Source organism: Camellia sinensis, chromosome 3 (genome assembly GCF_055761805.1).
Source record: "Camellia sinensis isolate YWXY chromosome 3, ASM5576180v1, whole genome shotgun sequence".
NCBI classification, from domain to species: domain Eukaryota; kingdom Viridiplantae; phylum Streptophyta; class Magnoliopsida; order Ericales; family Theaceae; genus Camellia; species Camellia sinensis.
The window spans coordinates 114,810,886-114,882,974 of record NC_138963.1 but is presented as its reverse complement, the minus strand read 5'-3'; the positions used below and the strand labels follow the sequence as shown (position 1 = coordinate 114,882,974).

The 72,089-nt window shown below is 35.3% G+C and overlaps 1 protein-coding gene across 1 annotated transcript; it reads left to right on the top strand.

The window, feature by feature from the left end:
• Positions 1-48,952: 48,952 nt before the first annotated feature.
• Positions 48,953-55,621, top strand: LOC114300598 (protein DETOXIFICATION 16). Its single transcript, XM_028245461.2, has 8 exons — positions 48,953-49,441; positions 52,799-53,343; positions 53,465-53,551; positions 53,881-53,937; positions 54,023-54,261; positions 54,387-54,505; positions 55,032-55,118; positions 55,242-55,621. The coding sequence occupies exons 1-8, from the start codon at positions 49,163-49,165 to the stop codon at positions 55,305-55,307; spliced, it is 1,479 nt and encodes a 492-aa protein (XP_028101262.2). The 5' UTR covers positions 48,953-49,162; the 3' UTR covers positions 55,308-55,621.
• The last annotated feature ends 16,468 nt before the right edge of the window (positions 55,622-72,089 follow it).

Here is a 72,089-nt window from a genome sequence, read left to right as displayed (position 1 = left end):
AGCTCACAAATAAGGCACAAAAGCACAACTCTCAAAAGCTCTCAAGGAGTGAAAGAAGTGAGAACATGACACATGTATATGCTCTGAAATAACATGTTAAATGATGCCAATACATGCAATCATCACAAGTATAGCATGCTATGGTGCTCAAAACTCAAGATTAGCTAAGGCACTTGCACCATAGCCATATTAAGTAAGCCTCAAAGGACCAAAATGACTCAAAACAGTTCTAAGGTAGGTCAAAAAAATGCTAGTAATATAATGGAGTGTAGCCAAAACAAGCTAGCATGGTAAGCCAAAACACTAAGCATGCAAGGCCAATGAGTGGGATTACACTACAAGTACCAAAACCGAGCAAGAGGTGACTCCACCAACCAAAATCAGAGTTGTAACATGGAAAAATAAGACCAAAAACATGCTGAGATGGTATCTCAAAAGCTTAGACAAGCATGCATACAAATTAGCTCATGATCAAGGCATAAGGCACAATTCTCCAAAAGCATTGAAAGAGTGATAAATGGCAGAGGTATATGGTCTGAAATAACATGCCAAATGATGCTATGCCATGCAAAAAGCTCAAATATAACATGTTAGAAGTCCCAAAGTGCAAGGCTAGCAAAGCCAAATACACTATAGCTATGCAAAGACAAGCATGCATGACCAAAACAACTCAAATCAGACCTAAAGCATGCTAAAACATAGCCAAAAATCTACTGGAGTAAAGCATACACGTGTTAGATTAATGGGCTAAAACACCAAATACACTAGGCTAGTGAACAAAATTGCACTACAAGTGCAAGGAGTATGCAAGAGGCAACCAAGCCAACCCAAAACAGAGTTATGACATGGAAAATAATGGCTAAAAACATGCTTGAACTAAGCAAATTTAAAGCACAAAGACATGCTACTTTGCAAGGCTACAAGTAGGATTACACTACAAGTACAAGAAGCATGCAAGAGGTGACCAAGACAGCCAAAAATAGAGTTATGGCAGGTCTGAAAAGTCACAAAAATGAGCCTAAACAAAGCCACTAAGAAGTAGAAACACATGCTCTTTTGATGGGCCATCAACACATGCAAACAAGAAACAAGGAGAGGAGGCCAACCCCTCCTATTTTGGGCCTCAAAACATGGTTTCTACCACTAAAATACCTTTGATTTTCAGTGGTAAAAAGGCCAAAAAAGTTGGATTTGAAGATGGTGAGAAGTTGCACAAAAGGCCTCAAAATGATGTCCAACTTCAACCAATCATATCTCCCTCATCCGGACTCGGATTTCGAAGATTGTTTGGTGAAAAATGAAGCCCCAGAAGTATTCTTTCCAATGGTGGTGGCCTCACATCAAAATTTCAAATGTACAAAAGGATAGGTCTGATTTAGCGAGGGTTGCTCGACTCTCTCTTAACGATCCATGCCCATCTTCTTCCCCAACTTGGTTTCTTCCCTCTCCTCCTCTTTTCTTCAACTCCAAACCCCTAAACAAGGTGTTTTGAAATATTTTTCAAAGATTTCACCTCTCTTCCATTCATTTCCACTTTGTCGTTGCTCGGTTTACCGAAAAGCACGACAATTAACAAAATGCGAGCCTCGGAACATCGTAGGAACTTTATTCCAAAAATATTTTGAAAGAGAGGGTTTTAAGGTCTAAAAACCATTCAAAATAGATTTGGTCCAAAATGGGGTGTGAGGTTAGGATTTGACTCTCCTCTTGCTGAAGAAGTCGAACCTTTGCAATGCGCAACTTTCACCACCAAGTAAGCGATTAGCGGTGCCCAAGTCTTAAGGGCGGTCAAAAATGGGGTGTCTACACATCATATCTAGTACTTCTATCGCATTGCATATAACATCTATCGCATGCATCTACTACACTGTCCATTATATCCATTACATTATACCATTACATCCTTTCCATGTTAAGCTTAGTCTGGCATGTGCTTATATCTTTCCCTCATTGAAACATGGTTCTGTCATGTGTAAGTACCCATGCTGCGTCGAGGCCAGTATTAAGGGTGTCGCACGTTTTCTGTGTTAGACGTCATTGGTTTTGTGTCCGTGTCCTTTATAGGTAAGACGTAGTTTGGCTTGTGTCCCTTATTCACTACATCCATTGCATCCATTGCATTGTACTTTGTCTTGTTACATTCAACATTTAGGATCATTATCTTTTCCCAGCGGATCATTCCTCACTTAAATCATACCACCCAATTACTTGTACTCTTTCTTTTTCTACGAAAAACATAGTTTTGCAGGTGCTCACACCCCTTTTACTTAAAACATGGTTCTGTTATGTATAGGCATCCATGCTGAGCTGAGGCCAATATTGAGGATGTAGGCACAGGATATAGGCACTTAGCCCGTGTTAGGCGTCGTTTGGCTCACACTTCTTTTCTATATAAAATGTAGTTTGATTTGCATCCCCATTCCTTTATGATATTTGTGTGGTAAGTACTGCTCGTGATTTAGATTTCTTTCGTTACATTGTGTATCATTTGTATTCTGCCCATGAACTACGCTGGTTTGATTCCTTGCAAATGAATACGTAGGCAACCCTATGGTTCAACCAACTGCATCTGCATTTTGTTTGTTTGCCCAAGTCTTATGGCCTTGTCAAAATGGGTCGTCTTCGGACATTGACATTCACTCACGTCACTTTATAGTTTCAAGTTCTGTCAAAGAGGGGCAATTGTAGACACCCCATTTTTAACCACCCGTAAGGCTCAAGCGCTTTGCTTGGTGCACTCGATGATGAAAGTGGTGTTGTGCGTGGTTCGAGGTCTCAACGAAGGGGCTATGTTTAAGCTCTGAAACAATTCCAAACCTTCCATATTCACACTATATGTACCTCAGAAATCCATTTTTACACATTGTACCACCCTATGCTGAGTTTGAAGCAGAGAGACAGGGGATCACATTGAGGCCAGGCCGTGCCTCATTGAGAGCTGGTCGTGGCCATTTATGGCCGGCCGTGCTTAGTAGCGAGAAACACTATTCTGGGCGGGAGCTTGCCAGCTGTCTATTTTTGAAGATATTTATGACCTCTTTTGCTCAAATTCTATAAAAACGAAGTTGTATATCTGTTTTGAGGGTTGAACAATTTCCAAACTGCTTATACACCTTCTTGAGAGCTCATTCTTCTTGTGCAAGCAACCTTTAAGCAAGCGTACCACCTTTAACCTGTATCTATACACCATATACACCTTCACAACTTAGCCTTGGAACCTTGGTTGAGCCTTGAGCTTCGCAATTCAAGCTTGAGAGTGTGTTTGGATCTGGTTTGATTCACAACAAAAAAGTTACCTTCTTGAGAGGTATAAGCTTACTATCTCTTCCCTTGCTCTCTTTGCTATCTCTTGCTATCTATTTCTTGTGTTTTTATATTGTCTAAAGCCTATTTTAAGTATCTAAGCTTGGGTTTGGATAGCTACCAAAGGGTAGAGAGAGTTACCACTCTTTTTTGCACCTTCACCTCTAGCTCAAACCCTTGTTTTTACACCCTTTTCTTTGCTTTCCAAATTGATTTTTAGAATTTAAAAGAGGCTAAAAATCATGCTTTAAGGTTTCCAAGGTATAGGGGTTAGCCACCCCTCCTTGTTCTTGCTTATTAGCCTTATTGTCTTTGCTTGTTGTTTAGTTTTTTGGACTCTTTTCATACACCTTGAGCCACTGTTTTTCACTTATTAGAGGCTATTTTAGAGTTGTCCTTAGTTTATTTAATTAATTCATGCTTTGATTAGTTTGCTTGTTGTCTCATATGTTCGTGTATATAGCTTGTTGTATGTTGTTCTTGGCCATTCTTGTTTAATTTCCATGTTAAGAACCTCATTTTAACAAGCAACCTATCATCCATTTCTTTCATTTGAGAGTTGTTTCAACTGGTTGACGGTTATTCAAAACATGAACTAAAGATCTATGCTTAATGGCTTAATCTCTATGAAGGTTCATCGTCAATGGCATGGTCTCTTTTTTTTCATGTTGAGAATCACTTCCTATTTGACTTGTTTCTCATTTATTAGACGTAATCTCTAGTGGACGTAATCATCACCTTGGACTAATGGATTAAAGAATGGCAAAGACTAATGAATTTGGCTAAAAATGAACCAACCAACATAAAGAACATGGATTATATTGCTTGGGCTCGGCCGGACGTTATGCCGAGTCTATTGTGTCAAGAGTCGTCACACATCAATCCATGGTGTTTTGACCACCCTTGAAGCATCTTTACTCCCCCCTTTGAGCTCACTCCATGATAAAGGGAAGGGGTGGTTGTTATTCATTGCATTCATTGAATTTTGTCCAAATCGTCGCCAAAATCATCAAGCAAGCAAATTGCTCATTGATGGTTTTGGAATAAAAGGTGTTTGGGTGAAAAGCTTTAATTTCTCTTAAAACCCTAGCTTGGTACATGAAGACAATTGATGGTTTTGCCTAAAGTGAAAGTAGAATCATGAAATTGAGGTGTCAAATTGCACATATACAAGTTTAATTGAATTTTGGAAGTGTTTGGAAATTTTGTAAAAGTTACAATCGAACTCTTATTGTGGAAAGAATTGTTAATGGTATGGATGACATGAGCCTTGTGATGAAATGATGAAGTGGGGATTTAAGAGTTTACCTCGAATTATGTTGAATTGTGTTGAATTATGTTGAGTGTGTTGGATTGTGTTGAGTTGTGTTGGGTTGTGATGTGTTGAGTTGTGTTGGGTTGTGATGTGTTGAGTTGTGTTGGGTTGTGTTGAGTTGTGTTGGGTAAGTTGTAATTGGTACCCGCGTGGGGAATTTTTTGGGTGTCCATGATCCTGTTGTTTCTGGAGCTGGCAAATATGGAAAAAACATGGTTTTTGAGATTTGTGGGTTGAGTTGAAATTGGTACCTACGTGGAGAGTCAAGGTACCCAATTGCCCTGTCTGCGTATACCTCCAGACGAATGTGGGAAAAATATTTTGGGTGTCCACGTCTTGCCATTTCTGGAGCCGGCAAATGTGGAAACACGGATGATGTTGGATGTCCACTCCTTACCGTTTATGGAGCTGGCAAATGCGGAAGGTCAAAATGTTTTTGAAAAATGTTTTTGAGTGTCTACGAGCCCACCGTTTATGGAGCCGGCAAATGTGGAAAAACATGATTTTTGAAAAAATGTGATTTTTGGAAATACATGGTTTCAAAGGTGTTTAAAAATGAAAATGTTTTCTTAGGAGTCCACTTCCCGCCGTTTATGGAGTCGGCAAAATGTGGAAGATGTTATTAGTCGGGTGCCCGCTATCCCACCATATCAAGTCGACAAATGGTAGAATGTGTTGAGAAATGTATTGAGTTGGTGATGATATGTGTGACTTGTGATGAACTTACGAAATTGCAATTTGATGTGTAATTTGGTATAAAGAGGAAACGCATATTGACATAATTTGAAAAGAATAGAATATTAAAAGGGTAAGTGGATCAGGGATTGGTGATGATGAACTTACTGAGTTGTTTGTGACTATAAAGGTAGATTATGAATATTGTTCTGTAAATAATTGAGAAATTGAATTGAAAGGGTTTATCAATCTTGTGTTATGTTGAAATGTAATTTGAGAATGCAAATGATGGTGTGATGTAGTTGTTAGACAAGTGGAAGTTGACTGTAGGAGATTTGTTTTTGAATATAAAGGAGATTTGAATTTTTATGTTCTGGAGTTATAGCAATAATGGATAGACAAGTAAGAATGGAGTGTATGAGGGATATTTTTGAGTATTAAGGGAACTTGAATTTTGAGGTTAAGATTAGGGAGATATAATAATTGTGAATTGTAAAAAAAAAAAAAAAAAAAAAAAAAAAAAAAAAAAAAAAGGAATGAAAAAGGAATATTAAAATGGAAATGAAATGAAGAATATTTTGAAATTGGGTTAATAAATTTAAAATGATGTTGTTCCTTAAGAACATTTGTTTTGAAAAGAGGAATTATGGTTTTCTGATGATGAGTGATAATTTTTATGGATGAAAGTTTTTTCTTTAAAACGATCAAATAAATTTTGAGAAAAAGGTACTCTACGTATAATATTTTGAAAATTAAAAAATGTCACCTTACTATATGGTATCATCCTGCATGCATGATCATTTCTATCTATGTGTTAGCTATTGTTGTAGAACTATGAGATTCCTACTGGGCATTAGTGCTTATCCCTCGTTGTTTTATTTTTTTCAGGAAGAGAAATTCGGATTGATTAGTTGAAGAGTTATGGAGTTCATGTATCTTTTATATATAATTTCATCATAGATGTGAAAGGAATGAATAATGTATCTTATTGTTTGTAATTATTTATTTGTAGCTTTGCTGCAGAAGCTTAGCATGTATTATTACCGTTGTTGTATTCATTAGGAGAGAGAACATGTATTATTATTTTTCTATTACTCAAGAGTAATAGATATTTGTGTAAAAAAAAATGGACCTAAATTACAAGCTTTTGGTAATGTTTCCGAGTAATTAAAATTTGGGGTGTGATAGTAATGCGGTTTGGATAAAACGATTTGTTGACAGTTTATAATTAGATATACTTGCCAGACCGGTCAATATGTTTTGTGACAAATCAGTCTGCTATCTCATTAATAAAAAGTAGAGTGAATAGCTCTAAGGGAAAACATATTGATGTAAATTATCACTATATTCAAGTTATAGTAGAGATGGGAGAAATTAAAGTCTACTATATACCCTCAGAAGAGATGGTGGCTAACCCTATGACCAAAGGGTTGTCTCTGGAAAAATTCAGAGAACATGTAGCTAATATGGGATTGAAAATTGAATATCTAGGTGGTTTCGCTACGTATATAAGAGCATAGTTGGATCACTCTGGAGACGCTTGGATAATCGATGTTATGCGACTTTATCTTTCATGGAAACATGTGTTTGGTCAGCTAACAAGGTAGATGAACTGACAAGGTACGAACATCATAGTTAATATGAGATGTAAAGTCCATGATATGCAACATGCTGACTAGATGATGTTGTCTACTTGATCAGCAAAAAGTCACTGATAAGGTGTGTTAAGGAAAACCTTCAGGAATGGGCCTTAAAGGAAGTACTTAACAATAATTTCGGCGCAGGTCAATACATGAGGAATGTATGCGACTGAAGTCATCAATGGTGATTGGGTATGGACTATGAACCCATCACTGAAAATTGATGTCGTTCACTTGAAACATAGTGAATTGAAATTATCTGGAGTGTGTTGTCAGTGGGTGAACAGATTCATACAGGTGCGGTCAGATTGGTGGCAAAAACGTGCACACGTATGGCCAAGTCACAATCAGACGTCGATCTATGAGATAAATTCATAGATAAAAGTTGGCATGAGGCAAAATTTTGGTACCAAGGTAAACATGCCCAACTCAAGTTTGTCACCTAATTATGATGTGATCAAGTGGGAGATGATAGAATTAGAGTGACCACACCATAATTCGGTGGGCCTCTACACACTCAATCATATCCCATTAGATTAATGATAAACTTTCCTGCAAGGAAAGAGAGCAAATATGGAAATGTAGAAGGATTTGAATTTGAATTGTTGAGTCACAACGGTTCATAGAAGAGTTATGTCTATTGGGTTTATGAAACACACCCAGCAGTTGCATTGGTTCCAAAGGACACCATTAAAGCCTATATATATACATGGTTATAAACATGGCACAAAACACTAAAACACCAACTCTTATATTGTCGTTTTCAATTTTTGGATTCATGACTTTCTTGCATGATAAATACCCTTACGAGATTATTGATCATCACTGGTATTTGTTTTTCTTACATAATTTGCATGTTCTAAATTTTCTAGATTTTAGCTTATGTTTCTAGAATTATTTGCATGATATTATTTCTAAAATGATTTACATGTTAATTGCTAGAAACATTCACATGTTTATTGGTTTGTTAAAAATTTTCATATAACTCTTACCTATTAAATTTTTAATTTAAGTATTGGGAGTTATAAAGTTTTTAAAACTTGTCTGTATTTATTTACATGTTTATTGGGTAAATTAAATTGTTAATTTAAGGTATAAGTTTTGTAATTTATTTGGGAGTTATAAGTTTAGTTGTGTAACTTACCTAGAATTTTTTTAATTTTACTTAATTGTGATTTTAAATTAATTAGATTGCTAGAAAGCCCTTCTTTTCATCTCTCTTGAATCACTACTTTCCCATAAGCATAGAAAAGCTGAGGGATGTTTTTGTGAATAATGTGTACAGTATACTTTGTTGTGTTTTTCTGCTAACTGTCTTTACAGGAATACCTATATGAAAAGGATTGGAAAAAAACAAATACAAAACCAAATGAATAGAAGTTGCGATGTAAAAACACAAATTTTGGACTACTAACCTTTGTGTTGAACAGGAATACCTAAGCGTGGAAAGGAAATTTTTTGGACTAAATTAGAATCCTTAATTGGATTGGTTTATTATTCTTATTTTGAAGTAATTTTTTGCTTGGGATTTAGTTGGTTTGTTTACTGATTTGTAGAAGCAAGGTTTATTTGCTTGTAATTGTTGTAGCAATTTTGTGTATATTGCTTGTATTTGGTTAGCAATTTTTTGTAAATTGCATGTAAGTTTGGAACTTGGTTTGTTTTAACCTAGTTCATCCCCTGGAAAACTTAATTCTAAAAGTTGTTTCCCATGGACTAGGAGTTAACATGCTCTTGAAAGTTTTGTCTAAGGTTAATTGGGTTTAAAGTGGGACTGGTGTGACCCCTCTAGTCTTCCTGTGAACTTTCCTGACCATGTTTGATTCTAGGTTAAGTGGTGAGACTAGTTTTGAATTAAATTTCCAATTGTGGGATTTTCTAGTGTTAAGTTTAATTTCTAGAAATACAAAAAGTGAAATTATGTTGTATTTTTCAGAAATGGCAACTGTCACTGCCGCTGTTGCTGCTAATGTTGGTGGGATCAGAACCCTGGGGCAACTGGCTTGTCTACCTCTGTTGTTGTGACCTCTGTGGTCAACCTAGTTGCTGTGACCTCTGTGGTTAACCCTGTTGCTACTCGTGCTATTCCTGGAGGCCCGCTCAACCATCATGAGCGCCCAGAAAAGTTCACGGGCGTAAATTTCAAGAGGTGGCAGTAGAAGATGCTGTTACTCTTAGCCTTGCGAGGTTTTTGAGTGAGGATCCACCAGCCATGGAGGAGAATGAGCAAGACAAGCAAAAACTCATGGCTCTAGATGCTTGGAAGTAGTCATACTTCCTTTGCCGGAACTATGTTTTGAATGGCTTGGCAGATTCACTTTTCAACGTGTTTTGTGCCAAGAAGTCGGCAAATGAGCTGTGGGATGCTTTGGACAAGAAATGCAAGACCGAGAATGTTGGGGCGAAGAAATTTGTCGTTGGCTAGTTTCTGGACTTCAAAATGGTGGACTCAAAAATCGTAATCAGTTAAGTCCAAGAGTTCCAAGTAATTATTCACGAGATTCATGCAGAGCGAATGTTTCTGAGTGAATCATTCTAGGCCGCTACTCTGATTGAGAAGTTGTCTAACGGCTGGAAAGACTTCAAGAACTACTTAAAGCATAAACGAAAGGAGATGATAGCCGAAGAGCTAGTTGTTAGGCTCCGGATTGAGGAAGACAACAAGAGGAAATGGGGGAATACCTTTATTGTGAAAGCAAATGTGGTTGAGCATAGCCAGTCGTCGGGGGTAAAGAAGAAGACACCGATAGGCAAAAGCTCAAAGCTGGGGGCAAGAGGTAGTGTCTCTAAAAGTTCAGTCTACAAACCGCAAGAACCTCCTTTTAGGTTCAATGAAAAGTGCTTCAACTGTGGAAGCGATGGGCATCGGGTGGTTGACTGCCGTAAGAAGAAGAAACCCTACAAGAAGTACCCTCCACAGAACAAGAGTCGTGCCCACATGGCTAAAATGGAGGATCTATCCTAAGATATAGATGACACGCATCTGTCAGCTATCATCTCAGAGGTGAACATGGTGGGGTCCAACACAAAGGAATGGTGGGTGGACACTAGGGCCACTCGCCACACGCCACATCTATGCAGAGAAGAAGATGTTCACAGTTTTAGAACCGATTTCAAATGGTAAGAAGTTGTTCATAGGGAATTCTACGACCACAATTGTTGAGGGTAAAGGCAAGATGGCCCTAAAGATGACTTCAGGAAAAGAGCTGACTCTGAACGATGTCCTATATGTGCCCGACATTTGTAAGAACCTTGTCTCGGGGTCGCTATTAAGTAAGCATGGCTTCTGCATGGCGTTTGAGTCTGATAAGGTCGTGTTGACCAAGAACGAAGCCTATGTGGGGAAAAGATATATGTCGAGTGGTATGTTTAAGCTAAATGTAATGACCAGTACCCAAAAATTAATGAGAAAGCTTCTTCTTCTACTTATATGCTTGAGTCCCCTAATTTATGGCATGGCAGACTGGGTCATGTAAATTTTGACTCTTTGCGTAGATTAATCAAGTTAGATCACTGTAGACTCGACTTTCTTCGCGCCCCCTTTCGGAGAGCTCGAATTAGTCCTACAGTTCGGACTCCTGTCACGGTTCTGAATCTAATCTCACAAAGTGCAATGTGAGACTAATAAACACCAAAAAGTCCAATTCAGCAAGTCATTTTGGAAAATCATATTTTAAATCAAATATTGCCAAAATTGGACTGCTTTGCCAGATTACAGAGTCACCACCTAAATATTTTATTTTTGAAAAATTTAGGAAACTCTGACTCGTGCCAAAGGCCACGTGTCCATCATCACCAAAGTTGCCTCGGCTCGGGAACTTGGATACGAGAAGGGAAGCTCCTGAAATGAGCACCCCCGCTCGCCTGATCAAAGAATCAGCTTCTACTAAGCATGATATGTTGTACTATAAACACATGTGTTCTTATTCCGATTATTTAGCTAACTTTACTATGTGACGCACACATACAAATATAGACTAAGTCGCAAGACTTGGAACAAATCAACTCATGTTTGTTTTCGAAAATGGTTTGAAAATGCCACCCTCAAGTGGGCTAAAGCGCGGATTTGCCACTCTCAAGTGGGCTTAAAACATGATGGTTTGCACTTCGCAAAGTGGGCTTAAAACGCACATTTATCGAATTGTTCCAATTCAAGCAACAAAGCCTTCATCCGCAGGCATTCAAGCAGTTAATCACTTAAGAAAATAGCCTCATGGCAAGCATGCTATCATGGCATCACTCACACTCATGCAAGTATGCTAAAGCGTAAAACTTATAGTGTACTCCAAGCCAAAACAAAAGTTAGTTAGAAATATACATGATCCAAACTATGTTAGATGCCTAATGCAACACATGCAATAATACAATTAATAGGCTTGGCTACCTAATCATGGTATATGAATGCAACAATTTGATAACATGCTTTGAAACACGTATTCAAATAAGTATTGAATTGACAATGCAGTTTGAATGATGCGCCGAGCCTCGGTGCATGCAAGACAAATGAATGATGCAATCATGCAAACATAATGTATGCTAATTGAAACGTGCTCTAATCTAACCATCGAAAGCGGTTAAGTAAAAAGGAGAAAGACGTAGGGTTGGAAGACATGCACACATGCATGCACACTTATTACAATATTGCACCCTCACGAAGGAGGGTCTGAATAAATAAGCTAAGTTACACTAAGCTAAGCTAATTATTACAAAACGAACTAATTAACTATTCTAGCTAATTAATTATTACAACACAATTGAATAACTAGCTATGCTAAGCTAATTAAAATATTACAACACTTGAATCAAATAATTAGCTACGCTAACTAATTCAAACAATTAAAATGCCCTCGCGGGCGAGGGACGCATGCATGCTCGGTTGGCTTCCTTTCGAAAATCCACCGCCTTGCCTTTGGATGCCTCTGTTTGCACTTTGCTTTGATCTCTAAACATTGCATTAATTTCCAGACTGTTTCTGCTCCAACTCAGGAACATTTTGAATAACTTTTCCATTGATGGCCGGTCGGCTACCATAGGTGGCTGTCAGCCACTACTACTGGCCAGTCGGCCACCACTGGTGGCTGGTCGGCCACCGTTTCCCTAGAATTCTCCCTTTTGCTGCAACAGAGAGCAAACAGAGGCAAAGCAGTGCATTCTCACACAATATATGTACTATTACTCTGCTTATCATTTCTCAAGCTCAAAGAAGTGCAATTCTTAGCTCTCAAGCCACCAATCAAGCATTTTCAATGCATGATGGCCAAAGAGTCAAGCTTGTACAAAGTCAATGAATGCACAAATAAGACTCGAAGGACCACCACCCTATCATGCATGATCAAGGGTGATGGAGACAAAGGAAATTGGCTCATTTAATCACTTTGAGTATGAAATGGACCAATCTACCTTATATTCAATATAACGTCCGATTGAACACATGCAGTGCAAATACAACATGTTTATCTTGGTCAAGTTTCACTTGATTCATTTTGTTTACACATTTTAATATTACCAAGTCATTCTTTAACTGGTTAAGTCCAATGTGATTGTCCTTTAATGGGAGAGGGGTCAACCAAATGATGTTTTAAGACATGAGAGAGATCATGCCTTTAGCTAGGAGGAACCCTCAAAAGAGGGTTAAAGCCATTAAGCACAAGTTCTATCTCAAGCTTAAACACAATCATAAGGTTAACCAACCCTTAAAACAAATTAAAAAATAAAGAAATGAAGGAGGTTGCAGACTTTTTAGTGCTGAAATGGCATGCCAAAGACACTAAATCATGTAAGCAATGCATGCAAGACATACTCAAAAGCCAAAAGCATTAAACTAGTGAAGAGCATTACATTAGAAGTATGCAATATCAAGCTTAAATGACCCAACCTGCTCTGGACAGAGCTTAAACATGCCAAAACAGTAGCCAAAACATGCTGAAATTAAAGCATAAAAGGCAAGAAAAACATGCTCACATGTTAAGCTACAAACAAGGCTCAAGACACAACTCTCAAAAGCAATGAACAAGTGATAAAAGTGAGAGTGTGACAGAGCTACACACACTGAAATCAAATGTTAAATGATGCTATAGCATGCAATCATCTCAAGCAAGGCATGTTAGAGGCCTTAAAACACAAAGCTAGTGAAGGCAATTGTACTACAACCATGCAAGGCAAAGCTCATATGACCGAGACAGCTCAGAACAGAGTTAAAGTAGGCCAAATCAGAGCCTAAAACATACTGAAGTCAAGTCACAAAAGGGTAGAAAAACATGCTCACATGTTAGGCTATCTACACTTACAAACAAAACACAAGAAGGGGAGGCCACCCCCTCCTATTTTAGACCTCAAACCATACTTTTTACCACTGAAATTCCCTTGGAATTCAGTCGTTAAAAGGCCAAAAAATGATGATTTTAGTATGTTAAAAGATGATGCAAGAAGCTCACAAGCTAAGGAATAAAAGCGAGAGATAATCCCCTAACACAAAATAGGCTCAAACCAACATGTTAAGGCCTAAAATTTAGAGTTTTTTTTTGTAGTTGAAAACTAGGCCAAAAATAGTGCAAAAAGATGGCAAAGCAAACAACTAAGCAAAGCTTACAGGGTAAAGGCTTATACTTTTGAAGCATAGCACTAAAACAACAACAATTTTGAGCTCAAACCAACCTTAAAAGCTCAAACAAGGCCTCCAAGAACCTCAACTCCAAGGTGAAGGTGTTTGGCTAAGGGTCTTAGTGCAAATGTGTAGAGAATTCTCACTTTCAAGCATAAAATAGGAACACAGAGAGGATTCTACAGAGAGAGAGAGAGAGAAGAAGAAGAAATTTGCTCACAAATTTTTGTAACCCCTCAAATGGGGGAGAGACCCCCCATTATATAGAAAAACAAGCCAAAGGTTTGCCTTCATCCCTCTATACTCGTGTATGGAGATGAGCATCAGTGATCAACAGCTGGCAAACAAATATCTGAAAAAGAAGAAAAATGGCCGTCGGCTACCACTAGTGGTCGACCAGCCAGCAATGTAGCCAACTGGCCACAAACATAGCCGACCAGGCACCACTGGTGGCCAACAAGCACAAGTCATGGCCTACAGGCTAGAGGGATGGCCGACAAGTCACCATCTCCTCCAGAAGCAAAGAAACAAGCTATTGGCCCACAACCACGCACAAAACAGACAAGATTAGAGGCTTCGAGGCAAGGCGCTCAACCGAGACCTTCAGGGACTCAAAACGAACACGAGCGATTACAATCACGGGTGTTCAAACGATGACGTCCAAGTCTTGAGGACGGTAAAAAATGGGGTATCTACAATCACATATCATCTTTCAAGATTAATCCAAATCACAAGTATGAAACTTGTGTAGAAGCAAAATTGACAAGGATTTCTTTTCATTCTATTGAAAGAAGTATCGAGCCTTTGGATTTAGTGCACAGTGATGTATGTGACTTTGAAAGTCATACAATCATGTGGTGGCAACAAGTACTTCATCACTTTTGTTGATGATTGCACTAAATACTGTTATGTGTATTTGCTTAAAAGCAAAGATGATGCGATTGATAAATTTATTCTTTTCAAGAACGAAGTTGTATAACGATCCCGGTTTTGACCTGACTCTTGTGGTAGTTCGGACTCGGGTCTAATGCTTTCATATTGTTGTTTACCCTTTTCCTCCCTTGTATCTTTTGAATTTGACCTTTGGGTTGTTATGGTTGCGTTTGGAATAGGTTGGTTACGTGTTTTTCCCAAACCTTGTTGCCTAGATTTTTGCTTCTCCGCTCGAATGGCACTTCTTGCACTCGAGCAGCACTTTTTGCGCTCGAACAGGCTATATATATTTTGGTCCTCACTTGAGCGGCCTTTCTTGTGCTCGAGCAAGATTTGCAAACCCTCAATACCTTGCACGTCTGCAAAAGTGCTAGAGGGGTGTCTTTCACGCTCGAGCGGGTGTGCGCTCAAGCGGGTTGTCTGCTGTCTGCGTAAGTACTGGATGTGTGTATTCTGTGCTCGAATGGAACAAATCTTTGTATCTGACGCTCGAGCGTCAACTTCTACGCTCGAGCAGACCATACGTCTTTATAAGGTCGCAACACGCTGAAAAAGTTACTTTTTGCTTTTCTCTCTCTTCTCTCTCTTTCCTTCCGCCATTGTTAGGGTTTCTTGGACCTAAAAGCTTGGGTTTCATCTAGTTACACCCATTTCCTACCCGTAGTCCTATAGATCAAAACGTAGAGGGTCGCGTGGGCTTCCTTTTGATCTGAGCGGATTATGTTTTCGTCATCGGTGGCTTTTCGGCTTTTCTCCTTTTCGCTTCATAAGGTAGGGATTCTTGAGCTTCTCCTCAATACTTCTTCATAGATAGACTTGTGGTATTTTCATTATGTTAAAAACCATAGTTGATGGTTGATTTTGTTAAAAAGCATATGGATGGATTTGGGTTTAAAATTGTAAGATTGTGGGTTTATGTATAATTAGTTGTGGGTTACAAATCATGTTTGGAATGTAAATTGGGAAGGTTTGGTATATCGTTTATTAACTTGGAATGTCAAAGAGAAGTTTAATGTTTGAATAGAAATGGGGTTCTGATATGGTAGTTTATGAATAGTTGAGGTGTTTGGGTTAATGTTGGTGAATGTAGCCATTGTGGTGCTTGTTGAGCTTTGGGGAAGTAAGGTTTGATTTCAAAATAAAATGAACAAGTTACTTTTTATAAACCTTGAACGGTTTACGATGAACTGGATGGAGGGATTTCTTATGGGCATATGTATTATTTCAGAATATGTGGTTGATGTCTAGAGTTTTGTCCTTGGCCATCGGTGGAGGATGGTATTGCTTGTTGCTAGAAATGGTCTACGAGTATTATTGTAAGATGAGTTATGCGATGTAACATGTTGTGTTGTCATTGACAAATGAACATTGTGGATAGATAATTCCATTGTTAAGTCATGAATTATGTGGTTAGCATGATTATATTTGATTATGATGAAGTTTGAAGGTTCGTTACCCGCCGTATCATAGCCGACAAAGCGTGGCGCCTTGACAGAAGTTTTCTCGTCCCTTCTAGTTTGCGCCCGGTAAAGTGTGAAAAAGGGGTCCGTTTCCCACCGTATTATAGCTTGCAAAGTGTGGTGCGTTATAATAAGTTCTCTGTTCCTTTCCGGTTCCCGCCCGGTAAAGTATGACCTAAGGAGCACCCTCTTCCAAGTGAGGCCGGTAAAGTGTTATGTATTATTGGTATTAGTGTTGCGGATCTGCCATCCGTGCTTGTAGGCCGGTGGAGATGAAATTGATAGTATGTATTACTTCAATTATCTTGTTTTGGATATATATATATATATATATATGTATATGAGTGTTGTCGGTTTGCCTATTGGGGAGATGACATTGGTAGTATGTATTACATTGAATATCTCGTTTAAAGGTGTATATGTGTTAACGGTTTCATACCGGTCTTTTACCCTTGGGCCTATGGTCAAGAAAGGTTGTAGATATCTGTGTTGGGATATAAAGGGAGGTGAATAGTTATGAAATATTGAGAGATGGGCTAAGAACCATGAATTGCATGTGGAGTTATATTTTCAGAACAGTTGTTTAAATGAGGTTCCTTTTGTTAAAGTGGGAAGTTTTATCAAAGAAAGAATGAGGTTTCAAATATTTTCTTTTAGAAATAATGATGGGAATGTGAAAGAGAATAATTGGCTTTCATGCTGAAATGTGTAAGAAGAACGTTTTGAGAAACACACAGTTATATGTGTATACTTTTCATATTAAATGTCACATTATGTATATGGTATGACTTGATGCATTCATGATCATTTTTATCTATATGTTGTGATTGGTTAGGATCTTTGGGATCCCTACTGGGCTTAGTGCTCATCCCACGTGTTGATTAACTTTTTCAGTTGCAAGACTGCAGGGATCGTTTATGACTTGAAATCTTTTAATTGTTGGCCATGGGACCCTTTATTTGTAGGCCGAGTGTCATGTGTTGTACAAAGGTAAATCCCTTTTTGTTGTATTTATTGTTATTCAATGTAAGCCTAAGGGCATAATACTTTGTCATATTTATATCATCATTGTTGTCGTGAGAGAATGATATTGTTTATTATTGTCTATCCTCAATTAAATGGAATTAATATAATGGATTTGGTAATGTTATTCGAGTAATAAAAATGTACTTTCTCAGTCTCATTATGTTAAGAAGATATTTGAGAAATTTGGTAAATCATATACAAGTGTGTCTAGGACACCGATAGACTTGAGTCTACACTTGACCAAGAATAATGGTGAGAGTGTCTCTTAGCTAGAATATACTCGGGTCATTGGCAGTTTGATGTATCTTATAAGTTGTACAAGACCGGATATAGCCTACTCTATTAGCAGGCTTATTAGATACACGAGTAATCCGAATGTTACTTATTAAAGGGGCATTATGCAGGTGTTAGGTTATCTACGCTACACCCGGGATTATGGGCTGCATTATACCAGATACCCAGCAGTACTAGAAGGGTATAGTGACGCTAATTGGATATCTGATATAAAGGACTTCCACTCCACTAGTGGTTATGTGTTTACCCTCGGAGGGGCAGCCGTGTCTTGGAAATCTTTTAAGCAAACGTGTATATCGAGATCAACGATAGAATCTGAGTTTATTGCTTTGGATAAAGGAATTGAAGAAGCTAAATGGCTTCACCAGTTCGTTGAGGATATTCCACGTTGGCCGAAACCCATGCTTGCTATCTGTATTCATTGTGATCCAATCGACAATTGGACGGACACAGAGTAATATGTATAATAGAAAGTCTAGACATATCTGTCGTAGCCATAATTCCATACGACAACTACTCTCTAATGGAGTTGTCTCTCTAGATTATGTAAAGTTTGCGAATCCACTAACCAAAGGGTTAACTCGAGAGTTAGCAAAAACGTCATCAAGAGGAATGGGGTTAAGGCCTTTAGTAATGTTACCAGAATGGAAAACCCAACCTTGGTGATTGGAGATCTCAAGATCTAGGTTCAAAGGGACAACCTAATTTTGTGTAATAGGTGAGTTACTAAAGAGGTAAATCCTCTTGTCTATTCCTTTGTACAGTGATACCCTGTGGGGGTGAAAGGTTAAGCTAATACTTTTAATGACCTAAGTGATATGAATAATCAACTGTGGTATAATGAGATACCTTATATAGGTCACCTATGTGAGTGCGAAGTGGGATCGCTTCTTTAAGAATTGGTCAGGCCAAATTCTTTAAAAGTACTCACTGAACCAGGCTAGTGTTCTAGGGCCATACCGAACACACTAATGAGAACAAGAACAATGGTTGGACTAACTCCTGTGTGAGGTCTATTGTCTTGGTTTACACAAACGGCAGAACAGTTCAAGACATCACGTTCACTGGCCAGCCAATAAATCCGATAGGATTTCACTACGAAAGATTCAAGGCCAACAGCTACCTTTTCTGATGCAGAGTTAGTCTGTGTGCTCTCTCTCTGAGTCTTTGTTGTAAACGTTGTTCGTTTTCTTTATTCGGTCAATTTTTTTTTTTTTTTTGTGGGGGATTGTTGGAAAAAAATGGTTTTACACAACAAAAAAGAATGACCAAAAATTGTTAAGAATTGAATGAGAAATTATCTCATAAAGTTGGCTTCATGAATGAGGTATTGAAAATTGTGTATAACTACCAATCTCACATTGATTATAGAGAAAAACTTTAATGGATATTTAAACCTCAAGATTTTGATAAGGGCATGAGCCCTTTGGGGCATCCAAATTTTCTAAAGAAATGGAGGTATAGATGCTTCAAGGATGGGCTTGGACCAAAACTACGGTCCAAGTTGGTTATGCAAAAATTGCCACACACGCGTGCACCGCCCGCTTGTTTGGACCGGACCGGGTAGGGTTCGTGATCCGTGGGTCGTGGATTGCGGATCTTGGGCTTGGGCCTGAGGCTTGCTGGAATGGGTTAGGTATGGGTTGGGTCGGATTTGTGGTCCACAAACCTAATCTTTTTGGGCCAAGTCTGTTGCAAATATACACACGTGTATGTAGAGTATATAAGTTATATACTAATTGACTCATCAGTTTTGGTGCATTACTCCATCAACTTTGGTGTATTACTCTGTCAGTTTTGCAGTAGTAATGGCCTGCATTTGGTGCTAGCCTTGATAGTTGGAGACTCCTACTCTCTCCCTCATTGTGTATAAAAAGAGGTCCATCTTTCTTAGTTTGACAGAGAATTTTTTAGCTTTCATACTATACAGAATTTTTGCTCCTATAATTTTCTTCTTGTGTGAGAGAGTACTGCCATTATTAGTTCACCAAAGCTAATATAAGGTACTTCTTCGTTAGCCGATCTATACCGTCGTATATTAGGAGACAGAAACCGACATACCTCCAACACCCACGGTGAGGCGGCTAATATGTTTTAAGAAGACTGTGGTATCACACGGATTTCGGTTTGTTTTCTTTATCATTTTATTGTGTTGTATATTTCTATGAAATCTGATTGTAAATTTTAGCATGTTATCTTATTCCGTAATTTAATTTAATTAATCATGAACCTATTTATTTTAATTAGTGCTTGTTTGGCATATGCTAAAATATCACATGCTATTTTAGCATATTATCTTATTTGGATCACAATCATCTTATTTGGGTCACATCATCTCTCTATCACATTAGTTTAAATCCAACCCATATTTCATATATATATATATATATATATTTTATAAAAATTTAAAATGTGTACTAATCTACCACTTCCCAAACAATCTCTTAATCACTTTTTTTGGTACATCAGAATAGACTATGATATCACTGTATGAACCAAAAGCACGACGAGTAGCTTCACATTTTGACATAGTTGTATTGATAATATCGCCTCTTTTTTTTTTTCATTATTTCCTTTATGATATTTGTGTCTCATTAACACTACAAAAAAAAAAAAACACATTTGGCGACTAAATTTTTAGTCGCCAAAAGTGAATTTTTAGTCGCCAAAAGTCGGGTTTTGAGTTTTCCCGACTAAATTTTTTAGTCGCCGGCTTGGTCGCTGGAAAACTGTCGCAAAAGGTATTGGCGACTAACAAACTTTTAGTCGCCAAAAACCAAGTCTGTAGCGACTAAATTTTTCGTCGTCAAAGCTCATTTATATTTTTTAAATTATACATTTGGCGACTAAATTTTTAGTCGCCAATAGTGAATTATTTTTTTTTAATTTATACATTTGTTGACTATTTTTTTCGTCGCCAATACTGAAGCTTTTGGCGACCACCCGTTTTAGTCACCAAAAGGTTATTTCAGAAAAAAAAAAAAAAAAAATTAACCCTCTGCTCTTCCCAAGTTTTGAACCACCAACCTTCCATCCACTTTCTAACCCTTTAGCAACACACTCTCTCCACTATGCCACAATATCACCACATGAATATATATGCAAAATATATTATTTATATACTATATTGATCTGTATTAATATTAAACTATATATATAAACATAATTATTTTTATTCAATATAATTTATGTAAAAAATAAATTATTTATTAAAAAAAAAAGGAAGCCACTTTTGGCGACTAAATTTTTTTGTCGCCAAAAACCTTAGTTTTGGCTACTACCCAATAATTTAGTCGCAAAAAAAATTAATTTCTGCCTAAAAATAACCACTTTCGGCGACTAAACTGATTTTTAGTCGCCAAAACCGCAACTTTTGCCGACTAAACTCAATTTTAGTCGCCAATTGTCCACTTTTAGCTACTAAATTTTTTTTAGTAGCCAAAAACCTTTATTTTTGGCTACAACATTTTTTTTGTCGGTAAAACACCTACAATCGGCGACCAAACCATTTTTTAGTCGCCAAAACCTATACCTTTGGCTACTAATTTTTTTTAGTCGCTAAAAACCTTCACTTTTGGCTACTAAAATTGTTTTAGTCGCTAAAACCCATGAAATCAGTGACTAATATGATTTTTAGTCGCCAATACGTATCCATTTGGCTACTAAACTGTTTTAGTCGCCAAAAGTCTTCACTTTTGGCTACTAATTCAATTTTAGTCGCCAATTGTCCTACTTTCAGCGACGAAATTTACATTTTTGGTCGCCAAAACTGCTTTTTGTTGTAGTGTAAGTAGGTGTTTGAAAAATTGTTATTTTATTAAGTTATTTTAGTTTTTAGTTATTTTAGTAGGTTAATAGTTTTATATTTGAGAAGATGATTGTATTTTTTTTGTAGTTAGATGAGATATTTGTGAGAAAAAAGTGAAATAATTATAAATTTAACGTGACATTTTGCCTCCGTTTGGGAAGTGGGTTGGATTTTTGGCTTTTTGGCTTTTTTGGCTATTTTAGCCTGGGCTAAAAAGTTTGGTTTGGGAAGGGCTTTTTGGCTTTTTGACTTTTTTGGCTTTTTTTGTGAGAGAAGAATGTAATGATTATGGGTTGGATGTGATATTTTATTTTTTGTGGCTAAAATAGCCTATTTTGTCTTTTGTGACTAAAATAGCCAAAAAAGCCCTGTTTAGCTCTTGCCAAACGGATATATCATTAACTATTTTAATCTATTTTATCTTTTTATTAATTTTAACCTAAAAAAAACTAAGGTAGCACTTAGTAAAATTTTCTAAATATGATTTGATAATAGAGTGCCATTTTGACTTCGTGAGTTTTGAAATTATGATTGCAATGTAGAAAATTTGTTTGGCTATGAGTTTTGAATTGAGTGTTGAATGTTTGATGTGATATGTAAAAATAAGAAAATTTGTTTCGTTATGAGTTTTGAAAAGAATTTTTAAAACTTAATTCAAAAAGTTATAACTCATAATCAAATACATAACTCAAAATTCTATTGAAATTTCTGATCAACATTCATAACCAAACTTTTTTTAAAATTCAATTCAAAAAATTAATTATTAACAAAAAAATAACACTCATAACCAAATTCTTTTTAAAATTCAATTCAAAAACTAATTATTAACAGAAAATAACATATTTTTTTTAATTGAAAACAACTCAAAAAGTTATAACTCATAACCAAACACACAACTCAAAACTCTATTGAAAATTTTATTCAAAACTTATAACCAAACTCTTTTTAACATTCAAATAAAAAAAAAATTGTCATTTTGGTTTAAAAATAATAATTTTTATATTTAAAAAATATCAAAAACAAATATAATTTTTTTCCCCAAATAACAGGTGGCGATTAACAATTGGCAATTATAAAAAAAATAAAATAAAATAAAATAATAAAATAAATAAATATTACATTGTTCCAGTCAATCGGCTGGACGTTCGGGGAACGTGATGATCGGGTAGACTTAAAATTCAAAAATCTTGTGCTCTTCAGAATGGAAAGCACGAAAAAGAGAGAATAGCCAAATGTGTAATGAAATCATATTTTGAAAACTCTATTCATTTCACATTTTGAAATGTGTAATGAAATCATATTTTGAAAACTCTATTCAAACATAAAATGCAAATAGAGAAGTGAAATTATATTTCCAAAACACAGCCAAACAGAGTCTAAGGTTGGGTTTGGAATAATTTCCAAACTATAATTCTACCTACACATTCCAACTTTATGTTTGGATATGGCTTTCAACTTGTATTTCCAAAACCTTGCAGAAAACTCTGTGTCAGGTACGATTTTCAAAATTTTTAAAATTTTCAAATTTGGCCTAACCGGTAGTCCCACCGGACATCCCACCGGTCGTCTGGCCGGTTGACTGGAATAGTGCAATTTTTATTTTTTTATTTTTTGCAATTGACACATGTTAATTTTTATATATTCAAAAAAAAAAATTCTAATTTTTAAAATTTTTTTGTGAGATTTAATAGAATTTTGAGTTTTATGTTTGATTATGAGTTGTTAGTTTTTGTATAAAATATCATATGTCATATCAAAAATTTCTCACTCAATTCAAAATTCTTTTCAAAATTCTTTCACTAAACAAATTTTCTATACTTAAATTATAATTTTAAAATTTATAAACTCAAAATATAACTTATACTTTCAAATTATATTTAAAAAATTTTACCAAACGGAACTTAAAATTTTTCTCGGCAAATATCACCAAAATATGAGTTATGGTGCATGCTATCACATCACATCACTGTGACAGCGAACGGTACTATTTAATAAAAAAAATAATAAAATAAAATAGAAACGTTAATACATGTGATCAACAGCGCAGCAAAAACGATATTATAAAAGGGAGATTTGGGAGTATTCACCCTGTGAGGATCCGTGTGGGGCAGTACAAGGAATTACGATTTAAAAATAAAAATTTAAGTATAGGCTTGTTTTGGGAAATTAACTTTTAGTCATTTTTTTTAGTTTTTTAAAAAAAAATTTCATTTGAGAAGGTAGTTTTTAGCCAAGGGTAAAATTGTTCATGAGTCAAAATATACTACATGGGTGAAGTTTTAATATTTTAAACTAAATAGGGATAGTTTGGTCATTTGATTATGATTTGACATCATAAACAAATATTAATAAAAAAAGCCAAAAGTCACTTTTTACCAACTTCCCAAATCATTTGTCTAAAAAAGCCAAAAATTTGATTGAAAGTCAAAAAATTACTTTTTACCATCTTCCCAAAATAAGCCATAAAATAATTTTATCTTAAAAAGTATTATTATTTTATTTTTAATGATAAAACTGAACATTTAGTAGTGAATTAATAATTTTTTGGGACCAAAATTATCTTAAAAAATAAATATTTTTGAGATCAAGTTATGTTGTCTTTAAAAATTTATTTATTAGTGATATTTTTAAAATTTTGTTCCTAAAACTCATTTTTTGATTTTTTTAGACGATCTTTTAATAACTATCCTTGCATCAACAGAAATTAGTCCCTACATATTCTTTGTAACAAAATTTATACTTTTAAAAACAAAAAAAAAAATTGACCGCTAAAACTTTTATATGTTGTAGTGGGGCGTGTCCCAAGTCCATTTCAATGAATCAAATTATTTATATTTTAAGATTTATTGAGTAAATATTTTATAAAAAAAATATTAATTGGACATCTATAATACTATAACAAGATCGCATTTCGTTTTTAGAAAAATAAATGCCTAGTATAATTTTAATATTTTTTTTTAAAAAAATAATTAAAGCATGATTATAGGGTTACATACGTTTGATTAATTTAATTTTTTCTTACGGATGATATACTTTACGAATTTTGTAATATAAACAATTTAAATTATCCAAATAAGAGAGGGAGACATCCCCACGAGTCTCACAACATTAACCCCAATTTCTGTTAGTGGGTTTGATTAGTTGAATGGTTTAGTTGGGAAAACAAATTAAATAGAATTCACATCTATTAAGGTAAATAAATAAAAATAAATAAAAAATAAAATGGGTCCGATTAGTTAAAAAAAAAATAAGGTAAAAAATTGTGAAAAAATTGAATTCTATAATATTTTTATTTTTTTCAAAATCCTTTTGTAAAAGCAAATTAATGTTTAACACTTTGACACTTCAATTATATATCATGTAGCAATCATATAAAAAAAAATACAATATATAACTATCAAATATATATAAATAAAACTAGAGCCGTGCGTCCGACCCCCACACTCCCAACAACGCGGCAGCATGAGGTTGGCGAGAAACATAAAAAAAAAAAAATAATAATTTTTTTTGGGACCAATTACACACGACCCCCAGTACTCCACTGGGGGCCGCAGCTTTTTCCATAAAACTATAGCAACTAATAAATAAAAAAAGAAAAAACCGCCACAAATTTCCAAGCTGACAAAACTGTTTTGTCCCATTTGTTTTTAATAAAATAAAGGTATTGTTTGCTGTCACAATAGTTATGACAGCACACAAACCCTAACCCCATTAAAACAAATAAAATAAATATAAAAAAACCGCGTGTGTTTTGGTTTGTGTTTTAAATATGATTTTGAAAAAAAAAATTTCTAAAAATATGTTTGATTATAAATTTTTTATAAAAAATTCAAAATTATTTCTCTATATTATACATCAATTAATTACTTTTTTTCTCATCTCTCTTTCTCAATCGTTTTTTCTTTTACACATATATACTCAACTATAACAAAATATCAAATTATCCCAAACTTTCAAACTCTAAAACTATTTTCAAAATATACAATCAAACAAATCAAAAAAAAATTCTAAACTCTATCTTCAAAATTTTTAAAAAAAATTTACCTCAAAACACAAATCAAACACACTCAATCATCATTTGCGGAGACTGTACATCTCACAATTCCCACTTCGTTGGAAAAAGATTAAAAGATTTTTCTAATTTATCACAATAATGACAGTAATTTTTTCATTTTTAACAGGGCAATAGTGACAGTAAATTATATGACAAACTTTTAATTTGTTACAAAATTAATCATGTAATAAATTTTAAATTGTGAATTTGTAAGATATATTTGTTTAGACGGATTAGATAAAAAGGGATTAAAATCTAACGGATTGTAATCTTGAGATTCATAGTCTTGGACTATTTGATTGGATATGATATGTATCCATGTTTGTTTAGTTATGAGATTAGATATCAGAAAAGTACTATTTGGTTGGATATGATATGAATCCTATGCTTGTTTAGGATATTATAGAGAAGGATAAATGCTTAAATGACTATTTTACCCTTTTCAATTATTTACTAAGTAATAGCAATATTAAACATATCTTTAATATTTTAATTATTTTTAGTTAGATTAAATAAAATTTTATTTTATTTTATTTTTTAAAAAATTAAATAATTTTATTTTTTTAAATAAAATAAATAAAATATCAATAAAAATATATGTTTTTTTAATTAAAATTTTAAATAAATTTATTTTAAAAAATAATAATAATTAAATAATGAAATTAAATAAAACCTCTATTAAAATTTAAATAATGAAATTAAATAAAATATAAACTAAATTTTAAAATAAAACATCAATAAAATATATATAAAAAAATTATTGTAAAAAATTAAATGCATAAAATATTAATAAAAATTAAATAAAATTATTTTATTTTTAAATTGAGACATTTAAATTTTATTAAATTTTACTAAATATAATATATAATTAAATAGTAAATGGTCAAAATGGTTATTTCACCACCTAATCCCATGTCCCCCATTATCTCCCCATTGGTGTCCCACCCCCCCCCATGGGACACAATAGTCCAACACATTTGAAGCTAATAGTCCAGTGCAAAAATTTTAAACCAAACAATAGACTATTAGTCTAATCCCATGACTCAATCCCTCAAATCAAACAGTACCTTTAAGTATAGGATTGGGTTACTCATAAAACTGTTTAGGTATATAGGGTCTATCATGGATTCTATTATGATGATTCAAACATTTCATTTTATAGAATCTTTCGTTTATATCATCTATGAAGTTTTGATGATTCCAACATTTCATTTTCTAGCACTCTTTCTGTATATCATTTATAAAAAATAAAAATAAAAATAAAAATTAGATCGATCTAATAATAGTTATCCTTTTATTTTATCGTGTTTGTCTTTTAAAAGATAGACGAGAAATAGATTTTTAAAAATAGATCATCTATTTTCTTTAAAACAAATAAGATAAAATAAAAATATTATGATTGTTGAATAAATATTTTTTATTATTATTATTTTTTTTTTAAGAATGATATACATAAAAAGGCCATATAAATGAATAGTTTATATTACAAAAATGAAATATGTGATAAAGCTCCATTAGTCCGAATAATTCTCTGAAATTTATATTTGCAAACTCAAGAAAAACACAACTTTAAATATGAAAATGCTATGAACCCAATCCATTCTTATTAACTCATAATTTATTCTAAATTTGTTTGTGCGGTGGAGATTAAATTGACTAAGTGTAGAGTTCATGAGTAAAATGAATTTGAATTATTAATTCATTTTTCTAAATAAAATTCTAGATTCATAAATCTGTATTTGTAGTGTTGGTGGTTTAAATATGACGGTGGCTAATTCGAGCCAACAATGTGTAGAGCTCGTCGAGTACTTTAGCCCTACAAAAATTCACCTTGATTAGATATCGATAGTCACTTGATCAAATTAAATTTGTGTCAACGGTAATTATGATTTTCAAAATAAATTGTTTACATAAATTTGATCAGATCAAGTGACTATTAATATCCAATTAACACGGTTTTTTACAGAGATGAAGCACTCGACGAGTTTCACATATTGAATAATTTGAATTGTCGAGACAGTCTCAAAATGAGCCCACAATGGGTTGTTTAGTTGGCTAGTCCAACTGAAGTCCGCCCAAGCCCTTTAAATAAATAGGAAGTGTTTGGGTGTGCAAGGTGCATAATATGGGCTTGTTTGGTTTGTATTTCAGAAACAATTTTTGAGAGAAAAAAGTACCAAAACACATTTGGCAAACCTGTTTCTGAAATATTCTCTGAGACTCATCTCAGAACACGTTTTGGAACTTCTCTGTCTCAAAACTTCTCTGAAAAAGCATCTTCTGTCTTCTCTCTCTCAAAAGAACCTCTCTGACCTATCTCTGTGATACAAAGAAAATCATTCAAGGCAGTCCAAGGGCTCTCTATCGGCTGTGTGAAGGAAGACGATCCGCACCTGTACGTCAAGATCTGCACTCGCCCAAGTGCCTTCGAAGACCCACTTGCCTTTTCTGACCTATCTCTATGATACAAAGAAAATCATTCAAGGCAGTCCAACGGCTCTCTATCGGCTGTGTGAAGGAAGACGATCCGCACCTATACGTCAAGATCTGCACTCGCCCAAGTGCCTTTGAAGATCCACTTGCCTTCCCTCCATCAATACGCTGTTCAAAATTTGAGAAATCTTCCGCATTAGATGCACCGACACTATGTATCACAACTTCTCTGCCTCACAGATTTCCCCAAATCGTGCCCTAGCTTTGGTCTTAGTCAAACTGAATGAAATTTTCACACAATTGGGACTTCTAACATCAATGTCCTTCGTTTTTTTCTTGTGGGCTCTATAAAATGCAAACCAGCCAGCGTCGAACCCCACCAAGACGAAGCATAACTTCATCCTTCGCTGCAAAAACGGAGAGGCCGTGCTCAAAACTTCGTTGTGGACGGTGGGATTTGAGGGCCACCAAAAGCAGGCAAGCAAGAGGTATTTCTAATGCATGACTACTTTTTTTTTTTAAAATTTCATTTGGGTTTGTCAGTTCTGAACAATGTATTGACTGATTCTGGTAAATTTTTGAAATCGTAGTCCATACAGTCACACAACAGATAATTTTCGAAATCGGTAAATTAACCTTAGCCTAATTTATTTGGTGTCTCATAGAACATATGCAGATTACAGATAGTTCTCTTTTTAGGATTAGCAATTTTGATAAGAAAATGGTTGTTTCTCCCCATTTTTTGTGAAAAGATGAATTTACACTGATTTCATCCATGAATTTCGTTCCACGACAGCAAACAATGAAGGTGAAAGAATAATTTAAAGGTCCCTCAATTCTGCTGATATCATTTTCAAGCTCTCAAATAAGAAGGAAATTTTTGCCCGAAAATGCAGGATTTTGTGGTCATATACTGTAATATATCCTTGCATATCATGCAAAAGCTTGATGCAATTTGTTACACTAATCTAGAAAAGACAAAAAAAAAAAAAAAAAAAAAAAGAGAAGAGAACATGAGATTAAGTTGAATTAAGTCCTTTTGTCGAATAAATGATCTTTAATAGGAGGTGGCACATTGATAATTCCCTAGGTCAAATGCTTGTTTAGTTATTTAGCTCAAGATTTCTTCATATTTTATCCCTAACGATAAACGCACCAATTGTTAATAGGTTGAGATATATATATATATATATATGGATATGAATCTTAACAATCCCTTCTTGATGTATGTATTACTCATGGAGTTCATGTTGACAACACCTTTGTTTTTTGCTCCCTTATTATGTGTTATATTTATTACAAGTTAGAATATTATCATTCTGTCTATCTAGATAGAATTTTTTTTAATGGGGATGATGTTCCAAGAAGGCATCTGTTTCACAATGTAGACATTTTCTGGGTTTAGGTGAACATTTATAAAGATTAAAAGGTTTGTTGTTTCTTTGTTTGTTTTTGGAAAATCTAATAGAATAAGAAGAAGAAAAAGAGAAGCAAAATGACTTTTCAAAAAATTCATTGGCCTTTCAATTTTAACTCAATGATTCCTTTTGTTTGCATAAGAACTATTCTACGCTCAAAATGACTTTTGTTTGCATAAGACAAATTGATCGTTATTGATACCTTCAAGAATTGATAATTTGGATAAGAACTATTCTACGCTCAAAACTATTCTACGCTCAAATTCATCGTATACTATCTTACTAGGTGATTACTCTCGTGAATTTGGACCTCTGTTAGTTTTATATGCTTAGAACTGGGAAAAGTATTTCACGTTGTTACTTTAATCGTTATTGATACCTTCAAGAATTGATAATTTGGAATGCAATTTGTGTAAAGATACTTTGACGCCAGACTTTTGGGATATGGAATCGATAGCAATTGCTACACTACTTGGTTTACACCACAAAGATTGGAATCTTCTTTACTTTATTATACATTTGCATTCTTATTTTTTGTTCTGTATCATTTTGTGCTGAATTGATTCCGGTGAAGCTTTCATTCTGTAGATTAGTAGGCTTGGTGTGTGTTTTGTGTTTGTGAGCAAGCCAAGTCCAACATAGCAGTTGATGAGTGTTGCTTTTGTTGTAGTTTTGGCCTTTCAAAAAATCTTTTACTTTGAGAATATAAAAACATTGAGAAAATAGAAAATGCTGCACATATTTGATGTTGGAAATAGAAGATGCAGTTTTGATACATTGAAAAATAGCAAATGTGAGGTTACAAAACACTACTAATTAGGCTTGTAAATGAGTCGAGTAGCAGTTTAGAATGTGTTAAAAAGTTTGAGTTGTTTATCTTTTGAGTAGATTTTAAAGTTTTAATGTAGTAGTTTAATTTTTATATAGTGGTAGAGTTTGCATAATGTTGTCAAGGCTAGTAGTTTTACTTGGTTGTGTTAGTGGCAATGGGAATGAGCCACTGCAATGTTTTCTCCATTTCAGCTTTTATTTTGGGAACAGTATGCTGCAAATGAACCATTCAAGAGAAGGCTATAGATGACCACACAAATTCTGGTCAATGCAAGTACTGCCTTTTTTCTAGTCATGTATGCATACATAAATTCTGGTCAATACAAATTCTGAGAGCATTTATATCATCAATGATAGATCAAAAACTCTGTTTGGGATATTCGTACTAAAATGATCTAATGAACGTTTTGGAAAAATTAATTTCCCTGTTTGGATCAGCCTTTTTATTTTCTTCTTCAATAAACTTTGAGTCGTTCTATTGGCATTTTTCAATTATATTCATTTTTCTACTTTTGTTGGGATTTTAGAGTGGAATTAATTTAATTTTTTATTCTACTAAAGTCAAAACTACAAACTAGTGTACAAACATTGTCAATGTTCTTTAAATTTAACCAGGGAACCAGCCAAAAATTCTAGATGGTGATCTCTATTGCATGGGCTCAAAAAACAACCCAATAGTGTGTTTCACAGGAGTGGCATGGTTCTCACAATCTAACCCAGTTTTTGGATTTTTATCAGTTAGTGCTGTGGAGTCGATGTAGCTGGAATGACAATTCTCTTCAGTTTTATAAGGCAAAATTGATTTAGAATACTGGCAGGATTTAAAATTTAAACTATGAAGGCTTGAATATTGTATTTCACATATGTTCACTTAGAATAACTTCAATGATTTTTCTTGTATTGACCAGAAATGAATGACTAGAAAAAAGGCGGTACTTGATTTGAAATATAAATTCTGCTCATGTATGCGTACATAAATTCTGCTCATTCTGAAAATTCTACGTTGATAATTCTACTCATGTATGCCACATAAATTCTGCTCATTCTGAATTTTTCATTTTGATTTTAAACCAGGCCAACTTTGTACTCCACGGTCATTGTTCAATACACCAAGGGCCAAGAAGAAGAGATCACCTCAACCATCAGTCAATTCCTCCACAGCTGAAAACGATTGTCCTTATCTGGTAAACTTTTGCACGCGGAATCTCATAGTAAATATTTGTAATATTTGTAATGGCTATTATTATGCATATGCTTCATGTCACGTACTGCCAAACTTTTTCTAGAACTTAAGTTGCTCACATAACTATAAACTGTAATTTGTTGCACTTGTATTAGGCTAGAATGGCTAACGATAATGACGACTTTAAGATGTGGGGGTCCGAAATTGTCAAGATATTTTTAGAAATATTGGTGGACGAAATAAAGAAAGAGGGTCCTTCCATGTCAAAGAAAGATAGGAGTTTTTTCCCAAGGCAATGGCAAACAATTGATGATGAGATGACTAAAAAGGTTGGAAAAAATTGTAGGCAAAAAAAATTGAAGGGTAAGTTCGCGCGTTTGAAGGCGAACTACAAAGAGTTTGTTGCTTTGAAAAACCACACGGGTTTGGGCTGGGATCCAATCACTCAAACAGTGACAGCCCCAGACGATGTTTGGGAAATTTATGTTCAGGTAATTATTTGGCGCATACATTTAGCATAACCATGTGCACAGAGAAATAATTTTCTAAATGCTTAATTAATTAAAGTTTACAACTTGTAGGCACACCCAAATGCAAAACAATTCCAAACCAAAGGCCTTGAACATTATGAGCTCATGTCAGAAATATTTGCCAAGTCATTTGCCACTGGCGCTTTTGCGCGTTCTTCTTGTCAGGGTGCACCCACATCTGATGACGAGCGAGAAATGGATGAACGTTTTCATGCATATACGTCGGGAAAAGGCATAGTAGATGAATCTATAAATTCCAAAAGTAAGCGTAAGTCTAGTGGCCAGGGTCAGTCCAGGAAGAACCCAAAAATGGACGATGCACTGCAATCATGGCAACGTTCATGTGAAGCACGTGAACGGTTTTACCTTCAAGCCGAGGCCAACGCTGGGGCAGCTGATGCGTACTCCGTTGCAGCATGTATGACCATCCTAAAATCAATGGCCTTGGATCCGAGCTTATTTTTGAAGGCCATGAACATGTTCACATCACTAGAATGGCGAACCATGTTTATGACCATGGAACCGGAAATGAGGTACCTTTGGATCCTCAGTTTGTGAGAAGCTTGGTCATCCCACTGTTTAGTTTGAGGTTTCTGGAAATGAAGATGCTCGCAGAATTGTTTGGGTGTATTTTTCTTTGTTTTTCGCATTTGTTAAACTTAAATTATATTTGTTTTAATTTGTTTGTTTTTGTAATATTCGGTTTGGACTATGTTGGGTGTTGACCTAACTATCTATATCATGCTGTCTAAGTTCATTGGCTTTAGACTTACCACTATATTGTCGTAATATCTTTTCGCCATGCTTTCTTTGTTGCAATGTCCTCATTAAATTTTTAGTGTTGTACTCATGTCATTACTGATAATACCTTGACTGTTTTACACTTTCTGCTTTAGATGTCGTCGTCACGACCCAATGGAAGGCAACCGAACAATATGTACAACCCGTACAGTGACAATGACAATGATGTGATGGACTTACACATGGTTTGTCAACTAACACATGACATTCCTACGAGACAACCGCAACGTAATTGTCCATACACCAGTGAGCAATACATAAAATTCTTACTAAGTGGAAATCCTAAATCAATCCGTGAACAATTGCGAATGGAAGTCCCGACATTTGTGGAATTAGTTAAACAGATTGTCCGTAGAAATGTTGTAGACTGGTCGAACATGCGATTGTCACTTGAAGAGTCATTGGCTATGCTTTTATTTATTTGTGGTCAAAGTTCACGAACAAGAAATGCTGGAGATCGATTTCAGCACTCACATGAGACAATTCATCGTCATTTCGTACTTATGATGCGGGCGTTGAGAAATCTTGCGCCATTTGTAATCCAACCACCGAACATGGATGTGACCCATCATAAAATTCGGAATGACAGACGGTACTGGCCATGGTTTAAGGTAACAAAAACTTAAGTTCATTTGCATTATTTTATATGGCTTATTCAGACTGAAAATTAGATAAATTAATTCAAAGTTATGTCATGTAGGACAGTGTAGGGGCCATAGATGGCACACATGTTGTTGTTGTGGCACCAGAAGGTGACCAAATGCCATATCGAGGTAGAAAAGTGCATACAACTCAAAATGTCATGGTTGAATATTCATTTGACATGAAGTTTACATTTGTATACACTGGTTGGGAAGGTAGTGCACACGATTCGCGAATTTTCCTAGAAGCACTTACCACAAATTCTGCTGACTTTCCACACCCACCACCTAGTAAGTGTATTTGTTTTTAATTTAGAGTTTTCCTTTTTGTCACACCCAAATATGGCATGACATGTTCTTACTGAAAGAGTTTTCCTGTAGACAAGTATTATCTCGTTGACGCCGGGTATACACACATGCCCGGGTACATAGCCCCATATCGTGGCCAAAAATACCATTTGCAAGAGTTCAATAGGCGGCGTCGCTACCATGATCCACAAGAGTTGTTCAACCATAGACATTCTTCTTTGAGGAATGTTATAGAAAGAACCTTTGGAGTGTTGAAGCAACGGTTTCCATTATTGAGGCACATGCCATGGTATGATATGGTACGACAAGGGCCAATCGTTATGGCATGTTGTGTTCTCCACAATTGCATTCGGACGGTGCAAGAGCAGGATGAATTTTTCGATGCAGAAGAATCAAGTGACGAAGATGAAGATGACATTGAAGACGAAGATGAAGATGAAGATGAAGATGAAGATGAAGGTGAAGGTGGAGGTGAAGGTGCAAGTCAAGTTCAGGGTGAAGTTGGAGTTCAAAATGTCCACGGAAATGAAGATGGAGTACCAGCTATGCAACAACACAACCATGTGAACATGTCACGTGAACAACTAGTGCAGATGGGACAATGGCGAGATGAGGTTGCAGCATCTATGTGGGAGGCATACAACAATAGGTATATGATAACAAGTAGGTAGATTCTTTTTGGTAATTGGAAAAAATAGAGCACATAATCAAAGTAGGTTAATGTTTCAAACTTCACATAATATTTGTATATCTTGTATATATTTGAAAATGGGATTGCTAACTCAAAAGCCATATGCAGATGAAGCCAACGCGTGGTGCGGCTGCTGCAATCAAATTCACTGTGGTGCTGTTCTGAATCTGTGTCTTCTTTATCGGGGTGATGTTTTGTATCCATGTGTTGAAGTCTGTGTTGTTGTGTTGCTGTGTTGCTAGCAAATTAGTGAAACAGTGGATAGTTGTAATTAGATTAATTTTAAATTTGCTGTGTTGCTGGCAAGTTTGTGTTGTTGTGTTCTAAATCTGTATTTTAAATTTAGATGCTGTAACTGGTGAATCTGTATTTTAAATTTAGATGCAATGGTGAATCTGTATTTTATATTTAGATGCTGTAACTGGAACAGTCCCATCTCTGTGTGTTCTGAATCTGTAATTGGAACAGATGCTTCTTTGTGTATGTTAAATTTTGCATTATGCTGCTTTCTGTTTTCTGGTCTGGGAACAGATGCTTCTGTGTGTTCTGAATGTGTGTTTTACATATTTAGATCCATTTTTACATGTTTTTACAGAAGGCCTGAATTGGGTGCTTTAATAGATTCTGTTAGTCTTCATCCCTTAAGACACTGATTTGGTATGTTGTCAGTGTGATAACAGGTACTGTGTTCATTCTAGTCTGGTAACTGGGTCATCCTTCATCACATTATAGAGTTCGGTGGTTTATTTGAAAGGAGCATTTGATAGGAGTAGTAAAACGAATATGCATTGCTTGTCATCTCGTTCAACATTTTAAATGTATCATAAAGATCTGAACACTTTGCATACATTGAAAGTAAAGTGTTACACACTGTTATACCTAAATCAAAACCCACTTGGATAAGGTATGGCTGTATCTGCATGCCTTGATTTAGGGTAACTGGACTTGTGCAGGCACAAAGCAGGGAGCGAACTGTGATATCATCTGGGATCAATGCCAGATGCCTCATCTAAGAAAAAAATAGTATGGCTTCGTCTGCATCACCACCATACGCAAACCCTGCAATGATTGCATTCCAAGACACTAAATCAGGCCTCTCTATGTGATAGAAAGTTGTTTTTGCAAAATCCAATAGACCACATTTTACATACATATCACTGAGCTAGCAAACTACAAAAGTGTCTCTCCCTAGCCCAAATTTTGTAATCATCCCATGGATCTGCCTCCCACATTCTGGTTACAGGAGACTGCCACAAGCACTAAAAGCACTACCAAAAACAAATTCATTTGGCTGATAAGCACCTTGAGACAGCATTTCTTTAAAATGGCTCAATGCTTCTAACTCGTAACCAAGTTGTGAAAAGCACGCAATCATTGAACTCCATGAAATGAAATCCTTTTTTTTAATACCACATGTTAGAATAGTAGAGAGAGAAAATAATATGTATTGTATTGAATTAATAATTTTACAGTACAAAGCTATGGGTATATATATAGGACTATGTAGGAGTGTTGTACAAAGTAAAGGGAAAGAATAAGGTAGGAAGAGAATAAGGTGAGGAAAGAATAAGGTAGGGAAAGAAAAAGGCAAGATTTGAACATACCTAATAGGGAGGAGCCTATAATCTAAATATGGAATACAACACAAAGAATAATTTATACATATATAATATGTTAATTATATACATATATAATATATTAATATATTTCATATATTAACATCCCCCCTCAAACTCAAGGTGGCAAGGTAGAAAGCAACTTGAGTTTGGAAACCAAATCTTGGAAACGTCCCAGTGGATGGGTCTTGGTGAAGATGTCAGCAATCTGATCAATAGTGGAAATAGGAAGAAGATGAATAGTGCCTTGAGTAACATGTTAACGAATAAAATGACAATCAATCTCAATGTGTTTGGTGCGATCATGGAAAACATCATTATGCGCAATTTGGATAGCACTACGATTGTCACAATATAGAGGAGTGGCATTGGAAGAAGTAACGCCCATATCTGAAAGTACCCAGCGAAGCCAAATGAGCTCCTGAGTGGTATCTGCAAGAGCACGATATTCGGATTCGGTGCTGGAGCGAGAGACCAAGGTTTGTTTCTTGCTACGCCAACATATAAGGGAATCACCTAAGAAGAAATAGAATCCTGTGGTAGAGCGACGATCAGTCGGATCACCAGCCCAATCAGCATCTGAATAGGCACGTAATAAGAGTGCAGAACTAAAGGAGTAGTGAAGACTATGAAACAAAGTGCCTTTAACATAGCGACGAATACGGAGCACAGCAGTATAATGTGTAGATCGAGGAGCTGACAAAAATTGGCTAACAAGGTGAACAGCATGTGCAATGTCAGGTCGAGTAACAGTGAGATAAACGAGACTGCCTACTAATTGTCGATACAAGGTGGCATTGGGAAGAGGTGTGCCGTCCAGGAGTGTTAGGTGTTCATTAGGCTTGAGAGGAGTAGAGACAGTTTTGCTGTCAGTGAGGCCAGCCTTTGCTAGAAGATCAGAAGCATATTTGGCTTGAGAGAGATAATAGCCGTCGGAGCTAGAGGAGATCTCAAGCCCCAAGAAATATTTGAGAGTACCCAAATCCTTCATCTCAAAGTGTTCACTAAGAGACTTTTTGAGTGCAGAAATTCCATGAACATCATCACCAGTAAGAATCATATCGTCCACATAAAGAAGAAGAAGAACAATGCCATGTTGAGATTTGCGGATAAAGAGAGCAGAATCATAAGAGCTGGAAGAGAAACCAAAGGCCTGGATGGTGGAACTAAACTTTGAAAACCATGCGCGAGGAGCTTGTTTGAGTCCATAGAGTGCCTTTCGAAGTTTACAGACCTAATTAGATGAGTGAGGATATCCAGGAGGTGGTTGCATATAGACTTCTTCTTGAAGATCACCATTCAAGAATGCATTTTTGACATCCATCTGAAATAATGTCCATTTTTGAATGGCAGCAACAACAATTAAACTTCGAACAGAGGTGAGACGAGCCACAGGTGCAAAGGTTTCTTCATAGTCAATTCCATATTCTTGTGTAAAGCCCTTAGCAACCAGACGGGCTTTATAACATTCGACGGTCCCATTTGAGTGTGTCTTAATCTTGTAGACCCATTTACAACCAACCAGAGGCTTATTAGGAGAAAGGTCAACCAACTCCCATGTACTAGTTCGGTCCAAGGCTTGTAACTCTTCTGTCATTGCTTGCTGCCAAAGGGGATTAGTACTAGCCTCACGATAAGAGTGAGGTTCATGTTGAGAGAAAATAGTAGAATAACAATGATAGTCATGAAGCAATACAGAAGGTTCTTTTACCCGAGTAGATTGACGAAGAGATGTAGTAGGAAGCACAGAAGATTCAATGGGAAGTTCTGGAGGATCAGTAGAGGTAGGGACTTCAAGGGAAGCAGGAGGACTAGGAATAGGAGATGGAGATGCAGGGCCATTAGGAGAGCCAGACTCTGTAGAGGGAAGTGGACCGGTAGTAAGCTCATTAGTAGCATCTGTATCAAGCTCATCATCAGAAAATAGAGGAATAGAAGGATTAGTAAAGAAAGGTGTAGTGGGAGAATCAGAGTTGTGGAATGGAGACATGGAAGAGAACATTTTATGTTCCCAAAAGACCACATGTCTAGAGACGCGAAGACGTTTAGAGATAGGATCCCAGCAATGATAATCTTTGTGTTCAATGCCATATCCCAAGAAGCAACAAAGACGAGCCCGAGGTTCTAATTTGTTACGTTCATGGGGCTGTAATAGGACAAAACATGCACAACCAAAAACACGAAGATGATTATAAGCCGGGGACTTACCATAGAGACACTCATATGGAGTTTGATTGTTGATGATGGGAGATGAAACACGATTAATAGTGTAAGCAGCAGTGAGGACTGCCTCTCCCCAAAAACGCTCTGGACAAGAGGCAGATATTAAAAGAGTACGAACAGTGTCAAGAAGGTGACGATGTTTACGCTCAGCACGACCATTCTGTTAAGATGTGCCACGACAAGAGGAGTGAGGAAGTGTACCATGTTGACGGAGAAATTTTAAAAAATTAGTTTCTTTATATTCTTGGGCATTGTCGGCACGAAAAATTTTGATGGTGCGAGAAAATTGTGTCTTGACAATATTAACAAAATCATAGTAATATTGTTGTAATTCAGAATGATTTTTCATTAGAAATAACCATGTAAAACGAGTAAAATCATCCACAAAAATTACAAAATACCTAGATCCCCCCATGGTAGGATGTGGTGAAGGCCCCCAAACATCAGAATGTATGAGATCAAAAGGTGCATGGGACATAGAATCACTTTTATTAAATGGTAAAGATGGTTGTTTGGCAAGTTGACAAGATAAACAATCCACTGAATTATTTGTAACATGACCTAACTGACCACTTGACACTACTACGTAAACGAATGAATGACACATGGCCGAGACGGGAATGCCAAAGATCGAGAGTACAACTAGTGGAGGCGGCGACTGTAGAATACAAATCCGGATTGGACATGTAAGTAAACTATGATTGGAGTTATGGAAATAAGTACATGATTGTGCAACGGATGATTTGCTAGGCTGATGAGAAGTAGCAAGAACATTGTGAGTGTAATAACCCTCACCACTGATTACCGTTAAACATTGATTACTGATAACTGAACTGATCATGACTGATAATTGGACTGATTAAAAATACTGAACTGACTGACTGAAGTTGGAAACCGAATTGACTGAGTATATGTTAGTTAATTGCATTCTATCTGTTTGATTGTATGAATATCTGTTCGTGCTTATATGTTTAAACTGCAAATTGAAGGCCTTATCGGCGGCCGAATCCAAAATTGATTGATGTTTAATGATTAACATAATTTATGTGATTTTATAGTATAATTATCTGAAAACTGATTAGGTATGATTGAATTAGATTAAAATAAGCTAATTAAAGAGTTGGACTTAATTACCGTTTTGCCCTTGAGTGGGCCACCATCTCAACACACACACTTGAGCCTTGTATACACTTCAATTGGAGCATTTCATCAGCTCATTTCTTGAGCTTAACCGTCCTTAGAGAGAGAGAGGCAAGGGGAGTGAAGTTCATCTCAATTTTGCTTGAAGAATTGCTTGCTAAATGTAGGAATTGGAACATAGGTTGCAAATTTAGCTTTCTCACCTTGTAACTAAAGCTCTAGGTATGGAATTCAACCCCTCTTTGTTGTGTTTAAGCTCATTCATGCAAGATTCTTGAGCCTCTAGTGATTCAAGCCTAGAATTGGTTCATTATTGTTGATTGGAAACTCATTTCATGCATGCATGTTGTTAATATAGAAGTTTGAGTTGAATCCATGGTAAAATGTTGCATGCATGTTCATAATTTTGTAATGGTTCATGTTTTCAACTTGTTTTTGGATCAATTGGCTCCTTAGAGCATCAAATTGAAGCTTTGAAATGATTTGAATTCATGCATGTTTGCATGTTCTTCATATTCTTGAAAATGGGTTTGAATGTGGTTTTAATTGACTCACCTTTGGGGCTTGAATTCATAAATTGAGCTTTGAAACTTGTTATACATTGAATTTAGTTATGTTTTCCAGAATTTGGGCCCAAGAGGTCGAGTTTGGAGTGGTAGAATGCTTGGTTTGAGCTTGGGAGGCAGATCTGGAAATCCCAGATTTGGCTTCCTCGCTCGAGCGAAGGATTCCCCGCTCGAGCGAGCACCTTTGTCCAGGAATCCGCTCGAGCGACCATCGAGCGACCATCGCGCGTAAAATCACAGCATCCAGTATTTTTACTGTTTCGACAGACCGCTCGAGCGAAGGATTACTCGCTCGAGCTAAGCCTTTGATTTTGGAAGCCCGCTCGAGCGAAGAAAGTCCCGCTCGAGCGAGGCTCCTATTTTCAGCAAGTTTGCAAAATGTTTTCTAAGTGTATTTTTTTTGCATCCTCATCCCATCCTAGGCATTCTTAGGCCTAGTTTAAGGCATCTTAATGAGGATATCGTTGTAGAACACACCTAGGCAATTTAGGGATTAAGTTATGAGATTTCCCAACTGTGTGGCTTAATGTGTTCAACCTGTTAACTGTGCAGGGTTGGCGACTGGGGAGACACGCTCTAGCATACTGTAGCCCGAACTCTGTGAGTAACGATTGTGTAAAGATATGTTCACAAATGATTATCTTCTGAATACTGAACTGAACTGTTTATTGAACTGATATTACTGAATGAATGTATGTCCTTTATTTCTGAACTGTACTGTGGCATCCTTAGTACCTACGGTTTACTGTTACTGTTACTGTTACAGAGATCTCTGTCGGTTCCCTCGTGGAGCCACTACTATTTACTGACTGATGGCCATCATTACTGTTCGGTCTTTAAGACCTACTGTTACTGTTATGCTAATGGATGTACCATATATGACTGTTCACTGTACTGAACAACTGAAATACTGATTGAATTGAACTGTTTTCATTACTGTAAGGACATTCGTTCTAAACCCTTTTACGCTTTATGTTATTCACTGGGCTTTAGCTCACTGCTCATATATATATGTAGGTGTTCAGGCACCAGACCGCAGCTAGGAGCGTCAGGGTTACTCCAGTTTTGTCAAGCTAGCCTTTGTGCCTCACTGCGAGGTTCCGAGCCTATCTGCTAAGGCTTAGGGGTGTTTTAAGAATTCCCCCTTCTGTACTGTTTCACTGTTTTGTACAGACTGACTGTTCACTGTACCGCTAACCAGGGTTGAGTCCCTAGTTTGAATGAATGTATATATTGTACATATTGTTCTGTACTGTTTATGTATGAATGCATGGAAAATCTTTTTGGCATACAGACTGTCACAGCTCATTGGACATTGTTTACTTACTGTATTGGCTTCCGCCAGGCCCTGTACTCTGTTTTACTGTATTACTGTTAAGCAGGCCTTCGGTAATCCCGGATTACTGGCCGGTTACGGTGCTAAACCCATAGGGCCGGGTTTGGGTCGTGACAGAGTGGTATCAGAGCGATACTTAACCACGAGTTATACCACACACACGTGTCCAAATGAGCTATAGGGTGTCCTAGAAAGTGATTAGGGCATTTCATGAACTTGAAAAGTGTGTGGTTATGTTATGACTGAATATCTGTTAATGTGTTAAACTGGTAAACAAATGACTGCTTATGTATAAAACTGTTATAACTGCTTATAGTGAAAATGGATAACGCAAACACTGCAAATGAACCTGAATCCTCGTCTACTGAGGCAAGAATGGAAAGAATGGAAAGAATGATGGAACTGATAACTGCTAGACTTGAACAACAGAACCAACAGCCTCCTCCTCCTCCGGTACAGCCGGAACTAAATGCGAATGTGAATGATGGGGACATAATTGCTTTGACCCAGAAGTTCAGCAAAATGAAACCGCCATCCTTTCAGGGAGGCCTCGAACCATTAAAGGCTGAAGCTTGGGTGCTAGAAACAGAAAAGCTATTTGAAGTGTTTCCGTGCTCGGAAGCGAACAAGGTACTGTTAGCCACCTTTACATTGCAAGAAGAAGCTAGAAGGTGGTGGATGTTGATCCGTGATGAAAATACCGTTTTGACTTGGGCTCAATTCAAGGGAGCCTTCTTTGAAAAGTACTTCCCTCAGTGTGTTAGGGACAGGAAAGTGACCGAGTTTGAACAACTGAGACAGGGCACCACATCTGTTGCCGAATATGAAACGAAATTCACCGAGCTTGCTAGATATGCACCGCATATGGTGGATACGGAATATAAGAAGGCCAGAAAATTTGAAGGCGGCCTTAATGTTGCAATTCTTGACCGAATAAATGTTTTGAAACTACCGACTTTTGTAGGTGTTCTCGATCGAGCCTTGATGGCTGAATCAAACATTGAAGCACTGAAAACAGAAACACCAGCGTCGGAATGGCGTGGTAAAAGACAGGGTTTTAAATTCAAGAAAGGCAAGCACAACCCGTTGAACAAAAAGCAAAACACAGGGTCAATGACTACTTCTTGTCAAGGAAACCGTACAATACCGCCCTGTTCTGAATGTGGGAAAAATCATAAGGGAGTTTGTTACAAACTATCTGGAGCTTGTTACAGGTGTGGCAAGGTGGGCCACATGGTTAAAGATTGTCCTTCTGCTCCTCAGGGCAACAGCAAAGCTGCAGCCAGCGGCGCAGCATCAAACGCTCCACCAAAACCGAACCCTAAAGCTACCGGGAAAGAGCCTATGAGGCAGGGCCGAGTGTTCGCCCTAGTACCGGGAGATGTCCAGAATACCGAGACCATTGTGTCAGGTATTCTCTCTATTTGTACTCAGAATGCTTATGTACTAATTGATTCGGGGTCTACGCATTCTTATGTATCGCATGCTTTCTCACGGAAATTGAATAGACCCTTAGAACCTATGAACTATCTGTTAGCCGTATCATCGCCCGTAGGGGGATCCATGACATGTGCTTATATGTACCCCGCATGTGAAATTATTGTTGGGGATATGCATCTGTTTATTGATTTACTGCCATTGAACATTGATCATTTTGATGTAATATTGGGGATGGATTGGTTACAAAAATATCATGCCACTATTGACTGTGTGACCAAGCAAGTTGTTTTCTGTCCACCTGGTTTGCCTGAATTTGTGTTTAAAGGAAGTGGAGTAGTACCTCCCCCGTACTTGATTTCGTCTGTGAAAGCTGTAAAATTGATTAGAAAGGGCTGTAAGGGATATTTGTGTTCTGTACTGACTGTATCTACTGATGATAATGCTAATGTGAACTGTATTCCTGTAGTCAGAGAATTCCCAGATGTTTTTCCAGATAATCTCCCAGGGGATTTGACTGACAGGGAGATCGAATTTACTGTTGATGTAATTCCCGGAACACAGCCAGTTTCCAAAGCTCCTTACCGAATGGCTCCAACTGAACTGAAAGAACTGAAAGTGCAACTGCAGGAACTGTTGGATAAGAAGTTTATCAGGCCTAGCACTTCGCCATGGGGCGCACCTGTCTTGTTCGTAAAGAAAAAAGACGGCTCACTGAGACTGTGTATAGACTACTGTGAACTGAATAAGGTAACTGTAAAGAACAAATACCCATTACCGCGTATTGATGACCTGTTTGATCAGTTACAGGGTGCTCAAGTATTTTCAAAGATTGATCTCAGATCGGGGTATCATCAACTGAAGGTTAAACCGGAAGACATTGATAAAACTGCTTTTAGAACGAGGTATGGACATTATGAATTTTTAGTTATGCCATTCGGAGTCACGAATGCACCAGCTGCATTTATGGACCTCATGAACAGAATTTTTAAACCGTACCTTGACAATTTTATTGTTGTATTTATTGATGACATACTGATTTACTCCAAGAATATAGAAGAACATGAACATCATCTGAGACTTGCCCTACAAACTTTAAGAGAACAGAAACTGTATGGTAAACTGTCTAAATGTGAATTTTGGCTTGACCATGTTATGTTTTTGGGGCATGTTGTTAGCAAAGATGGGATTTCTGTTGATCCGCAGAAAGTTAAAGCTGTAGTGAACTGGCCTAGACCAACAAATGTGACTGAAGTCCGAAGCTTTTTGGGATTAGCCGGATATTATAGAAGATTTGTCAAAGATTTCTCCAAAATTGCTTTACCGTTGACTCAACTGACACAAAAGGGGACATCATTTGACTGGACTGACCAAAGAGAATCTGCTTTCCAGGAGTTGAAAACTCGATTAGTGACTGCACCGGTTCTTACCTTACCTTCAGGTACGAATGGTTATACTGTCTTTGGTGATGCTTCTCATAAGGGTTTGGGGTGTGTTTTAATGCAGAATGGGAGAGTAATTGCCTATGCTTCCCGTCAACTGAGACCACATGAAAAGAACTACCCGACCCATGATCTGGAACTTGCTGCAGTAGTATTTGCACTGAAAATCTGGCGTCACTACCTGTACGGGGTGACATGTGAAGTATACACCGACCACAAGAGTTTGAAATATTTCTTCACACAGAAAGAACTGAACATGAGACAGCGGAGATGGCTAGAACTGATCAAAGATTATGACCTACAAATTTTGTACCATCCGGGAAAAGCCAATACCGTTGCCGATGCATTGAGCCGGAAATCGATTGGAAACTTAGCATGTTTGCTTACAGGACAGAAAGAGTTGCTTTGTGACCTTGAAAAATCTGAAATTGAAATTGTTTTGAGAGAACAAGGTGGAACCTTAGCTGCTATTTCTGCTCAACCGACACTGATTGAAGAAATTAAAGAGAAACAGCAACTGGATGACTTCTTGAAAAAGATCATCGAAGAAAGAGGATCTAAACCAAGGCCGGGATTCAAATTTGGAAACAATGTACTGAAGTTTCAAGAAAGATTATGTGTACCGAACGACACTGAACTGAAAAGAAGAGTTCTGCAAGAGGGCCACAACTCAAGATTTTCTATCCATCCAGGGAACACGAAAATGTACCAAGATCTGAAACAGAATTTCTGGTGGCCAGGAATGAAGAAAGAAATTGCCGACTTTGTGTCCAAATGTCTTCATTGCCAACAGGTCAAAGCTGAACATCAACGACCTGCCGGACTATTGCAACCCCTACCCATACCGGAGTGGAAATGGGAGCATATCACCATGGATTTTATAGTGGGATTGCCTCGTTCCAGAAAAGGTATGGATTCTATTTGGGTTATTGTTGACAGACTAACCAAATCTGCTCACTTCTTACCTGTCAAGACAATCTATAATGCGGACAAATTGGCCGTTATCTATATTGATGAGATTGTAAGACTGCATGGAGTACCTGTGTCTATTGTTTCTGACAGGGATTCGAAGTTTACATCGAGATTTTGGCAAAGTCTACAGACTGCATTGGGTACTGAACTGAGACTGAGTAGTGCCTATCATCCTCAGACAGATGGACAGTCAGAAAGGACCATCCAAACTCTAGAGGATTTACTGAGAATGTGTGTCCTTGATTTTCAGGGAGATTGGGAAAGCCATTTACCTTTGGCTGAATTCGCCTACAACAACAGCTACCATTCGAGTATTGGTATGGCGCCTTTCGAGGCATTATATGGCAGAAAATGTAGATCTCCGATCTGCTGGGCAGAAGTTGGAGATGGGCCTTTGCTTGGGCCCGAGATTGTTTATGAAACAACTGAAAAGGTGAAACTGATACAACAGAGACTGAAAACTGTGCAGAGCAGGCAGAAGAGTTAACTGTGCAGGGTTGGCGACTGGGGAGACACACTCTAGCATACTGTAGCCCGAACTCTGTGAGTAACGATTGTGTAAAGATATGTTCACAAATGATTATCTTCTGAATACTGAACTGAACTGTTTATTGAACTGATATTACTGAATGAATGTATGTCCTTTATTTCTGAACTGTACTGTGGCATCCTTAGTACCTACGGTTTACTGTTACTGTTACTGTTACAGAGATCTCTGTCGGTTCCCTCGTGGAGCCACTACTGTTTACTGACTGATGGTCATCATTACTGTTCGGTCTTTAAGACCTACTGTTACTGTTATGCTAATGGATGTACCACATATGACTGTTCACTGTACTGAACAACTGAAATACTGATTGAATTGAACTGTTTTCATTACTGTAAGGACATTCGTTCTAAACCCCTTTACGCTTTATGTTATTCACTGGGCTTTAGCTCACTGCTCATATATATATGTAGGTGTTCAGGCACCAGACCGCAGCTAGGAGCGTCAGGGTTACTCCAGTTTTGTCAAGCCAGCCTTTGTGCCTCACTGCGAGGTTCCGAGCCTATCTGCTAAGGCTTAGGGGTGTTTTAAGAATTCCCCCTTCTGTACTGTTTCACTGTTTTGTACAGACTGACTGTTCACTGTACCGCTAACCAGGGTTGAGTCCCTAGTTTGAATGAATGTATATATTGTACATATTGTTCTGTACTGTTTATATATGAATGCATGGAAAATCTTTTTGGCATACAGACTGTCACAGCTCATTGGACATTGTTTACTTACTGTATTGGCTTCCGCCAGGCCCTGTACTCTGTTTTACTGTATTACTGTTAAGCAGGCCTTCGGTAATCCCGGATTACTGGCCGGTTACGGTGCTAAACCCATAGGGCCGGGTTTGGGTCGTGACAGTGAGTCTTTGGAGTTTTGAGAGAGCCACGACGAGTTTCTTCAGAAAGGAGTTCGGAGATGGCATGTTCTAAGGTTGGAAGCGGATGACGATGGAGAAGAGAAGCTCGAACAGGTTCAAAATCATCCCGAAGGGCCATCAGAAAGGATATCAAGCGTTGTTCATCTCGATATGTAGAGAACTGACTAGCATCTTCCTTGCAGTTCCATTTAGGTTCAGACAAAGACAGTTGATCCCAAACAGCATACATCTGGGACAGAAAAACATTGATAGATTGACCGGACTCTTGTCGCATGTGATGCAGTTGGCTAAGAAGTTGATATTGGTGAGCAAGAGCAGTGGTGCTATAACGAGTCTTTAAAAAATCCCAGATTTCCTTTGTTGTGTCAAAGCGCCCAAATTGAAGATTAATGGAGACAATGGAAGTATTACGGCACCATGTAATGACTTGATGGTTTTTACTATCCCAATCATCAAGTCGTTCTTCAAATTTAGAGGCAAGTTCATCAGTATTTTTGACAGGTTTGACAGTATCACCAGTAACAAGACGCCACAACTTCTTCCCTTTAAGAAAACTAGACATGGCTTGAGCCCAAATGGTGTAATTAGAACCATCAAGAATGTTGGAAATTGGTTGGGCCATATCAGAACGATCCATAGAAAGCAATAAAAAAGAAATAACAAGGTGAGAAGAATGGAGACGTGGTGTTGCTAAACTGGGTGTAGGGGATGGAGCAATATTTGTGGACTGCCGGAATTAAGAGGATCAAGGATTTTGACTCTATGGTCTGATACCATGTTAGAATAGTAGATAGAGAAAATAATATGTATTGTATTGAATTAATAATTTTACAGTACAAAGCTATGGGTATATATATAGGACTATGTAGGAGTGTTGTACAAAGGAAAGGGAAAGAATAAGGTAAGGAAAGAAAAAGGCAAGATTTGAACATACCTAATAGGGAGGAGCCTATAACTTAAATATGGAATACAATACAAAGAATAATATATACATATATTAACCCCAGAAAACACATCCAATGCATTAGCAATTTGACCAAATTTTGTGTACATTGCAATCAAAGCATTTTGTGCAATAAGGTGGGAACCAAATTCTGATTTAATGACATGAACATGCAACTGCCTCCCTTGCTCAATGGAACTCAAACTTGAGCAAGATCTTATTATGCTTCCAAAGGTGAACTAATCTGGCATAAGGCCAGATTTTTGAATTAGAAAATACCGCTTTATTGCATGAATTTCTTGACCATGCTGTGAGTACCCATCAATTTCATTCTAATCTATGCTATTTTGCTTCATCCTCAAAAAAAAAAAAGAAAAAAGAAAAAAAACATGTTTACATAATTGGGGGTGTTTGTATTTTGTGTTTCTGAAAAAACCAACCAAACGAATTTCTGAGAATTTGTTTTGAAAAGTGATCCTGAAAAAATACAACCAAACACATTTTTGAGAATTTTTTTGGAAAAATCTGTTTGGTTTGATTACTCCCAGAAATGTGTTTTCAGAGAAGATTTCAGAAAATTGTTTCTGAAATACAAACCAAACAAGGCCTATTTGTACTTGCATAAGTTCTCACAAATATACATAAGTTACCTTACAAAATCACGTAAGTTTTCGCAAATATACGTAAGTTATGATTTTTCAAATTTTTATGACTTAACTTACGTATGTTTTCACTTTTGTGAAAACTTACGCAATTTGTAGTACAATTATTGCACTTTAAAAAATTAATTTTTTAAAATTATCCTTTAGTAGTATATTTTTTGAGAATATCAATTGTCATAATTGTATTTTTTGTGTTGTTAATGAATTTAAAAGAATGATAAAATAAAAAAATTATATAATTTTAGTTATTAATTTTTTAAAATAAATTAATATTTAGGTATAATAAAAAAAATAAGAGACTAATATTTTAAAACGGATGACATATATGATATTAGCATTTCCAGATTTAAGAATTGCCCTAAATTAATATATAACAAAAGTTTTGTAAACTTCGAAACAAAGTCAATTATGAAAGATTCTACAGGCGTGTAACAGACCGTCACAAGGGGCGTAGCTATGTGGAGGCCGGGGGTTCTCCCGGGGTTTCGGGATTTTTTTTTTTTTTTTTTTAACATAAAAAAATATTTTAAATAAAATTTTTTATAAAAATATTATTTAAAGTAAAATATTAATAACATTTTTAAAATTATGAAAACAATAATAATTATTTTGATTGAAAATAAAGAGATTATGATAAGTTATATTATTATTTATAAAATTTTTAATATAATGTGATATCTATCATTATTGACATACAAATATAATTAATTTCAATAAAGATATAAAATTTATTGAATTGTTAGTTACATTTGACATGTGAAATTTATCTTTCATGTAGAGTTTATCTTCTATGTATTTCTTTCCATTCATAACTAATATGACCACTATATAAATTATAATCAAGCAACACATCTTCAATTGTAAAAAATAAAAAAAATTACAATAGATTATAACTAATATCAAAATGAGTTATAACTAACTATTACTTGATATATAGTCATAATCAAAATAACAACCCTAAGAAGTTATAACTAAATTATATCTAATACTATAATGTATTATAACTAAAGATCATAAAGATCATAATTGCCACGTATGATACATTTTTTTGCGGTATGTTTTATAGAATTTCTCTATTAAAATATATCTTCTATCTCAACATTTTTTTTTAATTTTTCAATCCACCTATAAAATAGTTATTCCTCAATATTTGTATAAAATTTAATTTCAAACTTTTGAATTTAAAATTTATATTTATTCAAATAAACTCTTAATATTTAAATTTAATAAGATCTCATTATTATTTATTAAGAAAAAAAAATTTAATATTATCACTAATTTGTTCATTCAATTCCTGACTACGCCACAAGACATATATGCCTTTTACTATCCATATCTTGTTCGTAGCTTTAGCTTATTTATTTCTCTCTCTCCTCTGTATGTGCATCTGTATGATAGGACTAGGAGGTTGGAAATAAGAGGAAATAGAGGAAAGAGAATCAAGAAAGAAAGAAAGCAAAAAAAATGGAGAGAAAAGAGGAAATACAGGGGCTTGAATCACCACTGATTCCAAATCAAAAAGTGATAGAATCCAAAAAAGGATTGGAGGGAATCAAGAAAGATGATATTTTGACAGAATTGAAGAAGCAGTTAAGTCTGGCAGGGCCAATAATAGCAGTGAATCTGTTACTGTATTGTTTACAGGTGATATCTGTTATGTTTGTGGGTCATCTTGGTGAGCTTGCTCTCTCTGGTGCTTCCATGGCCTCCTCCTTTGCCTCTGTCACTGGCTTCAGCCTCTTGGTTAGTTTTCTTCTTTGTTTTTTCACTTTCACTTTTTTCTTCTTCTTTTCCTTTTTTTTTTTTTTATTATTTTATTTTCAGTGATTTTCCTGCCATCTGCTTTTACAAGGTACAGACATGGTTTTTAAACAGCAGTATCGTTATGCATATTAATATGGGCTATACTTTGATATTTTGCTTGTATTGGATAATATCGATCTATATATTAGTAATAATAATATCGAAAGTATAGGCTGACGAAAGATAAGTTTGTAATTAAAAAGTCATTATAGTTGTCATATTATTCTTTATTTTTTTTTATGCTTTTTATAAAAAATAAAAAAATTAATTAAAATAATCTATTCATGTCTACACCTTAATTTCCCGTATAAATCATTGTTGCGGTGGAATAGGTTTGTGCATATCTTTACAAACAGCTATTTGCTACTTTCTTGCTGTAGATATGGTCTTTCAAGGATAAAAGTTACTAAACAGAAAAGTGATATAAAAATAAATTTTGTAACATAAATTCAAATTTAATATGATGTATATAATACTTAAAATAAATTTAAGAGTGAAAATACTAATCATCATGCTTGGTTATCATTTTTCAAAAATACTTTTCAAAAAATTTTACTCTCTTATTTTTCGTATTTTTTTGTTTTTACTGAATTTTTTAAATATTTTGAGCAATTTTGTTTTTTAATTTTTAGACATACCTAACATAAATATACCTAAAAAGTAAAAAAAAATTAAAAAAAACTTTTTAAAAATTCACTAAATACCAAAAAAACATAAAAAATACGAGAATTCAGTATATTTATTATATTTTTATGTATTTATTAATTTTTAAAAATATTTTTTCACAAATTTTTTACTTTTTAGATGCATCTAAGTAAGACGCATCTAAAAAAGAAAAAAAAATGTTTAAAATTTTAAAAATATTCACTAAAAACAAAAAAACACGAAAACCAAAAAGCTCAGTTTTCAAAAAACTTAATTCAAAAAACTCAAACCAAACACACTGAATAAATTCTAAAAATATAATCTTATGAGTGGTTTATCTTTTTTTTAAAATTTTTTTTATGAATCCAAATGTCCAGTGAAAATTATACAAAAAGGTAGTTACTTACACGTTTGTGTTTAATTTTTTAAGAATGAAAATGAATTTCTCTAAATGTGAAATTACATATTTGGACAATCCGTATTATAGAAGTTTTGAATTTTTCCTAATTCTGGGACAAATTCCACATTACGAACAAGAACATAACACTCTAATACCGTAACACTCTAATGTATCACACTAAAAAACTCCTTAGTGTATTTTTTTCAAAACGTAACACTCTAAAAAAACTCTTTAATATACTTTTCCTAAACGTAACACTCCAATGTAACACAAAAAACTCATCAGTATACTTTTCTCAAACGTAACATTTCAATCAATGTAATTTCAAACGTAATATTCCAACATAACACACAAAAACACTAAAAAATTTCTTAGTATACTTTTCTCAAACGTAATGCTCACAATTTGAAATTATACATTTATCCAAAGCTTGATAAGGAATTTTTGTACTCCTTTGGATTTTTCCTCCTTCTGGAATAAATCTCACATTACGAAAAAGCGTAACACTCTAATGTAACACTTCAATATAACATACTAAAAAATTTCGTAGTGTATTTTTTTCCCAAAACGTAACACTCCAAAAAAATTCTTTAATGTACTTTTCCTAAACGTAACATTCACAGTTTGAAATTATACGTTTACCCAAAGTTTACTGAGGAATTTTTGTACTCCTTTTGAAATGGTTTTAAGAATCTCACATCCTTTTGGAACGGTTTGAAGAATCTCACATCTTTGTTTTTTTTTTTTTTTGAGTGTTACATTGAACTGCTTCATTTTGAAAAAGTACATTAAGGAGTGTTTTTTTGTATGTTACACCAAAGTGTTACACTGAGGAGTTTTTTTAGAGTGTTATATTGGAGTGTTATGTTTGGGAAAACTACACTAAGAAGTTTTTTTGGAGTGTTACATTGGAGTGTTATAGTTTGAAATTATACGTTTACCCAAAACTTACTAAGCAGTTTTTGTAGTCCTTTTCAAATGTTTGAAGAATCTTACATCCTTTGGGAATGTTTGAATAATCTAATATTTCAAGTCATTTTTGTATTCTTTTTGAAATGTTTGAAGAATCTCACATTTTAAATAAAAAGATTCCCATATAAAAATTTATTCCAAATTTGATTCTCATAGGGTATGTATCTTACATTTCTAGCACAAAAAAAAAAAAAAAAAACAAAAACAAAAAAATCATAATAGAAATAAGAGTATAAGTGTAAACCTAATTTCCAAATAATATATTTAATCTATCTTTTCAAAATCAATGGGACTAATTGGTCTGTAAGAAAATTCTTAGGATTAAACGGATCACCCTTCTTAAAGATGGGATTTATATGTAAATTTTCCTAAATTTAATCTGTAAAAGAAAAAAGTTAACTACCTTTTCGATAGTTTTTTGGACTTCATATGATAGTTGGTTTTTTTTTTTTTTTTTTAGAAAATGATATAAAAGTCCATTTTTGAAATTCACATTCTAAATTCAATGATGCGTAAGAAATATGATTGGCTAATAGTTAGAGTAGATCTGAGAGAGAAAGTTGCATTAAATATTTTAATTGGTTATCACATCATTGCTTTTAAAAACTTGGTCTAACTTTTGGGTTTTAATAACAAATATTTTTTTTTCCTTTTATAATTTGGTGCTTTTTTAGTTTTTAACTACACTGTTAGAGCTCTAAACCTTTAGCTTGTGTTTGGTGGAGAGATTTGGAAAACGAAGCGAAAAAGTTTGTGAAACTAAGTAACATGTAAGTATTCACATTTCACATACTTTTTTCCTTTTCCTTTCCAAATTCCTTCCCAAATCTCTTTTCAAATTTCACAACCAAGCACAACATTACTGCCTAATTTTGATTATTAAACACTATTTAAAAGCATGTTCAATGCTGAATTGTTAAAATCATATGTCAAAATGAAATTTTAGCATTCTATAGTAGTCAAAATGTTAAAATTTGGCAATCGTACTATTTCTTGTGTTAATTTATTTTATTTTATTTTTGTTTTTTCGCATTAAACCAAATACAAATAACATCTATAGGCCCATCAAGAGAGATAGAGAGAAAATCCTCTTGCTAGAATTTGTCAATCTGCCAAACCTTGTGCCATATTTAACTCGAGATAGCAACGACAAAATTTAGAAGTTCAAATTAGCACGTTGACATGATTGCCCTCGAGTCAGATTGGTTTCTAGTTATGTATATGAATTGCCAAACCATAAATATAATTTATTTTTGTCTGTTTTCACTTGTATTGAGCAGGTAGGAATGGGAAGTGCATTAGATACATTCTGTGGGCAATCTTATGGGGCTAAACAGTACCATATGCTTGGTATTCACAAGCAGAGGGCCATGCTTGTTCTCCTACTTGTAAGCATTCCACTTGCTTGCATTTGGGCAAATGCAGGGCATATTCTTGTTTTCTTGGGACAAGATCCTGAAATATCAGCAGAGGCAGGTTCTTATGCTCGGTTCATGATTCCCAGCATTTTTGCTTACGCACTCCTTCAATGCCATGTTCGATTCCTACAAACTCAAAACAACGTCTTTCCAATGATGTTGAGCTCTGGATTCACCACGTTACTACACGTACTCATTTGTTGGATTCTAGTCTTTAAATCTGGACTTGGAAATAAAGGCGCTGCGTTGGCTAATGCTATATCTTATTGGATCAATGTGATCTTACTCGCCATTTATGTCAGGGTATCTCCTTCCTGCAAGAACACTTGGACAGGATTTTCCAAGGAGGCATTGCACGATATTCCTAAATTTCTTCGACTTGCAATTCCTTCTGCTCTTATGCTCTGGTAATAATTATTGTTGATTATCAAAAATAATATATTTTTACTGTTTGTTTGAAATGTGCTCAAATATATGCTAGTTTCATTTATTTGATCACTTGCTGTTTTCTTGTAAACAAACAAACAGCTTGGAAATTTGGTCATTTGAAATGATGGTTCTCTTGTCTGGTCTCCTTCCTAATCCAAAGCTAGAAACATCTGTTCTTTCTATCAGGTTAGTAGTTTCTGTACTCATTCACTTTGTGGCCAATATATAGTGAAGCACATCGGCAGCTCAATCCTATTTGAGGCCTATGAATGAAAATTTTAAGTGAGGCACTTTATAAATTTTGCTTTATACTAAATTCATTTATTTTTGTGTGATACATACACTATATACCTATAAAAAATAAAAAAATAAAAAAAATGGGGGTCTTCCTCTGAGCAGGACTCTAGGCGAGCAGCTAAACAGTCTTAGGGGTTGAGCTGCTGGTGGTGGTGAAGCATCACATAAAGTATTGCCATATATAGATGCCCATACTAACTATTCATTTGAATTCCCAGCCTCAATTCGTATACCATGGTTTACATGATACCCCTCGGATTCAGCGGTGCCACAAGGTGATTGATTATAAGATTAATTGTTGACCATTTAGGATTTTTATTATTTATTATAGTTTTACATTTTATTTTGTTCGTCCTTCAGCGTAAGAGTTTCCAATGAATTGGGTGCTGGCCGACCACAAGCTGCCCGTTTAGCAATATGCATTGCCCTAAGCTTGGTTGTTACAGAAGGCATTTTGGTAGCAACTATAATGATTCTGGGGCGTAAATTTTGGGGATATTGTTACAGTACGGAAGAAATGGTAGTGCGATATGTGGCGGAGATGATGATATTACTCTCAGGATCCCACTTTGTGGACGGTATTCAATCGGTGCTTTCAGGTCTGTACCCAAATTCTGAATTTCACTATAATATCAATGCATTATATACAAGGGGGGACAATTTAATCATGAAGCGAAGGTTTCTTAAAAAGGTTTCATGAATTGGTTGTGTCAATATTTCACAGGAATTGCAAGAGGATGTGGTTGGCAAAAGATTGGTGCTTTTGCTAATTTGGGTGCTTATTATCTTATTGGTATACCTGTTGGCGTATTGCTTGCATTTGTCTACCACATTGGAGGGAAGGTAATTTTCATATCTTTTGCTTTTCCCAAACTTTCTGTTATAAAAAATATTATGTACCTAGAAGAAAGTTAGTCAAAGCGCACATAATTTGAATTTATAGTGTTTGGTGTCAGTCAAAGTGCACATAATTTGAATTTATAGTGTTTGGTGTCATCTAGACTACACTTGATCCACAAATTTCAAATTTTGAGCACTTGATTTTTGGATACATATAGTGGGTGTTTAGGGAGTTACTATTTTAGTAGATTATTTTAGTTTTTGACTATTTTAATAAGCTAAAATTTTTATATTTGGGAAGATGATTGGATTTTTTTTGTAGTTGGATGTGATGTTTGTGATAGAAAAAATGAAATAATTATGAGTTTTATGTGATATTTTATTTTATTGACTATTTTAACCTATTTGTCTTTTAGTGCTATTTTAACCAAAAAAAAATTAAAAAGCCTTCTCGGATTTTTAGCCGTTTTGGATTTTTTTTTTTTTTGGCCATATGTTCCGATTTGTGTTTGAAATGTTTTTTTGGCAGGGACTTTGGGTGGGGATTATTGTGGCATTATTTGCTCAAGCATTATTTCTTTCGATTATAACTTTGTGCACTAATTGGGAGAAAGAAGTAAGCACTTCCCTGATGAGTTGCGACTCTTTGAGATTTCAATTTCTTTTCTTTTCTTTTCCCTTTAAATCACTCAATCCAAACAGACTATAATTGTTGGCTGTGGTCATATCCATTTTGCAGGCAAACAAGGCTAGTGACAGAGTATATGGCCCAATGATACCTGTAGAAGCATCTCTAATAAATTGAATTCTATGAGAAAGGAATACATAGAGCATCCAGAAGCAGATGCAGAGTATTGAATGTCACAGTGCCGAAAAATTCAAAGAACATTCGAGCCATGTATGAAATAGCTAACAAAAAAACTAAAAAATAAAAACAGGATCATTTTGGAGGAGACACCGCATGAGATTCATATGATGATGATGATGATGAATGGTTATGTCCAACCTTGTGTGGATGTCTCAACAAATGTTTTGCTAATACAATTATTTAATCCTTTTTTATTTGTTTTAAAATCTTTAATATAACTGGGTGTCCGAGTAATTATTTAACATTTCAAATGTTAGGAAATGGGCCCTAAACTAAAATCCTCATTGCCAATTGCTTGTCTTTGAAAATACTTGGGAAGATTGAAAGAGGACCTATATTTTTGCAAATGGTTTTAGGTTGTGTTTAAATTTATAGATTTGATATGAAAATATTTATGTCTAATTGTTAATAGAGAATAATTCTAATTTATATTTCAGACATAGATTTCAATTTCAAATTTGAGGATTTTATTTAGCACTTTTTTCTTATTATACTTTGTATACATGTGGTTCCTACGCCTATTTTTTGAATGTCAAAGAGATAATATTATGAATTTGAATAATTTTATGATTGTTGGGATTTAAACATACATCTCTACTATTTAGGAAACATCTTTCTATAAGAACTTTAACTAATGGATATAATTAGTTGAAAAAATGAAATTAATCAGACATCTATAACTCCATGATCAGATCTTAATTGTTTAAAATCATTATCAAAATCATGTTACTCATACAAAAAAAAAAAAAAAAAAAAAAGAGCAGAAGATTTGCAGTTGTTATGGGGTTACAAATGTCCAACTAACTTAATTTTTTGTATGGATGATCTGCTTGATAAATCTTACAATATGAATAATTTGGATTATCAAAAGAGCCTCGGAACAAACCCCCACGGGGCCTCATAGAAAGTTGTGATAGAAAGTTGCAAGGCACAGTAAGAACCCTAAGTCATTAGCCAATTGGGTTAGTTGCCACCCTTGTGCACTTCTATGTAGGAGATCAGGGGTTAATTCTTAGGGAAAACTTCACTTTATCCTCCTCCGATTTGGGTCGGATGTGGATTACCTCATGACATTTGAAAATTACCACATAATCCCGATGTGATTTGTGGACTAAAACGCATAGTAAACATTTTCGTCCAAGATAACAGAATGTGAAAAATCACATGCCTTTGTAGAGGGAGCTTCTATTTACACATCCACCTTCCCCTCTTTGCACACACTTCATAAAAATTATTTTTATTATAAATTTTTTTTTCAGGTGAAATTACTATTATAGACATTAAATAAACCCATTCGGAAGTTGATTGTCGAAAAAATAATAAAAATTCGGAAATCTACTTCCGAACCAATTGTTTATTTTCGGAAAGCTACTTCCGAACCAATTGCTTATTTTCGGAAATCTACTTCCGAACCAATTATTTATTGAAAAAGATGTGTAAAGAGGGGAATGGGTGTGTGTAAATAGAAGCTCCCCTTTGTAGAGAGTAAGTCAATTTTTAAGACAAAAATACCCTTTTTATATCTTTAAATTTACCAAAAATGTCATTATTTTCCCCTCCCCTGATTTCTATTGTTGCTCTATTTACTCTTGTAATTAAATAATAGCACTCATATATATATAGACACACACATAGAAATTAAATAATTTCCATTAAAATCTATCTTAACTTGATATCAATGGCAGCTCATCTCTTAACATATATGCACATATATGCATATATTTATGATTGAAGGATGGGATTTGTAGCCAAAATGAGTGCAGCACATGTATGTATATATATACAAACAGTGAGTTGAGATTTGTATATCTATACTAAAGATTGTAACTTTCCATTTTTTTGGGTCTATTTAGATCCTTGGTTCTCATAAGAATGGGGGATTTTTGGTCTGTTTAGATCTCATATAAACAGTGAGTTGGGATTTTTAGTCTGTTTATTAGATATTTAATTTTATGATGGTGGGTTTGATTTCTTTGTTCAATTTTTGTTTATGGTTGGTGGGTTTGATTACCTTCCTCCTTACTTCCACTTGTTTGTGTCTCCTTCTCTTCTTCATTGGCCATTGTTGCAAGTTCTGTTAAAAGAGAGGAGGAAGTTGAAAAGAAGAACAAGAAAGGTGTAGAGAGAGAACCAATAGAAAAGTGAAGGTTTTATTATTATTATTTTTTTTAGCTAAAACATAACACACACATATATATATGCATAAATTATGGGCATACAAAAAAAAAAAAAAATTCAATCTTCATTGTACATCTATATATATGTGTGTGTGTATGCGTGTGTGTGCAAAATATAATTTTGGGAATGTTTGATGAGCTAGATGCTTTGGTGACGTTTGATGAATCAGAAATTCAAAATTGTGTTCTTTGATTCACTATGTATGTGTGAGAGAGAGAGAGAGAGAGAATTTGGGGAATGTTTGATGAGCTAGACGGTTTGATGAATTGCAAATTCAAAATCGTGTTCTTTGATTTCAGTTTCTTCACTATGAATATGCATAAACTATTATTATAAAAGTGTGAAGAGTCTGCCATATTTTTTACCTTTTTTTAATCCCAATTTTACCATCTCAAATCTACTATATTTTCTAAAAGTTATGAAGAGTCCTATATAAACCAACTATCTTTTTATTTTTCGAATTAAACACTCAAAAACGATATATCTGCTTCCAAGAATCCTATATCCCTTCTTATGAAGAACCTGTCACGTTTTTTACCTTTTTAAATCTCAATTTTACCATCTCAAATCTACTATATTTTCTAAAAGTCATGAATAATATTATATAATTCATCTCTTTATTTTTGGAGTTGGATACTCAAAAATAATATATTTGCTTCCCAGAGTCCTATATAATTATAAACAAACTGTCTCACTTCTTATCCAAAAAAAAAAAAGTCATCTCCCTATTTTTTACATTGATGATGATTGAATAGCCAAAAAATAATAACACTCTCTTATTTCCTATATTTGCTTCTATATTGATATACATAATATTTACAATTGTTTGGATCAAATCATTGTGAATAATTTTACTTGAATATTAAAATTGTATGCATTTGATCGAATCTAGATAGAGAAAAATGCATGCCTTTTAAAAACAGAAATTTGTGCTACATCTCAAAAATTCACAAGTTATCTCTATACACTTTCTTTTTGTTTAAATTATATTTTATGAACTATAATATTTTACATGGTACTTTAATAACCAATGTATGATGTCAAAATTCTATATAAAAACCACTTTCGTTGGTTTTATTTTTTAAATATGCTTTTCAGTTTTGGATTTTTCATATTTTTCTAGTTTTAGTGATTAAAGGTACTGGAAAATCTTTATATTTTATATTTAAATTATACTTTTATATGAAAATCTAATATCTAATAATCTAAATAGAATTAAAAAGTAAAATATTGGTAAAAGAATTTGTAAATTCAAACATTTACTGATTTATTATTATTATTATTATTTAATATCAACTTTTTTTGAAAAAAAATACACAACAAATTATTTTCAAAGTATATTTAGATTAATTTAATCTAAATCTAAAGTAAAATTAAAAAATAAAAAAGTATTAAATTAAGTGAATTTAAAAAGAAAATAAAAGAGTTATTAAAAAAAAATAGTGTCAAAGACAAAAAAAAAAGAAAAAAGAAAAGAAAATAAAATAAAGTAATTCAAAACAAATTTTTAAAAAACAAACCAAACAAAACACTATAAATTTTTATTGTTTTAAATCTCTCATCACTAATCTCTAATTTTATCAAATTATTCATAAAACCCTTTCAATTTTTATGTAAATTTGATAATCTAATTAAAAAAATGGTGCATACACACAAAATGTAACACTAAACATTTACATTATGACCAACTATTTAATTATGAATAATTATCTTCTCATTGTTACCTATATTATATTATTGTAAAAGAGATCATGTATTACTTTTATGATATCTTATATATGTCAATGTCTATATATATAAATATATAAAAATATATAAATGTAAATTTATATATGTTATTGCATTCATACATTGTCAATCTGTAATGTTATATTATCATCAGATACTTTAATTTTCTAACATATATCGCTTTAGTAATATAGTTATATTTTTGCTAGGAAGAAACTGCAGAATTGTGTATTGTTCTCCTTTCAACTTACATTCAATACACACACACATATATATATATATATACATGTTATACAAATAAGTGTCCACAACAAACACTTTCAATAACAAAGTAAGACTTTGCAAAATACCTTAATCATGACAATAATTGTATTTTTTTCGCTCACAGAAAAAATCACATTATTGAGGGAAAATGGTTTTTGTGACAGCAAACTTTGAGTGACCGCTTGAGCGGTCATTTGGTCGCTTGAGTGGAGAATTTTTGTTCCTAGTATCTCGCAAGTTTATAGGCGAGACCGCTAAAGCGAGGGAATTGTCGCTTGAGTGGAGAGTTTTTGCTCACAGTATATCGCAGGTTTACAGGCAAGACCGCTGGAGCGAAAGAATTGTCGCTCGAGCGTAAAATGTGAGCTCCTAGTATTTTCACTGTAGCTCTGCAAAACTTCTGAGACCTTGCATTTACCGCTCTAGTGGTGGAAAGTTCGCTCGAGCGGTCTCTGTGCATTTTGGTTCTTCACTTGAACGATGGAAGTTTCGATCGAGAGGTCATATCGGGACAATAGATTTAAAACACAATCTAAACACACTTTTGACTCATTTTTTCATCTTCTCTCTCTCTCTCTCTCTCTTTCCTTTTTAAAAAGCCCTAGTACTAAAGCACTAGATTTCATCTTTTCATTAAAGTCGTTCTCCTCTCCAAGAGCTATGCTTTGAACCAATTAAAATAGGGTGTCTCAAAAGCTCATCGGGGTGGACCTTCATTTTTCGTTACACAACTTTGAGGTAGGAATATCTTTACCTTGTATATCCACATTTTGGTTTAAATAGGTATGAATCTTAAGATTTATGGGATTGTTGGGATGAATAAAGTATATATATATATATATATATATCCATGAGTTGTATGCAAGGAAGTGTTTCTTGAAATTGATGATGGATTATGGCATTAACTATGAAATAATGCGTAAATATACTTGAGCCAAGGGAAAGGAACAATTGGAAGGAAAATGCCTAAATTCTTATGTGAACCCTAGGGGTTTGCTCATGATTACGGTGAAGTGGATGTTAATAAGTTAAAAAAAAAAAAAAAACTTGGAAAATCCTTGAAATTGTTGTCATTGGATAAGAAATGTAAATGTTATGGAATGTGTTTGAGGTGCCCACTGCCCGGTCTGTGTGAGGGCGCTGAATGTGGGGATGCGTAAGGTGTCCACTAGCCGGTTCGTGTGAGGACGACGAAAGTGGGAACGTGTGAGGTACAACGATTCTGGTTTAGACCTGACCCATTTCATATTCTGGACACGAGTTTCATGGTTTCGTATTGTTATTCATGTCTTACTTCCCTTATATTTCCTTCCTTGAATTTGGCTATTGGATTGTAGTGGTTGCGTTTAGAACAGGTTGATTGCTTGGTTTTTAAACTTTCACTGCCCAGAATTTTACTCCTCCACTCGAGCGTCACTTCTTACGCTCGAGTGGGCTTTGTGAACTTTCAGTACTTTTGCAGGTCTACAAAACTACTAGGAGAGTGTATTCTACGCTCGATCAATCTCACCTCGAGCGGCATTTCTTGCGCTCGAGCGTTTATCTACTGTCTGCAAAATTACTAGAAGTGTGTATTCTGCGCTCGAGCGGAACAAATTGTTGTGTCAGACGCTCAAGCGGACTGTGCGTATATCAGTCCATAAAACTCACTTTTTACATCACTTTTTCATATATATATATATATATATATCTCTCTCTCTCTCTAAACTTGCTAAAAACCCTAGATCTATAGCCTCTCTCTCTACATTTTCACCTAGATTTAGTGATTTCTTTACCCGTGCGCCTTTGTTAAAAAGGTAGAGCATCTCAAGGGCTACGTTTTCATCCAAATAGAGTTGGGTCTCGGCTTCATCCGTGTTCTTTCCTTGCTTTGCTCGTCTTCTAGCTTTGAGGTACAGATTTTCTACACTTTTCTATGGTTTTTAAGTTAGTTATTTGTTTTGTATAAACAATATTGTGATTTTGGGAGATTTTGAACAAACCTAGGGTTTTGGTTTAAAATCAAAAGAGGGGTTTCTCTAATGTGTTCTTGAAAAGGGTTATGGGAGTGAATATGAGGTTGTGCTGTAATAAAATTGTTAATTTTGATACTTGGGATGGATTTTGAAAAAGAAGAGGGGTTTGCCATAAATATCTCAAATATTTGTTTTGTACAAATAAAAAGAATTGGCATTAAAGATGTGAAATTGGATAGATATTTATATAAATGGTGGAGTTGGATATGTATTGTCTCTTACTTATGGAAATTTGGATAGTTTATCTGTCTTGGAGATTGTATATCAGTTTAGAAATATCTGTTTTGGGCTATCGATACAAGATAGCTACGATTGTTGTAGAAATTGCATAAGGATTAGGTGAATCGAAACCAATCTCTCATCTGTTGTCATTGAATATGACTATGTCTTAAATACATTGTAAATGTATGATGTTTGGGAGAAGAAAGGAGATGTACTCCATGTTTGGGAGATGAAAGTGGATGTACTCCGTTGAATTAAGTTGACTTGTGTGTCTAGGATAAAAGTCCCGAAAACCGTGTGTATACATGGGTGTCAATTCTTGCAAACGAAATATTCGTAAAATGGCAAATAGAAGTGATCGTATGATGGTTGTACTAGTGAGAAACCTATTATATTGTATTCTTAGTTTGGTCATTTGAGTGAGATAAAATCGATTTCATGAATTGAAATATACAGTTGGTACTGCATGGTTTGCAAAAAAAAATTATAAAACTGTTTATCAATGGCATTGTATGTGTATATTACACTTATATCTTTGTTAAAGATTTATATATTGTGTTAGATTATTTCTACTGGGCTTTGACTCACCCTATATGGGAAAAATATTTTTAGGTACTGGTGATATGCCTCCACCAAGGACTTAGCTTGGGAGGACTGTGGAGTTGAAAGCTCAGTTTTGTTATTTTGTATTTACTTTTGTAAAAGCCTAGGGCTTTAATTGTATTGAGCTTAAGAATCACTTTTGTTGTAACCAAGAACTATCTTGGGAAGTTGTAAGCCTTTAGGGCATTTCTTAACTGTTTAACTTCCTTTCTTTTTTGTTAATTGTAACATATGCTATATATTCAGGGCTAGGCATTATGAATGTATACTGCATATGTTTCCCTTTTTATAATCCCAATTAGATTCAATGGAAGGTAATTGCTTTATTAGTATTGTTGTCTATAAATGTTGTCGAGGGATTTTGGTAATTATTTTGGGGCGTTACATGAGGCGTCCACATGCCATCCATGTGAGGATGGAAAAAGTGTGGAAGTTGATGATGATCAATGTTTGTAAAACAAAGTTAGAAATACAAATGGATCCTTGGCTTTTATAATTGATTTATGCACATTTACATCAAAATGTTTATATACTTGGTTAAAGTTATTCTTTACTGGGCAAATGTGCTCATTCCGATTTACTAACTTTTCAAGAAACGAAGAAGCCCAAAATCGCCAATGAAGATGAAGAAGAAAAAGACCTTTTATTTACTTATCTTTTGTGAATTGAAAACTGTAGTGATGTCATGGAACTCTTTTGTTTATTTTGGCTTGAGACTTGTAAAGTCTATTTTGTATTGGTTCCAATGCAACTAATGCTAGTAGGGGATCAATGTAATTGTTTTGTAACCGTTTCTAGCTCATTGAACAGGGATAAATATTGTGTAATTGTTTTGTAAACCAAACCTTCCGTTCAATGAGAAAGAGAATTATATTGGTGGAATTATGTTGTGCTTATGTGAAGACTGTATCTTAGTGGTTTCTTGTAAATGATTTTGGCGGGGTGTTACAGATTTTGAAATTCATAACAATATGATATTGCCTCAACTCTTACTCATCAAAATATTTTTATTATAATGAGTTACAATGGTGAGTAAGAAAAAAAAAACAAGAAGATGGTGAAACAAAAATTACAGAAGATCTATTGCAACATATTGTCCAAGCAAAGTTAGATGAGCTGAAGTAGAAATTGTCTTATCTTGTGATGACCGGTTCGAAAGCCGTCTCGTTTCTTTTGAGTTATGTTGGGTAAGTCGTTGTTAAAAATTCCTTCTCTAAATATTTTTGGTTGCATTGTTTCATTTCCGAATTTTCACTCGCTTCGGAGGGTGCGAGGTTGGCTCTGGGGTGTCGGGTGAGAAGCCGAGGTTTTTCCGGGCTGGAGGGCCAGGGCCGCACGTGCAGGGCCTTGGGCCGCATGTGCAGGAGGTGAGGCCGCACGTGTGGGAAGCAAGGGTGAGGGCTGTGTGCACACTACCTAAAAGGCAGGTGTGGAGGTGGAGGTGGAGGTGCGGGAGAGACCGCACGTGCAGAGGTGAGACCCGCATGTTCGAGAGAGGCACTCTACACGTGCTGGAGAGGGCACCGCACGTGCGCCCAGGCGCGTGCTCAGCCTCATTTTTCATGCTTTTTAGCTATATTTGGCTCTTTTGTCCATTTTCATTTCATATGTTGAATGTCTCTCTCTCTTTATACAATCTTTTTCTCTTTTTCTCTTTTTCTCTCATCTCTCTTTATCCAAACCCTCAAAACTTTGTATTTTCTTTTGATCTCAAGAATCCATTGAGATTTTGGTGCTAGTCCCTTATACCAAAATGATGAGCAAGTTGAGGGCTTTGTCTTGACCGGTGGAGATCGAATTTTGACAGAGTTAATTTTTGGGCTTTTTTCCTCTTCTCTCTTGAGGTAGGGATTCAATATCTCTTTTATAGATAGACATGTGGTATGTCTTTATTGCATAAAAGCCATGTTGTTATGGATTTTTTTTTTTTTTGAAAATCATGATAGGGGGTTTAAGATTTGATGCTGAGGATGAGATTTGTGAAATTAATTGTTGTTGGGTTAATTTGGGAAGTGGTTCAACTTGTTCATGTTTAGAAGTGATGAAGCCCTAAATTTCTCTTTATATAATGCCCAAAATAGTAAAAGGGGTTTGAAATTGTGAAACTAATCATGTTATGAGCTAAAGGGATTTTTAACAAAGAATTGTTGATGGATTTAAGATTAAGTTGGTCTTATGATTTTAGCATTTATCTTGTGTTGGATTGCCCATATTAGATTATAACAAATTGGTAACTGTAAATTGTTAAAAGGGGTTAAATCATGAGAATAAAATGTTGGATTTTATTTTGTTTGAGTGCAAATTGAGTGGGTCATGATTTGGTTATCCATGGATTGGGATTTTGGTTAATTGAAGGAAAAGAGTCCCATTATATATATATATATATATATATATATATAATTGGTGTATTGTAAGTTGGAAATTTTAGAAACTGTCATTGGAATGTAGGAGCAATTATAACTCTTTTGGGGATTGAGAAAGAACCTTGGTAAAAGTTGAAAACCTTGGAACATCATTGTTGTTGTTTGACCTAACGCCTTATAAGGATTGGATGATTGTATATTGTGCATTTAATACATATTGCTTAGAGGTTTGTCCTTGGTCATTGGTGGAGGATGACAGTGTGAATGTTGAAATGGTTATGTGTCTGTAGTGCACTTGTGTTATCTATGAATGTTGTATGAAGTGATGGTTGGAAAATGTGTAATGCACTGAGAATCAGAGGTACCATTACCTTCCAGCTAGCGCCTGGAGAATTGGTTGCGCTGAGAATCAGAGGTGCCATTACTGTTGGAAAATCTTCACTGTAATTTTAAAAGATTTAATTCTATTGTGTACACAACAACAATTAGAATTTAAAGAAATAAAGAAAAGGAGAGAATATGTTTGATTACAAAAATCAAACTCGAAATAATAAATAAATAAATAAATAACATATTTTATTTTGTTACAAAAACAAAATTTAAATATGATTTTAATAAATAAAAACAACACTGAAAATAAATTAAATAACTTACTTGATTTAATTTCTTCGAATTATTTTCTGATCAAGTCCAATGTTTGACACTGTGTCTTTAAGACAGATTCGTCCTCTCCACGGTGGTTTCAGAATTTGGACGTCTATCTCCCAGGATGAAATGATCTACCACAAACAATAGCAGCACTACAAATTGTTTGCCTTACGAACACACGAAGTGTTTACACTCTTTCTTTCAGAAATAAAATGCAACAAAATGAAGAATAGAATAAGCAGAGGTGAAATACGAAATTTCTGAATGAATAACATCAAATGAGGGTGGTCCTATTTATAGATGTAAAGGTGGCTCTTGGTTTTAAATTGAACAGGTATGATACCTGTTGATTTTGAATTCAAACAGATTTGAATCTGTTAATAATTCAAACAGATAGCAAAAAACGGGAAGGGCCTTGTTTGGATGTACAGAAAATCTAAATCAGTTTAATTTGAATTCTGGATTTTATTTTACCAAAAATAAAATTAAATTCAAATATTTTTGGCCCAAAAAGATTAGTATTAGGTCGAACAAGCCCAACTCAACCACACACCCGCGCCCAGCCCAGCCCGCCCGAGCGGACGGACGGTGGCGGCGCGCGCGCGCGTGTGTGTGGTGATTTTTGGGTCCAATGGGTCTAGCCCATTTTGCCCATAACCTCTCCCTCTAAAACACTTGGGTACCCCTTGGGGTACACCCCAAGTACCAAACCCATGCCTTATAAACCCTTTCAAAACTTCCCACCAAATCAATGTGGGACAAACCAATTTACAACCTTAAGGAATTTCCACCAAAACTCCATTTCCATGGAGCACACTTTGGCTTCAATGTCCCATTCACTCGGTAATGGTTTTGAGCAACAAAATATACCACGTGAATCACAACGCGGCATAGAACGCGTTACCACTTTGACCCGAGTAAATCGACGCTCGGAGCCCACCTAAAAAATAGACCAAACTTGAGAAAAAATTCTGATTTTACCCATAATTTTTCTACCATTTCCAACAATTACCTTCCAGCTAACGCCTAGAGAATTGGTTGTGCTGAGAATCAGAGGTGCCATTACCTTCTAGCTAGCGCCTGGAGAATTGGCAGACGTACCATTCCCTTCCAGCCGCTGTCTGGTAAATTGGTATTTCATTGTGGAAAGTTGTATGGTTGGCTTACCATGCTTGAGGCAGGTAGAGCGAAATTTATTCACTATTATTGCTTCGGTATATTTGAGTATGTCATGTGTTATGATGGTTGTGGTTTTTGGAAGGCCAAATTGCTTAAATTGTAGAAATAGATAGCTGTTAGATGCTTGTCGTGTTTCTTTTTGTACTAAAGGTATACTTGCATGGGCATGGATGTGTGGGAAGTAGACATGAGTAATGTGTTGAGATTGTAAGAAATGTGAAAGTTATCGAGTACTCGTAAACATATTTTGAAAAGTCAAATCAAGTGTAAGTCTAAAAAGGGTGAGAAAGTGTAAAAGGTTTTTGGTAAAAGTCTTCATGAATTGTTATTTGTCATATAAAATTTGGTAAAATGGTGCTAAGAGGAAGGAAATGCGAGTTGTCTACATTAGCGAAAGAAATGAATGTTTTTTAGAAAAGTATATATGTAAGTATACTTTGGTTATAAATTGTCACATTTCTTATACAGTATGAGACTTAGCATTCATGATCATAGCTATCTATAGATTGTTATTGTTGAGGATCATGTTGAGATCCCTACTAGACTATATGTTCATTCCATGTTGCTAATCTTTTTCAAGTGAACATGGTGAAGTGTTTCAAGGTCATGGATATTCCTTATTAGTTGGCCACGGGGCCTTATAATGTGGGCGGAATGCCATTGATGTAAAAGGGTTAAGCTTTTTCTCTGTCTTTTAAGATGTAAGCCTTTGAGCAATTTTTAAGATGTAAGCCTTCGGGCAATTTATAGTGCTGTGCTATGCTTGTGTTTGAAGCAGGATCAACATTCATGAGAAAATATTTATCACAGGGAGGTCTCTCCAACAAATAATATAGAGTTATGCCCATAACAAAAGTTGCTTCTTCATCTATCTATGTGGATGGTCCTAAATTATAACATTTTTATAACAATACAATTTTTAGAGGAGAGGGACAAAGAATCATGTCAATGTCAGTCATTTTCTTTTCACAAGCAAACAAATATATGAACATAGAATTTGAATATCATATTTCCAGAGATAGGGACAGAGAATCATGTCAATGTCCATGTTGTCCACATGTGAAAATCGTGCTAGTAGAAGCCCCAAAGTCCTAAAGTCTTATAGACAAGAAATTTGTAGTGATGTGCTATGCTTGTGTTTGAAGCAGGATCAATATTCATGAAAAAATAAATGATTTGTAAAGTCTCACAAAGTCTACATTAAATGATTTGTAATTACACACATATGGTAATTCTATGCTTGTGTTTGAAGCAGAATTAGCATTCATGAGAAAATATTTATCACAGGGAGGTCTCTCCACCAAATAATATAGAGTTATGCCCATAACAGAAGTTGCTTTTTCATCTATCTATGTGGATGGTCCTAAATTATAAATTTTTTATAACAATACAATTTTGTCAGTCATTTTCTTTTCATAAGCAAACAAATATATGATCATAGCATTTGAATATCATATTCCCAGAGGAGAGGGATAGAGAATCATGTCAATGTCCATGTTGCCCACATGTCAAATATTTATCTCTTTTGTTTCATATTCTTTTAGAAGCTTAGAAGCCAAATGACAAGTAATATGAGATGGAAGGTAAAATCAGAAAATAAAACACAACAAAGTAATCTGAGATGGGAACTAATCCAAAAGGTCATAGCATTACAAATATCAAGTCAATAACACCCAAATCAAAGCCCTAATTTTTGCCTGTTGGAATCCCTAATCAAAGCCCTAATTTTGAAATTTCAAATCTATTTTGTCCATTACAACCCCAACTTTTTAATTTTAGCGCTTCGAGGACAAACTTGGTTTATCTATGGTCTGAAAACCCACTTTCTCCTCAACAAATTTCTTCGCTAATGTATATGGTAGTCGCGGTCGCGGTGGAGCTATGGTTCGCGAAGCAAAGAAAATGAGGGCTGGAGCGATCGGTTGGGTTTAGGGATCGCCGTCGTCGGGAGTGGGTTGCCGTCGGGGTGTGGTCGCTGGTAAGGTTGGCTTCGGTGGAGGAGAAAGGGTGAGTGTGAGGCTGAGTGAGAGTGACTCAAATGTATAACCTATGTGTATGTATAGTAGCGGGTGGGAAAATTTCAGTAAAAAAATTTCATATTATTTATTTATTTTAACCGTTGGATCTGTAACAGTTGATTTCAACCTTTGCAAGCAGGGAATGAAGGAGGATCCTCAAAGAGAGGATTTGTTCTTCCCAGTGGGTCACCCATCCCAGAACTACTCCAGCTTAAGCACGCTTAACTGGGGAGTTCTAATAGGAATCTCACCACCCGAGAAAGGTCTTGATGCTATATAAGGGTCCAGATTTTTACTTTTATAGCCCAGGAACTCCCCCTCCATTCCCGATGTGGGACACTAGGGCCTTACAATCCACCCCCTATAAGGCTGCATGTCCCCGTGCAGTAGCTTGCCAGCTCGCAAGCCCGCTCACATGCACCGAGAGATGCCAGGGGCCTACACTCAGTACTCCGGAGAGTCGGTTCTATACCATTTGTAACGCCTCAACCCTTTACATGCCATCGATATTGTCTGCTTTGGGCCACGCCCGCATAGATTTGTTCTTTCCAGTAGGTCACCCATCTCAAAACTACTCCAGCTTAAGCATGCTTAATTGGGGAGTTCTAATAGGGATCTCACCACCCGAGAAAAGGCATCGATGCTATATAAGGATCTAAATTTTTACTTTTATAACTCAAGAATTCCCCCTCCATTCCCGATGTGAGACACCAGGACCTTACATATCTAAACTCCAAAATATGAATTAGGGTGCATGCTATCACATCACATCACTGTGACAGCAAACGCTACCATTGAATAATAAAAAATAATAAAAAAATAAAATAAAATAGAAACATTAATACATGTGATCATCAGCGCAGGAAGACGATATTATAAATGGGAGATTTGGCAGTATTCATCCTGTGAGGCTATGTGAGGCACTACAAGAAATTACGATTTAAAAATAAAAATTTAAGGATAAAATATTTTATCTTAAAAAGTATTATTATTTTATTTTTAATGATAAAACTGAATATTTAATAATGAATTAATAATTTTTTGGGACCAAATCTTAAAAATTAAATATTTTTTAGATGAACTTATTTTATCTTTAAAAATATATTTATTAGTAATATTTTTAAAATTTTATCCCTAAAACTCATTTTTTGATTTTTTGGGACGATCGTTTAGCGATTATCCTTACAACAATTGAAATTAGTTCCTAAATATTTTTTGTAATAAAATTTATACTTTTAAAGTCAAAAAAATTTGATCTCTAAAACTTTTATATGTTGTAGTGGGCCGTGTCCCGAATTCATTTCAACGATTCAAATTATTTATATTTTAAGGTTCATTGAGTAAATATTTTATGAAAAAAATATATTAATTGGACATTTATAATACTATAACAAGATCGCATTTCGTTTTTTAAAAAACAAACAGCTAGTATAATTTTAATATTTTTTTAAAAATAATTAGAGCATGATTATAGGGTTACGTATGTTTGATTAATTTAATTTTTTCTTACCGATGATATACTTTATGAATCTTGTAATATGAACCATTTAAATTATCCAAATAAGATCGGAAGACATCCCCACGAGTCTCACAACATCAACCCCAATTTCTGTTAGTGGGCTTGATTAGTTGAATGGTTTAGTTGGAAAAAAAAATAAAATAAAATTTGAAGGGGTTTGATTAGTTAAAAAAAATAAATTAAGGTAAAAAATTGTGTGAAAATTGAATTCTATAACATTTTTATTTGTTTCAAAATCATTTTATAAAAGTAAATTTAAAAGCAAACTAATGTTTAAAACAAAAACACTACACTTCAATTATATAACCTATAGCAATCAGGTATTGTACGGGAAAGAAATACACATTCTCGTATAATCCTGTTGACTAAGTCCACGTTCCTCCGTACGACGTCGCTTTATCACCTAAAAACACAAACGTGAGCTAGCCGGCGGGTGTGTGCCGGAAACCTCTCCGATGCCTAAGTCAGTAAGCTTGACAAATAAACAAAAAGCTCTGTGTAAAAAGCAAAGTTGTGTGTTACCTCCTCCAAGGTGATGTTTGTGAGCTTTTTATAAGTTACGTGTGGCACAATCCTAGTAGGACTTTTATTCCTCCATGCAGAGTCCTCCTAGAATTCATACTCCTAAGGATAATGCTTATCCTTTTACACCTCCCCACTGCTTTAACCAAGTGGGATGGTTTTCACCATGGCCGAACTGCCATACGACCGAGATAAACCTGGCTATACTGAGCCACAGAGTAGGCCGTACTAACAGTAGTTTGGTTCTTCCTCTTACTGCACCATATCTCGGTTCTCTTATGCACGAACCATGGTGTGTTTGGACCGATCTACCGAGTAGCAACATTCCGACCGACCTACCCAGAATACATCATGACCGGACTATATCCGAGACCGGCCTAACTAGAAAAGTTGCACGGACCGAAGTAACTCAACATCTCTTCTGGGCCGGAGTAACCTTATCACTCTTGAACCAGAGTAACTTTATTACTCTTGAACCGGAGTACCTTTATCACTCTTGAATCGGAGTAACTTTTACATTTCTATTGGGCCTTTTTAACCAGTCCTTCGTACTTTGGGCCATAAAGTCCATCTCGCAGCTCAGCCCAATTTTTACCAAAAATTACTCTCTCAATTGCCCCTTAATTCCATCTGCACAGCATGATTGGGATTACCAGTCTACCAGCCGAGCTGAAGTTTTTTAAGCCTTTCCAGACGAGCTAAAAACCCTTTAGCCTATCCAGCCGAGCTAATTTTACTTCGGGCTCTGTTTTGTCCGGTCAAAAACGTCTCTTCAATCACGACTGTAACGCTTCCCTTTCCAATGACACGTGGCGGGCTCTGATAGGCTGGGGGCAGCTGTCACGCCGCCCTCGTACTACGAAATTTTTGAACAGTCCCGCCCTTTTCCTCTCTCCCTTTTCACAAAACAACCCTTCCATCCTTGAATCATTCACCCACACTTTTTTACCCTCTTCTCTCGTCGTGCCTCAGCTTCTTCAATCCTGAGTTCGTGTTCTTCATTTCCAAGCCCGTGCTTTTCATTACTGCAACTGCTCCATCTCCAGTTCCCTCTTCTTCAATCTGGTAAGTTAACCCATTTTCTTCCTCTGTTTTGCTTTCGTATTTGGTCTATGCATTTTGTTTACCGTATTTTTGCAAAACATTGTCTTCCATTTCTGCTTCGCTTCTGTACTTTCATGGAAAAACATTAGCAGAACCCATGCGTGTATGAACTATTCTGTAGAAAACTAGTCTTAGATCCAAAATCATGCAGCAACCGAACCAGGATACCGTTTGTCCTATATAGGTAGATCACTTTAAACAATAACCGAACATGAACTTGTACAAATAACAGTAGTTTCAATAGGTTACCAACTCCCAAATCACTCTGGCTGAGATAACCTTATTGAACGAAGTTTGAACTCACTTAACTAGGAACCTCGAGCTAAGCCTTGTGGCTAAACCAGCTCTCCTAGTTT

Bases quoted from the DNA above. Each gene is read 5' to 3' on its own strand.
- LOC114300598 (XM_028245461.2), top strand. From the start codon at position 49,163: ATGGAGAGAAAAGAGGAAATACAGGGGCTTGAATCACCACTGATTCCA. The intron at 49,442-52,798 runs GTTAGTTTTCTT...TGTATTGAGCAG, and splicing joins TCACTGGCTTCAGCCTCTTG to GTAGGAATGGGAAGTGCATT. The intron at 53,552-53,880 runs GTTAGTAGTTTC...TTGAATTCCCAG, and splicing joins ACATCTGTTCTTTCTATCAG to CCTCAATTCGTATACCATGG.